Source organism: Panicum virgatum, chromosome 4K, assembly GCF_016808335.1.
Source record: "Panicum virgatum strain AP13 chromosome 4K, P.virgatum_v5, whole genome shotgun sequence".
NCBI lineage: Eukaryota > Viridiplantae > Streptophyta > Magnoliopsida > Poales > Poaceae > Panicum > Panicum virgatum.
In genome coordinates this window covers 47232914-47302696 of record NC_053139.1, presented here as the reverse complement: position 1 = coordinate 47302696, position 69783 = coordinate 47232914, and the positions used below count along the sequence as shown (strand labels likewise).

The 69783-nt window shown below is 46.2% G+C and overlaps 7 protein-coding genes, 1 long non-coding RNA gene and 3 pseudogenes across 8 annotated transcripts; 8 read left to right on the top strand and 3 right to left on the bottom strand.

Annotated features, from left to right (window-relative positions):
• Window positions 1-1167: 1167 nt before the first annotated feature.
• On the bottom strand, window positions 1168-2464 carry LOC120704536. The gene has a single exon (XM_039988961.1). The coding sequence runs from the start codon at window positions 2267-2269 to the stop codon at window positions 1409-1411; it is 861 nt and encodes a 286-aa protein (XP_039844895.1). The 5' UTR covers window positions 2270-2464; the 3' UTR covers window positions 1168-1408.
• A 7439-nt stretch (window positions 2465-9903) lies between these two features.
• LOC120704535 (expansin-like A4) lies at window positions 9904-11578 on the bottom strand. The gene is made up of 2 exons (XM_039988960.1): window positions 10749-11578; window positions 9904-10655 (listed from the first exon to the last, which is right to left on the bottom strand). Exons 1-2 carry the CDS (start codon window positions 11219-11221, stop codon window positions 10247-10249), a joined length of 882 nt encoding a protein of 293 aa, XP_039844894.1. The 5' UTR covers window positions 11222-11578; the 3' UTR covers window positions 9904-10246.
• Window positions 11579-15293: 3715 nt separating this feature from the next.
• LOC120702294 (GDSL esterase/lipase At5g55050-like) lies at window positions 15294-20819 on the top strand. Its single transcript, XM_039986012.1, has 5 exons — window positions 15294-15309; window positions 15447-15677; window positions 15767-15900; window positions 19932-20189; window positions 20251-20819. Exons 1-5 carry the CDS (start codon window positions 15294-15296, stop codon window positions 20743-20745), a joined length of 1134 nt encoding a protein of 377 aa, XP_039841946.1. The 3' UTR covers window positions 20746-20819.
• A 2197-nt stretch (window positions 20820-23016) lies between these two features.
• On the top strand, window positions 23017-35510 carry LOC120702293 (annotated as a pseudogene).
• Window positions 26584-27722, top strand: LOC120704534. Its single transcript, XM_039988959.1, has 2 exons — window positions 26584-27531; window positions 27639-27722. The coding sequence occupies exons 1-2, from the start codon at window positions 26640-26642 to the stop codon at window positions 27683-27685; spliced, it is 939 nt and encodes a 312-aa protein (XP_039844893.1). The 5' UTR covers window positions 26584-26639; the 3' UTR covers window positions 27686-27722.
• Window positions 35511-42428: 6918 nt separating the features above from the next.
• On the top strand, window positions 42429-44072 carry LOC120704530 (annotated as a pseudogene).
• A 1481-nt stretch (window positions 44073-45553) lies between these two features.
• Window positions 45554-47898, top strand: LOC120704528 (GDSL esterase/lipase At1g71691-like). Its single transcript, XM_039988957.1, has 4 exons — window positions 45554-45917; window positions 46087-46217; window positions 46739-46990; window positions 47215-47898. Exons 1-4 carry the CDS (start codon window positions 45656-45658, stop codon window positions 47689-47691), a joined length of 1122 nt encoding a protein of 373 aa, XP_039844891.1. The 5' UTR covers window positions 45554-45655; the 3' UTR covers window positions 47692-47898.
• Window positions 47899-47974: 76 nt separating this feature from the next.
• On the top strand, window positions 47975-51688 carry LOC120704533. The gene is made up of 5 exons (XR_005687586.1): window positions 47975-48647; window positions 49110-49215; window positions 49478-49655; window positions 50805-50863; window positions 51385-51688. It is a non-coding gene; the product is annotated as an uncharacterized LOC120704533 (long non-coding RNA).
• A 574-nt stretch (window positions 51689-52262) lies between these two features.
• Window positions 52263-54887, top strand: LOC120704529 (GDSL esterase/lipase At5g55050-like). The gene is made up of 5 exons (XM_039988958.1): window positions 52263-52605; window positions 52694-52824; window positions 53488-53724; window positions 53856-54417; window positions 54768-54887. The coding sequence occupies exons 1-4, from the start codon at window positions 52335-52337 to the stop codon at window positions 54321-54323; spliced, it is 1107 nt and encodes a 368-aa protein (XP_039844892.1). The 5' UTR covers window positions 52263-52334; the 3' UTR covers window positions 54324-54417; window positions 54768-54887.
• Window positions 54888-55401: 514 nt separating this feature from the next.
• LOC120704526 lies at window positions 55402-64033 on the top strand (annotated as a pseudogene).
• LOC120704527 lies at window positions 58483-61561 on the bottom strand. The gene is made up of 2 exons (XM_039988956.1): window positions 61469-61561; window positions 58483-59103 (listed from the first exon to the last, which is right to left on the bottom strand). The coding sequence occupies exons 1-2, from the start codon at window positions 61485-61487 to the stop codon at window positions 58601-58603; spliced, it is 522 nt and encodes a 173-aa protein (XP_039844890.1). The 5' UTR covers window positions 61488-61561; the 3' UTR covers window positions 58483-58600.
• Window positions 64034-69783: the final 5750 nt, after the last annotated feature.

Here is a 69783-nt window from a genome sequence, read left to right as displayed (position 1 = left end):
ATCTAATGTTATATTTTAAATTATTTTATTATTCATATTTATTAATTGTGCCGCTAGGTGTAAGTATATTTAAGGTTATATATTTTTAATTGGCTTTCATAAAGCAATTTTTTTGTTGAAAAAAATTAAGATCTATTAAAGCTATTTTGTGGATCAATAATTTGATTTTATTTTCATACTCCTTCTAGGTTTGAATTGGATACCATTTTGAGATAGTTTAAGTTTGATGTTGTATACGTTGATTAAAAAATATTTAGTTTCATTAAAGTGTAAATCTTTAATAGTACTCAAAGTTGTGTTTTGAGGATCGCGTCAATAGCAAACAGATTATTATTCATTTGGAGGTACTATTATTTTTTACATAAGAAATTTTTTGAACATTTGTTAATTTTATGTGTTACCGTTAATGTTGTAGCGTAATGTTTTTATTTATTTAATTTGGATTCTAAGTCAATGATTTGCGGCAGCTTCTTGGCGTCTTCCTGGTACTTACCTACTGGTGCTGCTACTTCTTGTTTGTTGTTATCTTGGTTACTCAAGGGGAGAGGCAAAAAAGGAGAGGTTTACTCTTTCATTTCCATCTTAATTTGTAGAATCGATAGAGCGTGTGAATCTAATCCACCCCCAACCATTTATTTCTTTGTTGTTGCCCCTAATTCAATAATAGCTCGTCCCGTGAAATTGGTTGAACGAGCTCATCCTACGGGCAGCAGCCAGCAGGAGACCGCGCGGTCTGGCCGAGCGACCGTGATGCTTGCGCGGCAGCAATGGGCCATTGCCTATCGCCAGTCGCCACCACCACCGGACCTAGCTAGATCTATTTCCTTTGGGCACATGGGCCCCGGGCCTGGGGAGTGCATACATTCAGTAAATAAACAGCCAACACGTATATATGTGACAGTTGTGTTGATTCTATCCCTGTTATCGTCCTCAACCTGAAAACAACAAAAAGAACTGCATGTAAACAGAACGTATATATTATCCTCCTCCGACGATCCTTTTTAGTAGCTGGCATTGATAGTCGTCACTGGAAGCGCGACACTGACGAAGCATAAGCTTTTATTCATAAGAAATTTCGAGCAACTCCAAGAAATAAAATGATAGATAGGTTCATTCAAAAAAGAAGAAGGAAATGATGAATACCGACCAAACACCACAATCTGAATATAGAAAACCTTACCTCGGTATGCATTGAAACCCGAGGGAAAAACATAAGCATTTCATACTTGCACATCGATGCATGTGTTCACATTCGTGCTCATTAGCAGTCAGAAGAACGAAAGCACGGATCTAACTGTACAAAAACCTCGGATATTTACAGAGTTACAGTTACATTCAGCTCCTTCATTTCTGATGATGACTGCCATAGTGATCGATACTAGAGATGAATTAGTTGCTAGCTATAGAGCTAGAAGATGTTGGTGTGTACGTTGAGCAGCGCAACCCTTGTCTGCACGAGGCTCCTGAACACCTTTTCGCTGCCGCTCTCCAGGTCGTCGATGCACTCCTCCAGCTCCTCCAGCCTCTCCATCAGCGCCATCGTCTCCTTCTCTTCCTCCGGCACCTTCTTGATCAGGCACATGAGCGCCGCCGTCCTCTTGCAGGAGCACGCCGCGGCCGAGGCCGACGCCGACATGGCCGCCACGGTGCTGAACAGCGCGGCCGACGCGGACGCCGTGGCCGCGGCGGCCTCGCCCAGCAGCCCGGCCACCTCGACCTCCGCGGCGCTCCCGCCGCCGAGGCGCGAGGGCCTGGCGCAGGCTCCGCCGTCTTTGGCCGCGACCGCGAGGCGGGCCATCTCCTTGCCGGCCCTGCGCTGCGACCTGAGCGCGGAGGCGAGGCGCGCTCCGTCGCGGCGGCGGATGGCGGCGAGGGCCTCGGCGACGTCCCGCTTGAGGTCGACGACGGCCTCCTGGAAGCTGCCGTGGGCGTCGGCGAGGCGGAGGAAGGCGTCGAGGAGGCGGTCGTTGGCGGCGCCGGCGGAGAGCGCGGCCTGCGCCTCGGGGAGATCGAGGAGGTCGCCGAGCGCGGCGTGGAGCGCGTCGACGTGAGCGAGGCCCTGGGCGGCGGAGGTGGTGGGGTCCTGCGCCCAGGCGCGCACGGCGCGGATGTGGGTGTGGAGGTGCGCGAGGATGGGGTGGGAGCGGCACGGCAGGCTGACGGACCGGGCGTGGTAGGCGGACGCCATGCGAGCGGGGTGCTTGGAGGAGGAGGACGATCGGGACGGGCTCAGAGGGAAGGAGATGGAGCGAGCGAAGCTGGGCGCCATGCCGGCCAGAGATCTCGTCGTGGTCTGTGTGTTTGGGTCCGGTGTGTGTGTCGATGAGGGTTTGGTTTATAAAGAGGTGGCCAAGGATCGGACGGAGGAACTGGCTGATGGGAGCTATGCGCACGGTGAGCAGCTAGCATGGAGCTCGATCGATCAACCGGTAGCAGCTCGCGTCGGCGTGAGCGTGGCTTGGCATGTCTAGCGGGGGACCATGCCATTGCCATGGTCATGTGTGTGCAGTTGAAAACAGGCGATCGATCACGCGCTGTCCTCCTGTGTGTGAGCAGAGCGGCGTCTGGCCGTTTGCAGTAGCAGTGAGCACGCCGTTGTCAGGGAAGACAAGTGGCTGGCCACGCGGTGGACGGAGAGGGATCATTCTTGGCTTCTATTTTCGATGTATTTCTTTTTCTGATTTCGGATCGTCTCTCTGAATGAAATCAGGCTGCAGATCCATGTACATGGAGCGAGATTAACGAGTGACCCTAGGCCACACCAGGAATTGCATGCATGCGAATTTTAGAACCTCCTTATCTTGAGCAATTGCATTATTTCTCCCCAAGTTTTGATCAATGAAATCGATCTGAGCAATGGGATTCGCTCTGTTCGGCTGGTCTGATTTCGATTGATTTTGGCTAATTCAATAGTATTATAAGAGAGAGAATAAGCCAAAATAAATTGGAAGCAGACAAGCGGGGTGAAAGGAACTGAAATCACGGACTAACTAGCTACTTAACTAGCTACTTTCCTTTTGTCCTCTGTTATTTTGGTATGACTATTCTTAAAGATTTTGAAATCGCATGATACTGTGGCCGCATGCTTTGAAATCAACAAGCGAGGTTTTGCCAAAATTACTCTCGAGGCCAAAAACAAAGAACCCAAAATAGGTGGAGAACAGAAGGCAACCATGCAAGATGTACAGTGGTCATTGCCGAGCAGCAATATTGTAGTATTTGACTCTTAGCGTTTGCGAAGGAACAGGAGCTAGCACGCACAGCACACATGTGTACATGTCAGTTTAATTTTCTGGGTCGCCAATAAAAATCGGAGTTAGCAGCAGCAGGAGGAGGATGCATGCTGGCAGGGGCCGCACGCAGCAGGACATGGACATGAGAGGTGGTGTTGCGTTGCAGGGCTGCCATGGCGACATGATCCGCGATGGCCGGCCGGCAGAGAGCCTAATTACCACGAAGCGTCCAGATCTCAAGGCTAGCTAGCTGCCAGATAAACGTTGGAGCTAGCTACCAAAAGCTTGCCAAGACAGCTCGCACACCTGTCTCACGATCCAACGGGTGCGCACGAGTGCGTCCGTTGATTACTGGATCATTATATTGATCGCCAATTAGTGGTAAGGTTTAACAAGTAATTGATTTGATGATGGCTGGAGGATCAAGATCAGGCCGGAGCTAGGAGGGACAGGATCCGTGAGGCAAGGACGACAGGCAATGGAGCGACCAATCGAGGGGTGGTTGTGGCAACTTCTCGGCGGGTGGGCAGATGCTTCGCTCGTGCTTCGTGCTCGATCCTCCTCCTGCCTCCTGCTCTAGTATATGCATACCACCATATGCCGCAGCCCACCATTCGCGGTGGTGTGCGTGCTCCGTCGCTCCAACCAAAGACTCACACATCGACCCAACCTGCACTGCAGAAAAAATATACTTTGGTCCTGTTTGGATGCTAGGGTTATTTTTTATCCCACTCCGCAAATAACCCTACCAGAACGGGTTATTTTAGTGTTATTTAGAAATAACCCACAAAAAAACTATCTCCACCAAGGAATACTCTCTCACTCCCTCCTGAGACTGTCGCCCACATTAGATCCCCACCCCCACCCGAGCCCGCAGCCCCCTCCCGCGCTGCCTCCCCACCCGCGCCGCGGCCCCCACCCGCCCACCGGCGTCGCTCACCGGACCAGCACCGCCTCCAACCAGCCACCGGCACCGGCCCGGTCCGCCGCCTCCCGCCCGTCGAAGCTGCCCCCCCCCCCCCCCCCGGAGAGAGGCGTTCTTAGCAGCCGCACACGCGGGGCATGCCTCGACGCCGGCCTCGCCCCACCGCCGAACGCCCCCGCCGCGCTGCATGACCTGCATGCCGGCCTCGCCCCGCCGTCGGACGCCTCCTGCCATGCACGGCCCTCGACGACTGTCTGCCGGAGCCGCTCGTCGAGCTTCGCGCTGCGCAGCATGGCGCCCCCCAGCTCGGCCTCAGCCGGGCGCTCCGCATCGACCATAGACACAGCCACACAAAGGGCCCTGGGCCAACAAGCATGCTAGATCCTATAGCAAGAAAGAGGTAACTGGGTTCCAATGATTGCAAAAGTGCATTAAAGACCAAATAACTCTTGTATCCAAACAGCTCAAAGGTTATTTTGATAGAGGGTTATTTCCATGTGCTAATGAATAATCCAAACAATAACTCTGGGATAGTTCTCCAAACAGGGCCTTTGTAAGCATATAAAGTTTTACCAGTGGCTTGTTTACTCCGATCCATCCAGGGTAGGAAAATATGCCATTGTTCATTTATTATTTGTTATAAAAACCAATCTAAAAGATTTTAAATTTTCTACTATTTCAACCTTTTCGTATTGAATTGTGTATGTTTCTATTTAAAAGTTGAATTGTATATTAAAAAGAGATAGAAAATTCATTTTTTAACTCAAATAATTTATTATTTTCAACCATCAACTATAAAACCGGATAACGAAGATCATTCAACTATTGAAAGCGGGCAAATCTGACCTTTTGGGTAGTTTCAAAGATGATTTTCATTTTTATAAATTAAAAAATAATTTGATCTAAAAATTCAAATAAAAATACTTCATTTTAAATTATAAAAATATGAAACTGGTGTCATTTTTTTAAAGAAAAAAGATGTAACCTATCTATCTGTGCTCATTTTGGTATTAAAATATAATAGAAATAATTGTAACTATAAAAACCAAAATAAAGTAGAGTAGTAATAGATAGGTTTCATTTTTAGAAAAATGTTGGTATACTAGTTTTGTATTTATTTTTTCAATTTAATACGAGTAATTTATAGTTCTTTTAGATGAAATTTGATTTTCTTTAGTTTTCACAAAATGGAAAATCATCTAAAAAGCCAAATATATGCCTGGTTTCAACAGTTGATGGCTATTGATATCTGAATTTGTATTTGAAGAGTGGAAACAAATAAGACTCTTTAATTATAACAATTGAAGGAAGTAAACTGAACTTCACAACCAGTGGTTCATGAGAATGTGACCATGAAAATGAATTCTTTTTACCGAATATATACGCTGGAGAATTTCGTATCTTTGTATTAAGAAGAAAATAGAGTTTGTTGTACAACACGAGCTAGCCAAGCTCGTCAAGATAATCTGATGCTCATCAGATGGAGCGGGATGATCAGCAGGAACGACGCCAGTAGCTAGTAATACATCTCATATGAGTCGATGAACAAGCTACATGCATATCCACGGTATGAATGGAATGGGCTACGCTACACCATATTTGAGCTTAGCCGCGGGATCATCAACAAAAGAACGAAAACACAGCACGCAGCTAGGTAGTAAATTAATGATTGCAACACGACAACAGGTGACAGATAATTAAGCAGATCAGAGAGCTAGGTCTACCGTGTATGTAGATGCAGGCGGTGGCCGTGCATTTTTAATTTTGGGGCCGGCCGGCAACTGCGTACTAGCTAGGCATCAACTGGCGCAGTATGTATGTATGCATCGACGACTGATGATCAGAGGAGAGACACAACGTACAAGAGGGGGTTGTTGAAGATACCATGTGGTACGGTGGGGGTGGTCACTGGTCAGTTCCAGCGACACACATGAATTTGCAGGCTCTCCGTCCAGTTATTAGTATTATTAGTCTGTTTACAAAAAAAAAAAAAAAACTAGTAGTAACAGGGATTCCCGGCCGGTCCCCCAGCCCCTCGTGCGGGTTGTCGTCGTCCACCTCCCTCCCATTCCCATCTCATCGGTCGATCCGCAGCACGCAGCTGGTGGCACCATTTCGATCATTGCATCATCGATCATCCATTATTTATTTGCACGGAGGACGGAGCGAGGAGGGCTGCTAGCTGCAGAGGTACGGTACCTTGCTTGCATTGGGTCGTACTAGTAGTTGTACGTTGGCAGCAGCTCGTTGGGGTTGGGCGCGTTGGGTGTAGCTCAGCTCAGCTCTGCTGGATCGTGGACGGCAATGGCGGGTCGCACCAGCAGCAGATCGAGAAATTAGCTACTAGTAGCTTGGCCGGCCGGCTCCAGTTTCGCCGCTGGCCGCACGACGGCACGAGCGCGCGCGCGCGCCAGCCACTAACCATTGTGCATCATCATGTCAGGCAGGATTCAGAGATCGATATGATCGATCGGCTGCAACGTACGCGTGCTTTCATTTTTTGAAGAAATGCGCGTGCTTTCATTGCACACACGGACACACTACGGTTAGTTTGCATCTCGCCATGCCAGCGTGCGTGCCGTGGCCCTTCTTGGTTCTCGTGTATCAGGCCAGCCGCCGCCGTGCCTTCTGGCACTGCCATCGCCAGGCCAACTTGCTTGTTCTTCTGATAGATGCCAGTGTACATGTATGCATGCAGCTGGCCATGGCCGCCTCCACCTCGATTGCAGCCATGCACGCACGCATTACATACTTGATCAGGCAGTCAGCAGCACCAAGTGGGATGGATGGATGGATGGATGGATACGCGTGCACCTCTGCAATCCTGTTCGTTGACACCAAGCAATCGAGAGATCAATGCAACTTGGCCTGCCTAGCCTGCATTTGCCACGCGCGCATCACCTGAATTTGGGATTAAACAACCACTGCTAGGTAGTTACTGCCACAAATTAAACTGGTTGCTTGCATTGATTGGGTCGTAGATCGTTTACGGCTTGCAAGCTGATCGATCATCGATGCGCCAGCTAGATGCCAACGGTTGTGTGTCCTCCTGGCTTCTTCTCGATGCATAGCATAGCTAGCTTCAGAAACATCAATTGGACCCTGACATTGTTTGCAGATACCACTAGTACTGCGGCTTACCAGTTCAAACAAACAAACCAAACTCTGCATTTCCGAAATAAACAAGAGCTGCTACTGTCACGGCAGGTGGTGCAGATTTGCCATGCCGAATCGCTCGCTCGCTCTGCTAGCTGCCAGTAGTGGTTCTGAGTCCTAGCTTCTTGATGCACGATTTTGGAAACATCAATTTGATTGGGGCCCTCATCTTTGCAGACAGTACCACTACTTACCAGTATCAGTTTCAAACAATGCTCATGGAGTGGAGGTAGCCTCCAATTATATTCAATGAATGAGCATAGAGCATAGAGCTAGGTGCAGCTGGAAAGGAATCTTCATTAGCCGGCCCATGGATGCAAGTTGAAGAAGGCCATCGGCATGCTGTCACTAGGCAGCTGTTTCCCTTCTTCAGTTTATGCACGCGCAATCCAGATTTCAGATGTTCAGAGGCGCTGAGCAGTAATTAGTACAATGTATTTTCCTTTACAAGTTGAGAATCTTCGTCGTTCAGATACGTAATCTTATCAAGCCCAAGTACAGTGGCACGGTTATGCAGAAATTAGCAGCAACTGATGCGAGCAGCAGTTAGCTTCATTAGATTTTTTCCCCCACTACCACCGGCTGCATCCAGTCGGCCTTGGGCTGGTTGCTGGGCTCTTGGGCCTCCTGAATTTTGGTGGGAGGAAGATGAAAGCCCAATACTCTCTATTGGGCCGCCGAGTGCAATTAAAGTTACTGGAATCGGATAAACAGGCTTAGCCCGTTCCGGCAGGCCTTTGGGCAGTTGCTACTTCAGGAATCATGACCCCCCCCCCCCCCCCCCCCCCCCCCTTCATTTTACGGTCTAGCAAAAGAACAAGGCGAAAATAGGAAGAGGAAGGTGACCGACGATCGTGGAAGGAAAATGCCAGTCATGAGAAGCTTTTTCAGTCTGCCACGCTTAGTAATAAATAAATGAGTTACGAGTCAAGGAGGCAGAGGCAAGATTATAGTGGCAGCAAGAGCAATGATCGCAAAAGGCGCTGCGACTATATGTGGCACGCGTGCAAAATCGTCATCCATCGCCTGAAATGAAGGGATCACATGGAAACCAGCCCAATAAATTTCTGATAGTCCAACTTGCAGTCTGTTTGGATGTACGTCATATCACTTTCTAGTAGGTTGTTGTAGCTTGGTTTTGTTACACATACTGCATGCATGCTAAGCTTTAGTTTTTTCTCTTTTCTTTTCTTTTTCCTTTTTTCTTTTCTATGTTTTTTCTTTCTTATTTCTTTCTTCCTTCTTTACTTTACTTCTAATCTAAATATAGATAATTCTTCCATAATATGTCTATCCTGGTCCTCTGATATGGAAATAATTAATCCTAATGTATATGTGAAGTATTCTTTATTTTTCATCTTCTCATTGAATATTTGTGGGTTGTTAAAGGCAATTATCTTGTATCAAAGATATTCAAAGGCTTATTTTAAAATCGTAATTAGGCATGCATGATAGTACTGGTGGCGTCATAACACTCTCCACTTGGTCTGTTCTTTCCGAGTTATTGCCTTTTTTCCCCTCAAACTTAATAAGACGTGTTGTTTGTGTTGTTAAAATATTTGTTCCAGTTGCCGAAATTAATTATCGAGAATTGAAAAAAATAATTTTTCAAAATATCGTGCAAAATATAGGGAAGTGTGGTTTTATTTTGAAGATCTTGTCATAAGAAAGAGAATGATACAATTCAAATTTAATTTAGATGCACGATTTAATACTTATGCTTTTTTAATTTGAAATTTGCATACATGTGGGTCACATCATCGACATCATCATCCCTGTCCTCTTTTGTATGAAAAAAAATATCTCCACCTATTGTAAAAATAGTATGTGTAAGCAATTGTGCCTACTTACAGCCCAAAGCATCATCCACTGTCTGTGCTCTACACCTGAACCGACGCATAGTCGCGCCCCGCAAAAGGCCGGACCAGGATGATGATCACGGGAGGGAGCAGCGAGCAGACAGATATCGGCAGTCGAGTCGCTGCTCTGCTTGCACAGACGACGAGCTTGGTCCGTCCATCGACCACGGGGAGCAGCGGAGAAGTGCTAGGAACAAAACAACGGAGGCCCTCGTGGATCGATGGGATTTAACTTGTTGGAAAGCGACACTGCGGCCGGCTTACAGTGCCCTACTACTATACTCGGCCGTAAGCACTACAGTAACATGCTCATGTGATCCCCAAACCCCAGAGAAGGAACGAACAATCATCAGTGCAGGCTGCCACGTACGTACTCCTACATATATACTGCACGTGACGCTACATGACAACCTCCTCAGCTCAGAGCTCACCATGCATGACCGTCGGAGAAAAAAACACGGCTCGAGGGGTGAACGGACCCCACCGTTTTTCATTAAGAGAAAGCAACACGGTTTTTCTCGGCCGCGAAAAAATTCAAAAACTCTGGTCCATGTCCGAGAGAGCCAAGCCTTGCAGCGATCACAGTGAGGGGGATTTTTTTACCCATGGGCGGAAATTCGTCCCACTTGAGATTCCAACGGGCGGGGAGCATCTCTCACGGTCAGAGAAGAGAACAGTGCAGTGCAGGGTTTGTGCTTGCGGCGCTGTCAGTGACAATGAATCTTGTGCATCCATCCAAAGCCCCAAACATATAGTATTTATTTGTGAGATCGGCCGGCAAATTGACATTGGTCAGCAACAAGGAAATTCATGGAGCATCTCTCACTGACCATTGGTTCGTGCAGCCTGCTCGGATCATCAGCCACGTACAGGTTTTCTTTTCTGTTGTGTTTCTCTCGTCGATTCTCTTCAACAACCAACTCTTCATCACAATTCGAGCATGCAACCGCACGCCAAAAAGAAAAGAAAAAAAACTGGCGGCCGGCGAATCATGGACGGGATCAATGCAAGCTACTACTAAATATGTACAACAAGCGCGCGTGCCAACATGCATGCACGTCATCTGCTGACGACTATCTGAGCTCCTCGTCGCCGGCGCCGCCGGCGGCGCGCGCGCGGCAGGAGCGGGTGCAGGTGCGCACGGCGACGTCGGCGACCCGCAGGCCCGTGTCGTACTCCTGCCCGGGCCGCCAGTCCGCCGGCAGCACCGCGTCCTGGGTCCGCAGCCACTTGCCGCCGAAGCCGGCCGTGACGACGAGGCGGAGCCGCAGCGGGCCGGCCGGGGCGCGCGCGGCGCGCCACACGCGACGGCGCAGCCGCGCCATGGGCCGCCACGGCGACGACGCCTGCGGCTGCGCGATCTCGACGGTGGCGATGTCGGTCTGCCCGCCCTGGTATAGGAACCGCACGGCGAGATGGCCAGGGTTCCGGCTGCCCTCCTCAACCCGCACCGCCAGGTTCCTCTTGTACTCGCAAGGTATCCTGCATAAGTGCATATGATGCATCGATGATCGATCAAATGTTGAATTTTCAGCTGCTGCGTCATCAGTTAATCCGCATGTCGTGATAATTTACCTCCGGAATTCGACCGGGATGACGACGTTGTCCGAGCGGCCGGCGAGTAGTTGATGTTGATCGGCCGCCATGCCGTCCTTGTTGGCCATCGCGGCGAAGGCCTCCCTGGCGAGGAGGAAGCCCCCCGTGCGGTTGGCCGCGTCCGTGACGACTACGACCTTGACGCCGGCGTCGCCGCACACCCGCCGGTCCCTGCACCGCAACTGGTAGCAGGCGCCGCAGCCGGCGCCGTCGCGGAAGAACTCGGCGCCCGCGGCGGCGGCGACGTATCCTCCTCCATTGAGCTCCGTAGCCAAGGCGGCCCCGTACCCACAGGCACCGGCGGCGGCCGGAGGGAAGATCATCAGCGAGGCGGTGGAGTGGCGAGGGCACCAGTCGCAGTAGTTTTTGTAGTTGGAAGGAGGGGAGCAGGACGCGGGAGGCAGGAACTGGCTGATGATGGTGAACACAAGCAGCAGCAGCAGCAGCTCCATGGAGCTCGATCGATCGACTGCGCGGCTCGATAGATGGATGGATAAGACGACGGCTAGCCAAGGGGAAGCAAGCTAAGGCGAGCGCGCGGCCGCTGATTTATGTTAGGCTTGATGAACGTGGGGGCATCAACTCGATCGAGTCGTCGTCGATGGGCATGCCCGCCTCAAAATACGAGAGGGAAAGAGAAAGAATGGAAGAATAAGCGGCGGCACGCGACGCTAGTGGTGGCGCGGAGCGGAGCCGGCCGATCGAGTGCGCGGCGGCGGTTGAGGAAGAGGAGGTGGTGCGCGATGGGGACAGACAGGTCGACAAGCAGACAGGGACAGGCCTACTACTACTAGCAGGCAGGCTCATGGTCATGGTCAGTGGTCACGGGTGGGCTGCAAGGGAATGAATGGATGATGGGGTTGAAGCTAGAGAGCAAAGTGCCCGTCGCATGCAACCATGCAATCTTTCCGCCGCAGCATGGGCACAGCTCGTTCCAAGTTTTCGGCTCCCGTCCCGTGTCGTGCTCCTGCCTCTCCAGGTCTAGTGTATGCCCGGCCGTCGCATGCTCCTCGGTTTCTTCTCCTCCACACCTTTTTATTTGCCTACAAAGTTCTCACTCATCGTAGCAATCTACCATTACATCACAGGTACGGTGATTAGTACACCTCCTTCCCATAAAAAGTGTAATACATGGTTTGAAAAAGAATCCTAGCGTAAAAAGTGCAATTCTAGATGTTAGATCTCAAATATCTGCCTAATTAAGTGATCAGATACGCCATAACTAATCTGTCTTGAAAAACCTAGAATTGCACTCTTCGTGGGGATAGAAGGAGTACTAAATAGAGCAGCCTATGTAGTCTTGTGTCACCGAGGACAGGCACCGCATCTATTTCTTCGCTGGTTTATTGCTGAGAGAGGAGATGATTATCATCCATTAGACAGTGAGATTGTACTAGGGGCTTTGAAAAGTCTTTTCCATCGTGTGTTTTGTGTTGCCTCTCATCTCTTGTGGTAGTCTTTATCCTCACGGTGTCACCAGTGGTTTTACTTTTGTCCCGCAAATAAAGATTGTTTTCCACATGAATATCATGCTGTGGTATCTACCCTCTCTAACTCTTCAGTGATGATCCTGTGCTCGTCATTTGATTGATTGCTCAAGTTGTTGCACACTGTATGAATTGTTGACATAAGAGCAACTCCAGTAGGACTTCTAGCAAATGTCTATTTAGAAACCCACTTCTAAATTTTATTCACTCAAATATGGGCCTACACTTCAGCAGGTTGAGTAAATTGGGTTTCTATAGAGAGCTCATAGTTGGCAGCCCAAATTGAGGGCCACCAAATTGGGGAGGTGGGGGAAGAAATTTGGAAGACCTATCAAAATGGCAGCACATTTAGAAGGCCTACTGGAGATCAATTTTTCACACCCACCGAGTAAATATGGAGATGACAGCTCATTTAGTAGCCCTGCTGGAGTTGTTCTAAGGGCATATTTGTGCTTTGGTATCCGTGGCGATGAGATGGTTGTGGTTGATGCGTCAGTCAGCCAATACTTTTGAGTTCTGATTATACTGCTTATTTCTAATTCTGGACAAAAACTATCAATGCTAATTAAAGGATTGCTTTACTATATGCACATAATTAACTAAAATGTTTGGTGAAACACTTGTGACTAACCAAACCATTAGTTTGAAAATAATAATTTGCTCTCGTTTTCGTTACCCCTCTTCGCTCTTATTCAAACCCGGTTAATACAAACATATAAGATCACTAATCTGCACGACGTGCCTGCCATGAAGACGCATATATATGTGGTGCACCTTCTTGCTACTTCATTATTAGGAGTACTAGTTTATGTGCTAATAGCGATATTAATTAATGAAACACGTACCAGCTGATGATGGATATGTATAGACGATAATGGTGCCAGACGGATCAGAGACCACATATATCTGCACACGGTTACGTCGTCAACAACTATATATCGTCCAAACTGTCCACCGTTTTTTCTTCTCCAAATCACTGCTGGAACAATTTGATTTGATTTGATTTGATTTGGTCCAAATTAATGAATAACCAAATAAAAGACTAACATGCTAAATTTGTTCCCTTTCAATTTCCCAGCTGTCTAGAGATATTTATGCTTAATTATTTGATTTGCTCGATATGTATACCAAGTTTACGAATACATTTTAGCAGGCGTTTCATGTTTGTTTTCGTTTGGTTTCAGTTTCGCTTCTGATCAAGCTGCACACTAGACGACATGAGAGGGAGAGTGGTGGCCACGGATTTAATTAATTATTAGGTCCACGACCACGAGACGGCCAGTCTTTTTTTAGATTACACGGTACAATTCAGATACTCATAATGCACGCACACTCACCTCTATGAACACACGTATGCAAATCCTACCCCTATAAGCATCTCTGAAGACTGAGCTGGTAAATCCTTGAGATTGACGAAGTCACCACATGCGCCTCACTGTCGACGGGAACATCACCTACCACTGAATGTACAACGCTGATAAATTCTAAAATATTTGCTCCCACATGGAGTTGAACCCAGAACCTGATGGTGCTACTGAGGCTGCTGTAACTCATATGCTACATGCCTTTCGCCCACGAGGTGGCCAGTTATTAGCACGCACGGCAGCAGCTGGGCTGGTTGACCACCCAAGCTATAAGGGCCGCTTCTGGCCCGTTTGATCTTAGGCCACAATTCATCAGCAGTAGCGCACTGGAATCAAATATAGGCCCGCCTTACGGACAGGCCCATTTATAGCAACCCTTCCCAGCGGGCCGCAATGCTCAGCGCCAAGGCCTTCTAGGACGGCCCGGCCCATGAGCTTCAAGCACCTGGCCCAAAATAAATTATTTACAGGCCCATGAGCTTACAAGGATCTGAATGTAATTTTCTTTTCTTCTGAGAGTATCTTTGTAAGTGTTGGGATGTAAACCATCAGAAATTTATATGAAATATAAACGCTGTTTTTCAAAAAAAAAAATTTACAGATGTAGCTGTGTGTTTTGTGGATTTGTTGTTCAATAAATAAAGCCGTACGTGCCCAATTACGGTATCTGCTTGGTGCCTTTCTTTCACTGGACAATTTGGCAAAGTGCCCAATGGTGATTTAGCTACACCGTACCGAATGGTCATATTGCTCAACGAGGGTAAAAGAGGAGAACAGGTTCTGTGTATACACATGCATACATAGATGGTTGATGTTTGTTTGGCTGGTTCCCGTTGGAACTTAGGGGCCGGGGATTCAGATTGTTGCCCACGATTTTGTTGTGCTACTAAATTGCAAATGTCCCTATAACGACATGAAGACATCAAACATTGGCCCCTCCAAATATTGGCATATGTTACAAGGGCTAGTCCAACAATTAATTGATTGTGATGGTAAAATGCCCCTACAGCAAGATTTTTGCATTTCCAATTTCTCGCAGCAAACAGGGCATCAGAACCTCACAAGCACAACCTAATTAAACCTCAAGAAATGGTGGTCAGATCTGATGTTGGATTCAATGGACAGGAATCAAATCATTGCATACACCATATGGAACATCCGGAAGGGACATGTTTTTTTCGAAAGAGCCTGGAAGAAACACGCTGCTCTGCTGGTATATCTATGACAACAAGGCCCTAACAAGCCTGGTCCGGCAAGATATTGCCACGCTGCATTTGGCACATGCGTGCTCTGCCTTGCAACATACTTTCTTTAGTATGAATACTGATGGCGTCCGAGCTGCCTACCTTGGGTCGCCGGGGTCACAAACCACAAACCACATATGCATCTATCGTTGCACTAACACCAGCCACATTTTCCGCATTTGAATATCAATTTCCGTAGCAATCAGTGCGGTACCACCACTGGTCCTCAATCAGTCAGGACCCTTAATTCTTCTGAAAATAGGTGTAACGTACGTATGAAGCAATCTCAAAATATATATCTTGTTTTGGGAACCGTACGTAATATATAGTTCAGTCGTTGATGCATGATGTGACCTAGAGAAAGAGAAATCAAGAAGCTCATTAATTATATCGAAGCTTTGGGCCTATATATAACAAGTAGTAGGTGCTATGGGTTACTATAGCGGTTAAACCTTCATATATATATATATATATATATATATATATATATATATATATATATATATATATATATATATATATATATATATATATATATATATATATATATATATATATATATATATGATCATGGGCATGGAGGGCTGCTTTGTGCTGTGCCTTGTGACAATATCCATGGAAATCTTGGGCGCCGCCGCCGGCGATGTACGTACGTGTTGGGGGACTCGACGCTGGACGTCGGCAACAACAACTACCTGCCGGGGACGAACGTCCCCAGGGCCAACAGGCCCTACTACGGCGTCGACGACTTCCCTGGCATTCCCACCGGGAGCGGGAGGTTCAGCAACGGCCGCAACACGGCTGACTTCATCGGTAGGCCGGTTTGCTACCATATATACTCGCTGTAATAATGGTTAGCTTGATTCGTCTGATTATTAAGCGTGGTTACATGCGTGTCGCAGCAAAGATGATAGGATTCGTCGGTAGCCCTCCGGCTTATCTGGCGCTGGCGTCAAGCTCCGGCCTTCTCGTCTCCGCCGCTCGCACCACTGGTGTGAGCTACGCTTCCGGAGGAGCTGGCATCCTCGACTCCACTGTACATAATAATAAGGGGGGCTGCTATTTGGCGATCGTGCGCCGCGGCAGCATTCCGACGAACAGGCGCTGCAACTAGTAAGCAACGCATGTGCAGTAATAGTTGTAGTATATTAATTAAATTCTACTCCGCCTTCTACTCTTTTTTTTCCGGGACAACAGGTGTGTGGGTGAGTTAACGGGGGGTTTCACCTACATATAAAAGCGGAAGCTCTACTTCAAATGTATGTTTCTTTTCTTCAAATATAATTAGTGTAAATGTGTTATTCGAAAATTTTATAGTTCCAAATATTTAGCTTATAAATTTAGGAACTTAAGACCAACATATTTTAAAATATTGTACTTCTAATTAAACAACTTTATAATTGTAACAGTAATTGTGAACCGTGAATAGATAATATCAAAATTTTGACAACAATAATTTGGTGAATAGTGAAAGGGGTTCAGGATGAAGCTTGAGCCACTGCGAGCATTTATTGCTTGAACCATCAAGATGACAACAGTAATTTTGAAGAAAGGATCAAAAGGTTTTTTTATCATTGTGCTCACATGGATCCTCTTTGCTAGCCAGAAAGACACGGACATAGTGCTTCAAAACAATTATATTCAAGAATGCTATCAAAAATAACTTCACAATATCCGTTTGATTCTTCATCATGTTCTTCAATATAGTTCTAAAACTCTCTAGTTTTAGTTTACTGATGCACTTCAGAATAAGGAGAAGTGATTAGAAAAACACATTAGAATCACAAACACATTAAAATCGTTTAAAGTACATTTTCAAAACTTTACACATCTTCAGATTTCAAAGTTGCATGTTAAAAATATTTGCATTCCAAAAATTAGTCAATTATTTTGAAAAAAAGCCCCAAATTTTGCACTAAAAATTCAGGAATTTCTTACTAGCACATTTCAAACATGGCACTTCAAAAGATCCAAAACCTAGTAATTTCAAACTTTGCACACCAAATTTAAAAACTTTCTACTAGCATATTATAAACTTTGTACACCTAACTCCAAACTTTGTTATCCTAAACTTTGCAAACTTTGTGTGACAATATTTCAAACTTAATACTCCTAGGTCCAAAACTTTAAGTCACACATTAATACATGTTAACTTTATACCAACATATTACTCCTAGAAATAGAACTTTATGCTCCAAAACCAGGATCTTTTGAACTACAAAAACTTTGTATTCTGATGCTAGGAACTTTGTACCAGCCTATTATAAACTTTTTACATATATATAACTTTATTCATATATATACATATATATAGAAAATTTTCTATATCTAAACTCTCATATTGCAAATCAAAACCTTTCTACTAGAATGTTGCAAACTTCCAAAAACTCTAAATTTAGAAACTTTTTACTAAAATATTTTCAAACTTTCTACAATTGAGTCCACAACTTTGTAATTCCAAAACTTTGTACACTAAATTCAATTCAAGAATTTTATAATTAAATTTAAAAACCTGTACAACTACGTGACCAAACTTTATAAATGGATATTTGAAACCTTTTAGAAAATCAATAAACTTTTTACATAAAAACTTTCTACTGAAATAAAAAATTAACACTAAATTCAATAACTTTGCACTTTCAATTAGGATATTTGAAATCACTTGTCAAAAATATTTTAGTAAAATAAACTCTAAACTTTGCAGTCAAAATTAAAAACTTTCTACTGGCATGTGGTAAGCTTTGTACACTCTTGAATTCGAACTTTACTCTTCAAAAATCTGAAACTTTGAGATAGCACATTTAAAACTTTGTCCTTTTAGATCTAATACTTTGTAATTAAAAAACTTTACATTTTCATATTGGGAACTTTGACCTAGCCTATCATGAACTTTGTACCTCTGAGTTCTAAACTTTATAAACCTAGAAATTATGTATAGAATTTGTTTTCACAGCAATCAATGTGCCTTGGTCTCACCTGAATACTTGAGAAGTGTTGTGCTCCAAATTCTTGTTTCAGAGCTATCAATGAGTCTTGGTTTCACCTGTACAAAATGGGAGTTTAGTATGCTTCTTGTTAATGTGAACACATCATGGTCATAACCCACAAAAATAAATTCACCACGTTTAGTCAAAACAAAGACCCTACTGTGCAAATAACTTGACAAATTGCCAAAAATACCAGGAACTCAAAGCACTAGTTTATTTTCTGATGGAGAGTGCTAGGCACAGCAAGGTAGTATCTTAAAAAAAATAGTATTCATAGACTTTGTATTGGCACATCTTCAAAAAATTTAACCCTAGATACATAACTTTATGCTAAAAAATTAGGAACGTTTTAACTAAAAACTTTGCATTCTCAAGTTGGGGACTTTGTGCTAGCCTTTTATAAACTTTTTACTCTTATATATAAAGATTTTAACCAAAATATAGAATATTTTTTGTCTCTAAACTCTATTATGCTAGATCAAAACTTTTCTACTAGAATATTGCAAACTTACAAATTATAAATATAGAACTTTGGTCTAGCATTAAAATTATGGCATAAACTGAAAATTTTTAGGAATAGCCATTCTCTATTATATTTTCATGCAGTGGTGAAATGAGGACAACAGTACTGTACATAATTCGTTGAGATAGCTAAATAGGTATTCCACTAGCAAAATGCAATAAAAACAATGGCAGATTTAAGAAAATTGCTTTAGTTGCAGGTGAATTGAAGTAGCATGCACCAAATTTGATAGTTGATTTAGGAACACTTGGCAAAATATTGTTCACAAGTAGAACACCAAAACCTTGCATTCTGAATTTAGAAGCTTGCAAGTAGCCCACTTTCAACTTTCTACTCCCAAATCCAACACTTCAATTCAAACATTGCACTTCAAATTCAGGAACTTTCTAATAGCACATTTTCAAAGTTTGTATTCTCAAGTCCAATACTTTGCACACTGAATTGAAGAACTTTCTACAAAGCACAGTTAAAAATTTGTAGTCCTAGACACAAAGTTTATGGTCCTACTAGATAAGAAATTTGTAGTCCTAGATACGAAAGTTCGTATTAAAAAATTTTCTTTCTCTCAACCTCTAAAGGCACATGCTAAAACATTGAACCCATTACTTGAAAACTTTAAATGCAGATACTCAGTAACTTTCAAATCATGTATAGAAACTTTTGACAAAGAATTTTAGAATATTCAGTCTGGAAGTAATGAATATATCAAACTCGTGAGATAAACTTTGACCCTTTCAATTAACAACTCTAAGCTGGTATGACTAAAAACTATATTCATGTCTTTTTCTAGGGGCGGCTTTAGGCATAATATTCAAAACAATATGCAATATGTTGATAATGGAATGAACAGTCTGCAAATGAAAATCTAGGGGCAGGCAGGGATGGAGCTAATGCAGCTCACCTGAAATTGAAAAAAATCAGCGACGAGGATCGACAAGCAGAAGGATAGATTCCTCCCAAAAAGCAGGGCGTGTCAGCGGAGCCAAGCGATTGTGACCCCCTCGTCGCCGATCCCCTTCGATCCGGGCGATCTCCTTCGATCCACGACTCGATCCACGACGGCGTGGCTTCCCTTCGATGTAGGGGACCAAAAGCCACGGCGATGCTCGGCACGACATAACGAATGCAAGGGACCGGAGGCGTAGAGGAGCTTGGCGCGACGAAATAGAGGCGCGGCGGGCCCGGAGGCGCGGTGGAGCGTGGTGTGGCGAAGCGGTGAGATCAACACGGCTGCGCTCTTCATCTCCGGCAATGATCCGCCATTGAATCCCTCGAATCCGGCGATCCCCTTCACCTGCACCTCGAGGCCAAAGGGAGGGGAAAGAGGAAAAGGAATAAAAAAAGTGCGAAACGGCCAACAGGGGCTGAATACGAAACGTAAATAGGGAAGTGATATCCACGCGGCCACCGTTCGCCGCAATCGGCAGCGACGCGCGCTCTATAAGAAATTCGAATAATAAGTGCATTCTTCCATTGTTTTATTGCATCTCCGATCGATCAAGAATAATCTTCATCAACAATTAAACAACAAGCTAAGCTAAGCATGCCACGATGCAGAACGCCGGCAACAACATCCCGCTGTCGAAGCAGGTGCGCTACTTCAACGACACCAGGTCGAAGATGGACGCCGTGGTGGGCTCCGGCGCGGTGACCGCCCAGCTCTCCAAGGCCTTCTTCCTCATCGGCATCGGCGGCAACGACCTGTCCACGTTCGCCAACGCGGAGCAGGCGCGCAACAGGTCAGCCGCCGAGAAGCAGAGCGACACCGCCGCCTTCTACGGCGGCCTCATCTCCAACTACTCGGCCGCCATCACGGTAAATGAAGATGACAGCACCGAAAAATTCATGAATTATTGCCTTTAATTTGATTAAAAAGTTTAACTTGGCTAGCTATGTACTGATCATACCATACATGGCAGAATCTGTACAAGCCGGGTGCCTGCCGGTCGCCCGGGTGCTCGACGCGGCGGGCGCGTGCTCCCAAGACCGGAACCAGCTCGCCGCCGGCTTCAACGACGCCCTCCGGTCCCTGCTCGCCGACCTCGCCGCCACGCTGCCGGACCTCGTCTACTCTCTGGCCGACTCCCTGGGCCTCATGGCGGCCATCTTCGCCGACCCGCAGGCGTCGGGGTTCACGGACATCTCCGACGCGTGCTGCGGCGGCGGGCGGCTGGGCGCGGAGGCGGGATGCTCGCCCGACGCCGCGCTCTGCGCCGACCGCGACCGCTACTACTTCTGGGACGCGGTGCACCCTACCCAGCGGACCGCCATGCTCAGAGCTCGGGCCTTCTTCTATGACGCCGGCGAGGCCAAGTACACCACCCCCATCAACTTCGAGCAGCTGCTCCACATCGATCACCGCGAGAGCTAGCCGCCGCTGATCCTTGCGTGTTCATTCAGGGGCGACCAGGTGTCCATTCCTACTGCTTGTTCGATCGGTTCTTCTTATTAACTTGCTATGTAAAAATAAGGCACGAACAATAACAAATGCATGGCCGCTATCTACATATATGTCGCGCGTGGTTCAATTCTTATCCAAAAACGAGCTACGACACTAAGTCACCTCCACTGTAATAATCTTACTAGATACAGGGAAAATAGGTGAGTATTGTTGGAATACAAGTGAATTATCCATGTCTACCATCAGCTTAAACTTTTTGGTTCAATTGCATGCAACTCAATATGGTAAAAAAAAATCAAAAGTCTCGAGTTCGAATCCTGATTAGCGCAATTAAATAGAATAATTGTCACTTGCTCCTATTCCACGTCTTAAGGCCGAGGGAGCCTCCACTTGAGGGGGAGTGTTGGAATATAAGTGAATTGCCAATCTTTCCCCATCAGCGCTCCTATTCCACGTCTTGAGGCCCAAGGGAGCCTCCTCAGTGCTGAATTTGCGGTTGACCATAACTTGCACAACTCACGGGCGATTCCACTCACCCTCTCTCATCTTCCTTTCCCGTTCCTTTCTTCCTTTCTCTTTTTTTTTTCCTTTCTCTTCCCTCTCCTCCCGGATCCATAGGGCCCGACACCCCGACTAGCGCGGAGCCTCTGGATCTAGCAGGCTTGACACCCCGACTGGCACGGAGCCGGCTCGCCGGCGGCGGTGGGGTGACGCAGAGCGGCGGGGAGGTAGTAGGCTTGGCAGCGGCGAGGAGACGCAACCCCACGGGGAGTGCGCCGCGTAGCGCCGGCGGGGAGGCTCGCCGCCGGCAGGGGGAGGCCCAGCGCGGCGCTCGCCGCCCTGGTAAGTGGTTTATTCTTTTTTTTTTTTGCAAAAATTCTTTATAAATTTGTTTCATCTGGATTTTTTTATTTTGGATGCAAAATTTTTACTCGAGCCTTTTTATGTTTTGGATGAAAAAAAAAACTATCCAAACTTTTATTGTTTTGAGTGTAAAAATTTTTCGTCAAATTTTTTTAAATTTGTTTCTTCCAAATTTTTCTCGTCAAATTTTTTTTCGCCTCTCGATTTTTTCCCTTGAAAAATTTTTCAATAGAATTTTTTATTAGAAAATGACAAAAAAAAAATTACTAAAAATGGGAAAAAAATTGATCGGAAATCGACCTTACGAATCCCAACTTACGGTCGCCTATAAACTAGCATGCCCTAAGAGCCTCCACGTGAGGGGAGTACTGGAATATAAGTGAATTGTCCGTCTCTTCCCATCAGTTTAAGTTTTTGAGTTCAACTGGTCGGTGCATGCAACTCAATTAGTATATCGATGACACATCTGCCATTCTTGGTCTTATGGTCTTATGTACACATTGCGATGCGAGGAGTAAAGTCTGGATGGGAAGAAGACTACATATTATTGCTGCTTGCTAAATCAAGCTAGATATATCTTCCTACCCCCTCCTCTTTATTTCCTACTAATTAGAACATCTCCTAAACGTGCACTTCAGATTGATGCCATCCCAAAACTAGGGAATCAGCTCCACATGCTATTTCTATAGTTGACCAACGAAATATGTATGTAGATATCACTTTTTTTTGACCGGAACTATGGCGGATCCGTTGGGGATCAGCCTGAACCTTTATTGAGCAAAGAGTACGAGTACAAGAATTACATCTGAAGGAACAGAGGAGGAGAGAGTTGGGTCCAAGAGCTAATACAGAGAAAAAACAGTCTAAAAACAGTCCAAAAGAAACGAGAAAAAGGCTACATATGAAGAAGAAAGGAGCTTCAGTCGGAAAAGGACAGTTTGTCTGCAGCCAACGTGGTCTTGTTTGCCCAGAGAGCAAGGTCGGAGGAGCACCGTCTTAGAATAGCAGAGTCTGATTCATCTTCCTGGTTGAACACTTTGGCATTCCTGCATTTCCAAATATTCCACAATAAACAGGTGATTATCGTCGAGCGCACTTTTTGGTTACGAATAAGGGGGCCTGGGAGATTCTGTTCCAGATGAGTTCGATTCGGTTTATGCTTAGAGAGTGAATGTTTAGAGTGTAGAAAAAGGTGTGATACATCCTCGATGTGCGTGGGCACAGAAGTGACAGTGACCGGAGTTGTTTGCACGACGAGAGCGAAGCCTATCGTGTGTGTTCAACTTCTGCTGATCGAGCTTGCCAGAGGAAGGATCTGCAACGGGAGGGAGCCAAATTGCGCCAAATGTTGGGGGGGGGGGGGGGGGGGGGGGCAAAAGGATAATCTGGGAGAGAGGAGAAAGCTATGGTGTAGCTAGCAGCGGTGGAGAACCTAGAGCTGGGGGGGAACCGCGAAGGTGGCAGTAGTCTGTTTCCGACGGAATTAGCTGGACATAGAGTTAATCTCAGCGATTAAGTGAGCAAGCTCTGAGATAGCAACTGAGCTGAGGAGAGACGATTGCGCAGATGCAGGTTACCCTGGGAGATGGCCTCGGCAACCGTGATGTTTACCCACGCAGAGTGAGAGAAAAGTGATGGGAAGCGCTCAGCCAAAACGCTAACATTTAGCCAGCAATCAAGCCAGAAGAAAGTGAGAGATCCATTCCCGACATTGACAACAGTAATGTCACGAAAGTTGTCTAGGCCCTGAAGAATTGCGTAACAAGCGGGCGTGTCACCGCGACGGGCGTCGCCAAGGTCCCTAATGTTATTCCACCCATAGTTGCTAAGGAACCAGAATTGCCAAGGGGAGGAAGCCGGTTCATGCAGCTTGGAGAGAAACTTTTGAAGGAGGCAGCGGTTTTGGACATGGAGATCCTTGATGCCAAGGCCCCCTTTTTCTTTAGGAATGCAAACCAAGTCCCACGGCGCCTTGCATTGACCCCCAGGGCAAGTTTTCTCTCCGGTCCAAGAAAAGCTCTACGCTTGGCGTCAATGATGTCAATTACTCCTTTGGGGAGAAGGAGAGAGCAGATAGCATAGATTGGGAAATTGGATTGGACAGCTCGAACCAGCTCTTCGCGTCCTCCCTGATTGAGGAGGCCGGTGACCTCGCCAGCCAGCAAAATAGGAGTGGAGTCGAAGCATCTAGGAGAGGCTGCAGATCGGACACCAGAAGTTTGGAGGCCGAGAGAGGTTAGCCATGTACGGTTGAGGGGAAGTGGATATAGCACATCCAAGAGTTGAGCATCATCATCCGATACATTCATAGGAATGAACGTGCTTTTATCGAAGTTTATATGAAGGCCCCAGAAGGAGGAGAAAGAGACTAGGATCTCTTTCAAAACCCGAAGTTGCTGAACATCGCCACGAAGAATTATGAGGGTATCATCCGCATATTGTAAAACTAGGCAAGGTAGATCATTGGATAAGACATTTCAAAAAGAAATCCTTAAACAACTTATATGCTTTTGTTGGGTGAGTTGATGGCAGCATGGAAACTGGACGTCAGCAACAACAACTACCTGCCGGGGGAGGACGTCCCCAGGGCCAACATGCCCTACTACGGCATCGACTTCCCCGGCATGATTCCCACCGGGAGGTTCAGCAATGGCTACAACACCGCTGACTACATCGGTGCGTACGTGTATATATAGTTACATTGCATGATACTAGTAGATGATCTATCATATACACGGGTGATTAATTAATAATTTGATTTGTTATATATATATATATATATATATATATATATATATATATATATATATATGTTGTGCAGCTAAGAGCATGGGATTCGTGGTGAGCCCCCCCTCCTTATCTGTCGCTGGCACCGATGAGCTCCACCAGCAGCCTGCTTGTGGCCCTCACCGCCGGCGTCAGCTACGCTTCCGCAAACGCTGGCATCCTCGACTCCACCGTAAGTGTTAATTTGACAGCAATTCTTTCTTGTATGTGTACATGCATGTATATATAGTCGTCGTCGTCGACGTCGACGACGACTGAGACTGATCACTGCTAGCGCAGAACGCCGGCACGTGCGTCCCGTTGTCCAGGCAGGTGGAGTACTTCAACGCCACCAAAGCCAATATGGTCGCCGCGGTGGGCTCCGGCGCGGTGAACGCCCTGCTCTCCATCTCCATCTTCCTCTTCGGCGTCGGCAGCAACGACCTGTTCGTGTTCGCGGCCCCGCAGCAGTCGACTACGGCTGCGGAACGCCAGAGCGACGCCGCTGCGTTCTTCGCCGACCTCCTCTCCAACTACTCAGCCACCATCACGGTACGGTACCCAATCATGCTCATGCATCTATCGTTAGCTCTTTGTGTTGGGATTGATCTCGCGACTCGGCCCAAAGGCCAAGTCGAACTCCCTCACCGCGCCCTGATCGGGGGCGCCCAACCTGTCTGGCTGGTGGGCCCCCGTCGTCCGCGCTATAAAGAACGGGAGGGGTGCCGGGGCTCGCACTATCTAGGGAAGCACGAGGCCGACGGGAAGCTCCACCGTCGCCACCACGTTGCTCCCTTCCTCGACTCCCGTCGTCAGCCAGTGCCGGTGGAGGCCCGAAGGGCGTCGCGACCTGCGCTGCCCATCGCCGCCACCGGATCCGCTCTCCACCGACTCCGACTTCCTCGCCTCCATCCTTGACTCCATCGACGCCATGGCGCCTGTAGCCACCAGCTCGTCCACCCCGCCGCCGACCGACGGTCTGCACTCTCCCTACTCCCTATTCCTTTTGTACTAGTCTAGGGCCATGAACTCTTGTATCTCGCACTAGAACCAAAAGTACTCGATCTATGCCTAGACATCGATCCAGTGAAGAACCCTTGTGAACAGAATCTAACAATGGTATCAGTTCCGATCTAGAGTCTAGATCGGGTCCACGGGTACTCAAAGAACCAAGAAGGAGATGAATTTCGGTGCAAAACGAAGAAAGAACCTCGAATCGATCACGGATCGACAAGAAATCCCCAAATCAGAACCATAACCCTAACATCAGAAACCCTAGCCTAGAACAAGTGGGGGGGGGGGGGGGCTTACCAGAGCTTTCCGCCGGCGCGGACGCCGGCCACCGCCCTGCGCGCATGATCCCGGCTGCGGCGGCGCACACGAACAGAACGGGCCGCCACTTGCCGTGCTCTCCAGAACCCGCGCGCGGGCACGGGCACCGCCGTCAGGCCGCTCAACGGCGGCGCGCTCCCACTCGGGAGAGCGCGCGCGCCGGCGAGGGGGCCGGCGTCGGCGCCGCCGCTGCTCTCCCTCCGGCGCCGGCCGCCACTGGCGGGGGCTGCGCCATCTCCACTCGCAAACAGAAGGGGGAGCGGGAGAAAGAATGGCTAGGGTTTCGGGGTGAACCGGCCAGCGCCGGTTTTTGTTGCGCCGAGATCGGTGCTCGGCCGTCGGATTTGATCCGATGGTCGGGAGCGGCCGCCGGCCGAGCGGGCCAAAAGAGGCCCAGGCGGGCGCGCGGCACGGGCTGCATGAACAGTAAAGAAATACGATTTTTGTAAATATTTCAGAAGCTATTTAAATAAGAATTTAGATGAATTTGTTTAGAATCTGTTTTTTGCAGATAAATACACCAACGTGTATTATTTTTAGAGCAAAATTTTATAGAATTATGCTTCTGAAATTTAGAATTTTTACATGTTTCCGCTGCAAAGAATTTGTTTTGTCTCTATGTTAATTTAAACCAACGAGATAATTCATATAGAGGCATATAGAATCTATTTTTTCAGAATTTTCAGTATATCATGGTATTGTAATTTCTGGCCAAAGTTGATTTTGCAATATTATGATTTTGTTCAGAATTTTGTATACATTATATCTTTTTCTGCCCAACGATGATTTAGATTTAATGTACAGAATATCACATGTTTTAATTTGGACCAAAGTTAAATTGATACATGCATATTATTGTTGTCCTCACAAATTTTTGAATCTGAATTTCAGGTTTGAATACTATGAACCTTTTGAATGACATCCCAGAATTAGAAGGCAGAAACTATGGGAAGTGGTACCAGAAGCTAGAAATCGCTCTGGCGATGGCCAACATAGATTTTGCCATCAATACACCTCAGCCACAAGAACCAGAAAAGCCTGTGAGGGCTCAGAATGAAACTGACGTTGCATTCGCTGTTCGTCAGAAGAAATATGATGCAGATAAGACCTTGTATGACAAGGAGATGGCACCGTGGGCAGATTCAAACCGCAAGTGCTTATTGATCATTAAAGGTTCTATCTCAGAATTCATCAGAATGGCAATCACTGCTTGCCCCACCGCTACAGAATACCTCCAGAAAATAAAGAGTCAGTTCACTGGCTCTTCCAAGGCTTATGCTTCTACTCTTGTAGAGCAGCTAATTACAAAGAAATACACTGGTGGTGGAATCAGAGATCATATTCTAGAGATGAGCCTCATGGCCAACAAGCTAGTGACAATGGATATGCCTTTGCCAGAACCGTTCCTTGTCCAGCTTGTTTTCAAGTCCATTCCAAAGGAGTTTGCGACTTTTCACGTCAATTACAACACCTTTCTAGAAAACTGGGACATTGAGAAGCTGATTGCCATGTGCGCTCAGGAAGAAGGAAGGCTGGAAAATGCCAATGGTGGTGGTGAACCTGTCTTCCAAGTCCAGCACCAGAAGAAAAAGAACCCCCAAAAAAATTACCAGAACTACAAGAGACCCTTCCCGCCAAGCAAGAATCAGCATGAAAGTGGTCCTTCCAGACCGCCTCCATGCAAAAAAGATTGGTCGGACTTCCCAGTTGATAAAGACCAATGCCTCAAATGCAAGAAAAGAGGGCACTACAAGAGGCAATACCCAGAATTTCTCATGGAGCTGTTAAAGAACGGTGAGGACACCATTACTTTTGTAGATGAATCCCTATTTTTGAATTATGATAAATCCACTTGGTGGATTGATTCTGGAGCAACTGTTCATGTTGCTAATTCATTACAGGGGACAAGTATGAGCCAGACCCTACCAAGAGGAGGAAGAAGAATTAAAGTGGCGAACGGAGAATAAGCTGAAGTTGAAGCCATAACAGATTTTTATTTAGAATTACATAATGGCTTTGTACTTCATTTGAAAGATGTTCTTTATGTACCTTCACTACAAAGAAACTTAATTAGTGTGTCTAAGTTGGATGATGATTTGATTACTTGTCATTTTGGAGATGGCAAGTGTGAGATACACTTTAATAAAGAATGTGTTGGTCTTGTCTTCCGATAAGACAAGTTGTACTTATTTTCATTATCTGAGAATGTTAATGTTGTAAGTTCTAAGAATGTGAATTCCTCCTCATGCAGGAATGGCACTAAGAAATGTAAAAGAATTGATACAATCTCATCGAAATTATGACACTGTAGGCCATATTTTGAGGGGGAGAATATAGCGCTTAGTAAAAGCATCAATTTTTCCACCGTTAGAATTTTCAGATTTAGAACAATGTATCGATTGCATTAAAGGAAAATATGTCAAGAACATAAAGAAATGCGCCAAACGAAGTGAGGGAAATTTAGAAATAATCCACACAGATATTTGTGGACCGTTCCCTATCACTACTGTAGATGGCTATGATTCATTCATAACATTTACAGACGATTATTCGCGTTATAGCTATATTTATCCAATCAAAGAACGATCAGAAGCGTTGGATAAATTTAAGATATCTAAAGCAGAAGTAGAAAATCAACATAATTTAAAGATCAAGATTGTCAGATCCGATCGTGGGGGAGAATACTACGGTCGGCATAACCCGTATGGCCAAGTTCCTGGACCTTTTGCAAGGTTCCTACAGAAAAATGACATAGTTACCCAGTATTCCACACCGGGCGAGCCTCAGCAGAACGGAGTAGTACAAAGAAAAAACGTTACCCTTATGGATATGGTAAGAAGCATGATGAGCTACTCCACGCTACCGATTAACTTATGGATGGAGGTGTTAAAAACCGCCATCTACATACTTAATCGCGTGCCAAGTAAATTGGTGCCGAAAACACCATATGAATTATGGACAGGAAGAGAACCCTCACTTAGTCATTTTCGAGTGTGGGGCTGTCCGGCTGAGGCGAAAGTGTTTAATCCAAATATTGGGAAACTATATCCCAAGACAGCCAGTTGCCATTTTATTGGCTATCCAGAAAAATCAAAAGGTATCGTTTCTACTGCCCTGACAGACACAGGAAATTTGTAGAAACAAGACACGCTGCCTTTCTAGAAGATCAGATGATCAGGGGGAGCATGGTAGTTAGAAAAATTGATCTTAAGGAAAAGCGGGTATTCGTCCCTACTCCGATGACTCAAGAACCTTATTTCTGCTTACCTGTGGCTGTGGCACCAGCAGTACAGAGCACTGCAGTGCCAACGCCTGTTGTTAGTTCTCCTAACGTGGTGTGACATCCCGAAAATCTATCAAAATTAAATCACGCGCTAAAATATTTTTGTCCAAAACTTTTCATCGTTGAGCCCAAAATCCACCTAAAACCCTGAACCCTAATTCCCGAAATTTTTCTCTGTTCCAAACGTCTGATTTCCAACCCCCCGAACCCTTTCCCCGCGGCCTCGTCCGCGCGCGCACGCGACCGCTGAGCGTGGCCGACCGGCCCCGCGGTCGTCGCCGCGATCAGCGCCGGCGTGGGTCTCTCCCTCTCTCTCCCCCCTTTTTCTTTTTCATTTTTCATTTTCCCTTTTCTTTTATCATTTTCTTTTTCCTCTCTCCCTCCCTCCCCTCTGCCGCTCTCCCCCGCGCGCCGCTCAGCTCGCCGCCACTCCCGGCTCCCCGCACGTACGTGCGCGTGCTCCCGGGCCGCACACGCCGCGCACCCCGCCTGCCCAGCCCGCGCGCCTCGCCTTCCTGTGCGCGCACACCGACCCCGGCCTGCCCGTGCGCACGCACACGCGCACACGCACGCGGCGCTCGGTGCGCCGAGCCGCGACGCTCGCGCCACGCCGCGGTCGCCTGCCCAGCGCCGGCCCTGCTCCTCGCCCACGCTCGAGCGCCCGCACCCGTCCGCCTCCACGCGCTCCACGCGCACGCCACAGGGCCGCCATCACCGCCGCGCCACTCCGCGAGCAGAGCCACGTGCGCCGCCCCACCCTCGCCGCCGGCCGCACAGCGCCGCCTCGCCGCTTGAGCCGCTCAGCGACAAGCACAACGCCTCGGGGGGGCCCTCCACGTGCTCGCCTTCCTCCTGCACACCGTGCCGCTGCCCGAGACGTCGCGTCACGCCACTCCGCGACGCCCTGGGCGCCATTAATGGCCGCCGGCCGGCCACCACCAGTACCTCTCCCCTGCACCGCCTCGCCACGCCTATAAATAGGCGCTCCTCGCGGCCATCCACCTCCACAAGCCACGCCGCCCCCGTGCCCCTCCTCTCCGGCCTTACAGCGCCGCCGCCTAGAGCTGCCGTGGCCATCGCCGCCCGCTCTCGTCGCCCCACCTCCCTGCTCCACCCCAGCTCGAGCTAGGTAGGGGAATCGAACCGCCACCTCCTCCTCCCTCTTTTCCCCTCCTCCCGAAGCGCCGTCGATCCCCAGGCCGCCGGCCTCAGGCGCCGCCGGCATCGCGCCACCCCTCCCCGGTTTTCCAGTGAGGGGAGAAGGAAGGGGATGGGCGTTTTTGCCCATACCCCCCTGACCTTTCTTCTAATTCCTGAATAACCCTTCCACTCACTAGCTCCTTTACAAAAGGGACCCTTCCTATTCTTTTATTCGCAAATAAACCCACCCATAGTTTCAATTATACCCTACACTTTACTAGAGTGACCCCGGTGTTTTCTAAAATTACAACCAAGCCCCTGTTATCTCAAAAATAATTACAAAGAAGCCCTTAAATCCCTAGTTAGCCCTTCCACTTTTATTTATTTAGAAAACTAACCCTCCACCATAAAAACTTAATACCCATCAGACCCCTACACCTTTTTAGTATGCCCCGGATATTTCCAGAAATTACGATCAAGCCCTTCCACTGGAAATATTTACAAATAGGCCCTTGAGTCTCGGTTTAACCCCTAAACCTCCCTGTAACCTATCATTTCATGCGCCAAACAACCTCAGATCGACCTGAAACTTTGCCACGCCTCTCATAACATAGTTTTGGCCATGCCATTAAGAAATCTCCCAAAAATTTTACTTCTATCTCCATACCTTATTTGTTTCCGAATCGAGCTCAACGATAAAGCTTTTATTTCTATTTCTTGATTGTGTGCTTGTTTGTATACGTCGTAGATCATGGTGTGAACGAAGGAGAGCCCGTCAATGAGCAGTACTGCGAGCAAGCGAACGAGGACCAGTTCTGTGACTCCGAGCCCGAAAGACAGCACCTCGATCAGGACTTCCCGGAAGGCTTTGAAGACGGCAAGTTCAATTGGCCCTTTGATGCATGCTTTCATCCTAGTTTTTATAAACACAACCTATTGGCCTGTTTTAGAAAATTGCATATGTTTTGCCTGCTGAAAACACGGTTGGATAACCACCCCTTGATTTGTTATAACCATTCTTTGACCACCTAGATTAATGTCTGAATGTGTTGTTTGGACGTTAATCACTGCTCGAACGCTTAGGACCGCATACGCAATACAACTTGTTTTATAAAGAAAATGTGTGTGTGTGGGAAGGGAGAAAAGTGGAATTTCAAAAGAAGAATTTAGACGGGATGGATGGCATTTCTGTGTGATTTGCCGATGGGTGTGCTCGTGCCTGTGTGGCAGAGCAAGGAAGGGAGATATCCATCTTGTCACAATTAAGGACCGAGTTGGTGTGTCATCTCACCTAACTCCACTATCGTGCAAACCACTCGACCGTTGAATGGGCAACGGCTTAGCATAATCCCCACTAGTTAGTCTAATAGCCATCTGGAGAGCTGAGAGCAACGAGTGATCAAGGAGAAGGGATTAGCTCTGTGTGACTTATGCCCCGGTTAAAACCTCTGTGATAGGTCAATGACCCCTTGGTGGATCCCGTGATGGCTAGTTACGTCTAGCTAAGGTGGGTAATGGCTTTGTTGGGATCTACACCGACACTACGGTGTTCGAGCTGTGGTACCCCGCTTGTGGGTAAAGTTGCACACCTCTACAGAGTTAAAAATCTATTCGAATAGCCGTGCCCATGGTACTGGGCGAGTTACGGTGTGGTCACATAACTAGTGTTTCTGTTGGGATGGGTTGGCGTGAGTTGTTTTGGGAAAAGTGTCCGGCAGTTGTGCCGTGCACAACGGCGGATGAGGAGTCCGGTAGCAGCTTAAAACTTGGATCATGTGTGGGTCAACACTACGTGTTACTCGGTGCTAGAAAAACTTGCTTTGAAAATCCTTTCTTTCAAATAAACCCCTGCATAAAATATTGCTTTCCGCAAATTAAACCCTAGCCTTATCCTTGATTTACCATGTGCATTATATTCTGTTTATACCCCTCCGTGGGTGTGGTTGGACTTGCTGAGTACGTTTGTACTCACCCCATTCTTTATTTTTACAGATGAAGATCCAGACTTCGTTCCTGACGACGCTGAGTAGGGGTACCGTCCTGCACCCAGCCTTGCTTGTGGTTAGGGTCACCCGCAGGAAGTTCCGCATGACGCAAGACTCTGATGACCCCCTCTTCGTAGTTAATGTAGTCGTGTGGGTTTTAGTTGTAATCCTCGCGATAGTGGCGCTTCACTGCCCATTACCGCGTAGAGTTGTATGGTGATGAACCATCTGATGTAATAAATGTGTCATTAGCCTCCTGGGACTGATGTTGGTATCACATTTAATTCTTCTCTTATGAGAGGACGCTTCACATGGCAGCGAATGAGAATGAGGATTTCATTCCTCATGCTCAACCAGAACCCGTTGCCGCGGATGAGGGGGAGCAATAGCAGCCTCCTGGACCAGAAATACTAGTTGCAGTGGCCCCACAAAGACCACAAAGAATTAGAAAACCTGCTATTTCTGACGATTATGAAGTCTATAATAGCGAAGAAATACAAATTGAGAGTGATCCCACCTCATTTGAAGAAGCCATGAAAAGCGCAAATTCATCCAAGTAGTTTGCAGCCATGGAAGATGAAATGAAATCAATGAGTACCAATAAAGTTTGGGACTTAGAAGAAATTTCGAAAGGAGCCAAAACAGTGGGCTGCAAGTGGGTCTACAAAATGAAGTGTGACTCCAAAGGGAATATAGAAAGATATAAAAAGCGACTCGTGGCAAAAGGCTTCATACAGAGAGAAGGAATAGATTACAATGAGACTTTTTCTCCGGTCTCATGTAAAGACTCTTTCAGAATAATAATGGCCTTAGTGGCTCATTATGACTTAGAATTACATCAGATGGATGTGAAGACGGCATTCCTAAATGGAGATCTATATGAAGACGTCTACATGGCACAACCGAAGGGTTTTGTTGTGGAAGGTCAAGAAAATTTAGGATGCCACCTAAAAAATCAATTTATGGCTTGAAGCAAGCCTCAAGGTAGTGGTACTTGAAATTTGATGAAACAATCAGAAAGTTTGGATTTAAAGAAAATGAAGAGGACAATTGCATTTATGCAAAGTTTAAGAATGGGAAGTTTATCTTCCTTATCCTGTATGTGGATGATATCCTGCTAGCTGGTAGTGATGTTAATCTACTACTGGAGACAAAGAAATTTTTGTCCTCGAATTTTGATATGAAGGATCTTGGTGAAGCTTCATTCGTTTTAGGAATTGAGATTCACCGAGATAGAAGAAAAGAGATATTAGGATTGTCGCAGAAAGCATACCTAGAAAAGGTATTAAAGAAATACGGTATGCATGCGAGCAAGCCCACACCTGCTCCAATAGTGAAGGGCGACAGTTTCGGGAAACATCAGTGTCCCAAGAATCAATATGAGCTCGAGCAAATGAAGGCAGTGCCTTAAGCTTCAGCTGTCGGAAGCTTTAAGTATGCACAAGTGTGCACTCGCCCTGACTTAAGTTTTGTTACCGGGGTACTTGGTAGATACCAAAGTAATCTAGGCATAGAGCACTGGAAGATGGTCAAGAAGGCTTTACGCTATGTGAGGGGCACTACTGGCCTCATGCTAACGTACAGAAAATCAGAATATCTAGAAATAGAAGGATATTCAGATTCAGACTTTGCAGGAGATGTAGATAACAGAAAATCTACGTCTGGATACATCTTCACTCTTGCAAAAGGAGCAATATCGTGGAAGAGCTCTAAACAGTCAGTTACAACATCTTCCACGATGTACGAAGAAATTTTTGCATGTTACGAGGCCTCCGGGCAGGTCACATGGTTTAAAAAATTTGTACTCGGTTTAAGAGTGGTCGACAGAATAGAAAAACCACTGAAGTTATACTGCGATAATGAACCAGCAGTATTTTACGCTCATAACAACAAGTCGAGTGGTACTGCCAAACACATCGACATAAAGTTTTATGTTGTTAAGGAGCAAGTCCAGGATGAAACAATTTGTTTAGAACATATCAGAACAGACAAGATGTTAGCGGATCCGTTTACAAAAGGAATATCACCCAGTGTGTTCAGAGAACACTTAACCGGCATGGGTTTAAGAGAAAGCCTATGATTCCTGGACGAAGAGTGTCCCAAAGAAAAGAAGTTCGTTTCAGACCAGAGAGGTGATTGTGGCTGTTAATCTGACAGTAATAATTGTCATGACGAGGCACGCCCTATACACTGATCTGTGATGGAATAATTCAGATGAAGAACAAAAATAAGAGACAAGAAGAGATCAAGGGGAAGAATGTTGGGATTGATCTCGCGACTCGGCCCAAAGAGGCCGAGTCGGACTCCCTCACCGTGCCCTGATCGGGGGCGCCCAACCCGTCTAGCTGGTGGGCCCCCGTCGCCCGCGCTATAAAGAACGGGAGAGGTGCCGGGGCTCGCACTACGAGGTTTGCCGCCACAAACCCCTCCCACAGAAACCCTACCGATCTAGGGAAGCGCGAGGCCGACGGGAAGCTCCACCGTCGCCACCACGTCGCTCCCTTCCTCGACTCCCGTCGTCGGCTAGTGCCGGTGGAGCCCCAAAGGGCGTCACGACCTGCGCCGCCCATCGCCGCCGCCGGATCCGCTCTCCACCGACTCCGACTTCCTCGCCTCTATCCCCGACTCCATCGACGCCATGGCGCCTGCAGCCACTAGTTCGTCCGCCCCGCCGCCGACCGACGGTCTGCACTCTCTCTACTCCCTATTCCTTTTGTACTAGTTTAGGGCCATGAACTCTTGTATCTCGCACTAGAACCATATACCCAAGTACTCGATCTATGGCTAGACATCGATCCAGTGAAGAACCCTTGTGAACAGAATCTAACACTTTGCTTCTGATCATAATTGATCATGATTCGTGCGTGCAGGAGCTGCACGCCATGGGCGCGAGGAAGTTCGCCATCACCAACCTGGGGCTACTCGGGTGCGTGCCGGCGCTGCGGGCGCTCGACCCGGCGGCCGCGTGCGCTGACGGCCTGAACCAGCTCGCCGCCGGCTTCAACGCCGCGCTCCGGCCGCTGCTCGCCGGCCTTGCCGCCCGGCTGCCGGGCCTCGTCTACTCCCTCGCCGACTCCTACGGGCTCTCGCGAGACACCTTCGCGGACCCGCAGGCGTCGGGGTACACCGACATCGCCGGCGCGTGCTGCGGCAGCGGGCGGCTGCTCGCCGAGGGGAACTGCCTGCCCGACTCCACGGTGTGCGCCGACCGCGACCACCGCGTCTTCTGGGATCGCTACCACCCTTCCCAGCGGGCCTGTCTTCTCACGGCCCAGGCATTCTACAACGGCCCGGCCCAGTACACAACGCCAATCAACTTCAGGCATAATACATGGCTTGTATATATAGTAGTAATTCATGTCTGATAAGAAACCATAAGAAAAACGGATGCATGTAATCATCAATCAAGTAGTATAAAATGAATAATCCTATTTGAGACAGGAAAATAAAACTGCAAGCAGATCAAGCTTGTGCGCTGTCTGAAACGTCACTGTAAAGCAAGCTGATTGGAGAGGCAGTAGCAAGTCAATCTCGAGACTAGCTAGAAGCACAAATATAAATGAATAATCCTATTACTGTTTGCTTCCTCAACCCGTTGTTCATCATTTATTCAGGAGTGCAGCCGGAGGCTAAGCTGGTCAAGATCATTCTCCTCGCATGTTTTTTTTTCAAATAGACGACGGCAAAAGCTTATTCGCTGCAAAATTTATTAGAAGAAAAATAAAACGACAAAGTGCCGGCGGCCCAGTATTTTAAGTGGAAACCGGGAAAAAGAAGAAAAAAAACCCACAGAATGTGAGTGCCATTATAAAATGGGTACGATTATTAGTACATCAGACAGACACCCATTTTCTAAAAACTAGTTCATAACCTGATCCAGTTCCTCATCTGCATTGCTATATATCATGCTTTATTACAGTAGGAAACTGAAAAGGCACATTTAATTTATTCAAAAAAGATATTTAGAAACCGTGCATGCACCTGCTACCTTGTCCGTGTGTAATTATGCACATTATCCTTTGCTAGCTGATATCAATTAAATGAGGTTACAACAATGTCATGCACATATAATAATGTAAAAGTAAGGAAAAGCCCGCTGGAAAGTATATATAGTTGACACAAGGAGACAGCAGGCACGTTAACGGATCCATTCATCAACATGATGCTGACCAAACAATACAGATTGCGCATATGTATGGTCTCCATCTCATGGTTAGTTACAACGTGTGTCAGCCAGAACACATGCACCTTGCCCACCTACCATGCATGCATTTCATTTCGCCTAGCTAGCTAGCTATTTGTTGACTACTAGGGTAAAAGCATTCAACGTGCTCATTCGTTCCTATTCATCACTTTTGGATCTTCAGAACGTTCCTAGCATCATCTTAGTTTGAAGCCTTTTTATTTGAGTGCTCGCTTATAAATGGCTAGCTACCCCATGCTCACATCTCAAGCAACCCCAATCTACTTAGCCGTGTGCAAGAAACGACTGTAGCTAAGCTAGAGCCCTGTGCGTGTGCTAGCTAGCACTATATAGCTGTAGGCTAGGGATAGATCGATCGACCATTGGTGGCATGGGGTACCAGCTTGCCGTGAAGGCTCTTGTTGTTAGCATGGTGCTCGGCGTCGCCGATGCCGGCGTAGTAGAGCCGAGTAAGACGAAGATATTGAAAAGAATGCGAGACAATCCTCTAGCACATTCTCCACTAAGTAAGAATGCAATATTTTTCATGGAGTACTCTAGAATTAGTAATAAGTAAAATTTTGAAAATGTTAGAATATTTTAGAATTCTCTAGAAGGGGGACACTTGTCCTAATAATATGGTTCCCCTTGACCTATAAATAGAGCCCTCCTCCTTACCATGGTATCCATTCATGAGCAAGGTAGATGAGTTGTGGTAGGGCTAGAAGGGTGAGTGCTAGGCTAGCCACTTAAAGGTGTGTGTTCCTTTGTAACTTTGTTGCTCCAATAAAGTAAGTGTCTTTATAAGTGTTAGTCTCCCGGTTAAGACTAAGTACTTAGTGTATAAGTTGTGATCCATCGAAGGTTGGCTCTGTCACCCGGGATCACAAAAAGGTCTGGGTTTCATCGAAGGTTGGCTCTGTCACCCGGAAGCCAGCTTCATCTGTTGGTAGGCTTTGCCTCCCGGAAGCAAAAGGCAGCTCTGCCGTTAAAAGGACCCGGTACACTAAGTAACTAAAACCTGACCGACTCTGGAGTGAGTTGGTGTGTCATAGGGATAGATCCTCAACTTAGTGGGTATTAGGGCCACCTCAATTTCCAACAATTGGTATCAGAGCGGTGCGGTCCGGGACCGTCCAAAGGAGGCTTCAGTGAGTACAGGGTGCTTGCTGTGTTCGGTGCTACATCAAGGCGCTAAGGGGAGACTCTGCCGGAGCACAGTCAAGGACTGTGAAGCTAATTGGTCTGGGACCAAGAAGCTTACTTGACGCTGAGCATCATTCACCATGGCAGATCTTGCTGGCGCAAGCAATGGGATCAAGAAGCTCAATACTCATAACTATGGCTATTGAAAGACCTGCATGGAGTCCTACCTACAAGGTCAAGACCTATGGGAGGTTGTTGCAGGAACCGAAATTGTGCCTCCACCAAAGGAGAGTGGTGATAGTTCTGGAAAGAAGGATGGAGCCGAAGCTTTGCGGAAATGGCGCATCAAGGCTGGAAAGGCTATGTTTGTGCTAAAACGACCATTTAAGAGGATCTACTAGAGCACATACGGGATGTTGAGACCCCGAAGGAAGCTTGGGAGACTCTGGAAAAATTATTCTCCAAGAAGAATGAAGCACGCCTCCAACTCTTAGAGAAGGAGTTATCAGGTATCTCTCAAGACACTCTGACTATTGGTCAGTATTTCACAAAAGTAAAATCTATCTGTCGAGAGATATCCGAGCTTGCACCAGATGAGAAGGTTGGTGAGACTCGTATGAGGAGAATTATAATCAATGGCCTTAGACCCGAATATCATGGGTTTATAGCCGCAATAAGAGGGTGACCTACTCAACCTTCATTGGTGGAGCTAGAAAATTTGTTGGCTAATCAGGAGGAGTTAGCCAAGAAGATGGGCACCATTACTATAAAGGAGCAGGAGGAGACGCTCTTCACAAGTAAGAAGAAGGGTCCACCTCGGAGTCAATGGAAGCCGAAACCAAGGTGGTCAGATGGTGGCAAGCATCACCCAAAGAAAAGAAGTGGTTCTTCAGGGGGAGCCCATGGACGAGAAGACCAGCAGCAACAACAGCCAAGAAGAAAGAATGATGGATGCTACAATTGCGGTAAGCAAGGTCATTTTGCTCGAGAATGTCGATTGCCAAGGAGGTGCTTTGAAGGAAATGTGAGGCGCTTTGAAGGGAATATGGCCACTACCACACAAGAGAAGGAGGAAGCATACATCAGCGAAGAAGAGTGGGATGTTGAAGCTGGGTTTTCTCAAGAAATTGAAGAAGATGAGTTGGAGGAGGACATGGAGGCACCTGCTTTTGCAGCAATAACTGATCCGGTAGTTAATTATAAGGAGGACTGGATCATTGACTCTGGGGGCTCTAATCACAAGATCAATGATGACAAGAAGTTGGAAGATATGACCGACTACAAGGGAAGAAGAGTAGTGTTGATAGCAGACAACTCGAGATTATCTATCTCTCATGTTGGGAAGGCGGTCATTCCAAGGTATGGTCCTCAGCAACTCCAACTTGAGAAGGTTTATCATGTTCCTGGTTTAAATAAAAATCTGCTGTCAGTCCCTCAATTGACAGCAGAAGGAAAATATGTGCTCTTTGGGCCAGAAGGTGTGGCGATTTTCAGAAAATTAAAGGTGATTGGCACAACCATCATGGAAGGAAGGAGGAGACAATCGGTCTATGTCCTCTCAGCTGAATCTGCTTATGTGGACAAGACTCGAATAAATGAGACCGGTGATCTGTGGCATGCGCATCTTGGACATGTTAACTATAATAAATGGAAGGAGATGATGCAGAAACAAGTGGTGAAAGGGCTTCCTCAAATAGACATCCGGACAGACATAGTGTGTGCCGGTTGTCAGTATGGCAAGGCTCATCAATTGCCATACAAGGAGTCAGAGCATCGATCGAAGGCACCTTTGGAGCTCATACACTCATATGTCTTTGGCCTAGTCAAGCAAATATCTATTGGAGGAATGAGATACATGGTGACGTTTATTGATGACTTCTCAAGGTACGTCTGGGTCTTTATGAAAGAGAAGTCTGAAACTTTTACAAAGTTTAAGGAGTTCAAGGAGAAGATAGAAGGTAAACTCAACACGAAAATTCTATGCCTCCGCACTGATAATAGAAGGGAGTATCTGTCAAATGAGTTCACTATCTATCTCAAGGAGCACAAGATAAGAAGGCAATTGACATGCCCAAATACTCCACAACAGAATGGAGTAGTAGAGCGCAAGAATCGTCACCTTGCTGAAACTTGCTGAAGTATGCTCCATGCCAAGAATGTGCCTGGAAGATTTTGGGCTGAGTGTATGAGGACGACAGCCTATATCATTAATAGGCTACCTCAACCAAAACTGGGATTCAAATCTCCCCATGAGTTGCTATGGAAGCTGAAGCCAGTGGTAAGCCATCTCAAAGTGTTTGGTTGTGTCTGCTACATGTTTTTGCCTGATCATCTAAGGAACAAGTTTGAGAAGAAGGCAATTCGGTGCATCTTTGTCGGATATGATGATGCACGAAAAGGTTGGAGATGTTGCGATCCAACCACAGGAAAGTGTCACACCTCAAGAAATGTGGTGTTTGATGAAGCTTCTGCTTGGTGGTCATCTGAAAAGGTTGAGTTACCTGATTCTAAAGGATTGGAGGAGGTTCCAGAAGAAATCATAGAAGACGAGGAGGAGGCACAAACTCCAAGTGAAAATAAAGAAGGTTCATCAGTGAAAGCCAAGAGCTCATGGAAGACCGGTGTACATCATATGACACTAGGAGACCCTCAATTGCCACAAATGGAGCTTGAGGAGCCTATTCAAAAACTACGGAGGACAACAAGGAAGATCAAACCTAATCCAAGGTATGCAAATGCTGCCTTTGTTGATGAGCCTATACTTGTTGAGCCATCTTCGTATGAAGAAGCATCAAAAGGTCCTCAGTGGCGTAAGGCGATGGAGGAAGAAATTAAGGCACTAAATGATAATCAAACATGGGATTTAGTGCCAAGGCCAAATGAAGTAAAGTCTATATCTTGCAAATGGGTCTACAAGGTAAAGACCCGTTCGGATGGCTCAATTGAAAGGTATAAGGCTCGACTTGTTACTCGGGGTTTCTCTCAACAGTATGGGCTAGACTATGAAGAAACATTTAGCCCGGTGGCAAAAATCACAACTATTCGAGTCTTGCTAGCATTGGCTGCTTGCAAGTCTTAGAGATTGTGGCAGATGGATGTCAAGAATGTATTCCTACATGGTGAGCTTGATAAGGATATTTATATGGAGCAACCTAGAGGCTTCGAGAGCAAGATCCACCCCAACTATGTATGCAAACTAAAGAAGACACTTTATGGCTTAAAGCAAGCTCCACGAGCATGGTACGGGAAGATCGGTGAGTTTCTCGTACAGAGTGGTTTCAAAGTCGCTCCACCAGACTCTAGTTTATTTGTGAAGGCGAAGGAAGGAAGACTAGCAATAGTCCTAGTCTATGTTGATGATTTGATTACCACGGGAGATTACTCCGAGGAAATACAAAGGACAAGAGAAAATCTCTCAGTCCGCTTTCAAATGAAGGAGCTTGGAGAGTTGAAACATTTCCTCGGACTTGAGGTGGAGCACACAAAGGAAGGGCTATTTCTGGGACAACAGAAATATGCCAAGGATCTCCTACAAAGGTATGGAATGCTTGACTGCAAGCCTATATCTACTCCTATGGATCCCAATGAGAGGCCGCAGGAAGATGAAGGAAATGACTTGGAAGACATGACTATGTATCGACAGCTGGTCGGGAGTCTAATCTACCTTACGCTAACCCGGGCAGATATTTCCTATCCAGCTGGAGTAGTTAGTCGATACATGAGCAAACCAAAGAAGCCTCATCTTGATGCAGTCAAGCGTATCCTCAGGTATGTCAAGGGCACCATCAACTTTGGTATTATATATAAGAAGACAATAGACTGCCAGGTTATGGGATATTGCGATGCTGACTATGCTGGGGATAGTTGCACACGGCAATCAACTACAGGATACTTCTTTAGTCTTGGATCTGGAGCTATATCATGGTGCAGTAAGAGACAACCAACTGTGGCATTGTCTAGTACTGAAGCAGAGTATCGATCGGCGGCAATGGCAGCACAAGAAAGCACCTGGATCAAGCAGTTAATGGAGGATCTTCACCAGCCGGCAGAACACCAAGTAAGGATTTTCTGTGATAATCTATCTTCTATTCGATTGGCGGAAAATCCGGTATTCCATGCAAGGACCAAGCACATAGAAGTTCATTATCACTACATAAGAGAAAATGTACTTGAAGGGAAAATTGAGATGGTGCCTACTAAGGTAGAAGAACAGATTGCGGATATCCTCACCAAGGGCCTTCACAAAACAAAGTTCGAGAAGTTTCGAGAGGCACTTGGCGTGGTCTGCAAGACATCTCTAGATAGAAGCTTGCCTTGAGGGGGAGTATTGAAAGGAATGCAAGGCAACTCTCTAGCACATTATCCACTAAGTAAGAATGAGATATTTTCCATGGAGTACTCTAGAATTAGTAATAAATAAAATTTTGAAAATGTTAGAATATTTTGGAATTCTCTAGAAGGGGGACACTTGTCCTAATACCATGGTTCCCCTTGACCTATAAATAGAGCCCTCCTCCTTACCATGGTATCCATCCATGAGCAAGGTAGATGAGTTGTGGTAGGGCTAGAATGGTGAGTGCTAGGCTAGCCACTTAAAGGTGTGTGTTCCTTTGTAACTTTGTTGCTCCAATAAAGTAAGTGTCTTTATAAGTGTTAGTCTCCCGGTTAAGCCTAAGTACTTAGTGTATAAGTTGTGATCCATCGAAAGTTGGCTCTGTCACCCGGGATCACAAAAGGGTCTGGGCTTCATCGAATGTTGGCTCTGTCACCCGGAAGCCAGTTTCATCTGTTGGTAGGCTCTACCTCCCGGAAGCAAAAGGCGGCTCTGCCGTCAAAAGGACCCGGTACACTAAGTAACTAGAAGCTGGCCGACTCTGGAGTGAGTTGGTGTGTCATAGGGGTAGATCCGTAACTTAGTGGGTATTAGGGCCACCTCAATTTTCAACAGAAGACGATGCGGCTCCGGCAAGTGCCGGCGATGTACGTGTTCGGGGACTCGACGCTGGACGTAGGCAACAACAACTACCTGCCAGGGAAGGAGGTTCCCCGGGCCGACAAGCCCTACTACGGCATCGATTTGCCGGGATCCGGCAAGCCCACCGGAAGGTTCAGCAACGGCTACAACATCGCCGACTTCGTTGGTACGTACGTTTAATTTCTTCTTTCTTCTGAGTTCTTCAGTCAAGATAGAACGAATACATTGATCATGCATGCATCATGTCGTCCATGCACGCAGCAAGGAACCTGGGATTCGAGAAGAGCCCTCTGGCTTATCTGGAGCTCAAAGCGCACAGCTATCTGATCCCGAGCGCAATCACCAGAGGAGTAAACTATGCATCGGAAGGATCTGGGATCCTGGACTCCACTGTAAGCAGCTAGCTAGTCGATCACCAACTCTTATACATCTGATCACCTGATGATGATTTCTGAAATTAAACTATATACGTACTGTGTTGTGTGTTCACAAGTAAGCAACTAAGTGAAGAAATTAAACTATATACGTACCTAGAAACGCTTCCAATTTTATTTCATGTCCGAGAGATTTAACGATTAACCGTTAGTTCAAACCCAGTCCGGTAATAATTTGCTTGGTAAAAATTACTAATTATTTACTACAATAATTAATTGAAAATGAACAAGCGGTAAACAGTAGTGGAGTATATATGCATACGTGTGATTAACCACTCCACCACTAACCACTGCTTTTCTTTTTCTTTTTTTGACTAACACGCACTGCTGATGTACATGTATGCAGAACGCTGGAGGCAAACACCCCGCTGTCGCAGCAGGTGCGGCTTTTCCGGTCGACCAAGGCCGTCATGGATGCCACGGTGGGCCCCCGAGCAGTGAGCAGACTGCTCGCCGGGTCCTTCTTCCTCGTCGGCGTCGGCAGCAACGACTTGTTCGCCTTCAGGACGGAGCTGGCCAAGCAGAACAGGTCGGCGACGCAGGGCGACGTCGCCGCCTTGTACGGAAGCCTCATCTCCAACTACTCGGCCGCAATCACGGTATGTTAATCATCACTGAAATAATTAAGTAATGGATAGATCGATCGATGATACTGATCTGATGATGATTATATTGATCATGCAGGAGCTGTACAAGCTTGGCGCCAGGAAGTTTGGCATCATCAACGTGGGCCCTGTGGCCTGCGTGCCGCGCGTGCGCGTGCTCAACGCGACGGGCGGGTGCGCCGACGGCATGAACCAGCTCGCCGCCGGCTTCGACGCCGCGCTCGAGTCCCTCCTCGCCGGGCTCGCCGCCGAGCTGCCGGGCATGGCCTACTCCCTCGCCGACTCTTTCGGCTTCGCCGCTCTCACCGACCCGCTCGCGGCGGGGTTCGTCAGCGCCGACAGCGCCTGCTGCGGCGGCGGGCGGCTGGGCGCGGAGGCGGACTGCCTGCCCGGCGCCACGCTCTGCGCCCACCGCGACCGCTTCCTCTTCTGGGACCGGGTGCACCCTTCCCAGCGGGCCGCCATGCTCGGCGCGCAGGCCTACTACGACGGCCCGGCCCAGTTCACCAAGCCCATCACCTTTAAGCAGCTGGCACAGCAGAGGACTTCTTGATTTTCGTCACTTGTTGATTTTCAAAGACGGCCCGGCCCATTGAGGATTCATTATAATTTGTACGAGCAAGTATTATTAGTTGTTTCATTTTCCCAATAGCGGTGGTATCGAGTCAATTTGGTTGAGGATGACGAAAAGTAATGTGTAAGTTCGTGAGGAGTTTGGATACACTTTTTTTTCTTTCATCCGGTCAACATAATTCACTACCGGTTGCAATGGCCTGTACTACCACTACTACAAAAACTAATTTACAACGATCTTTTTAAACACCTCTGAGGCGGGAATTCCAACTGCCTCGATTAATGGCAGGTGTTAAGAGACGGTCATTTCTTATTAACCGAGGCGGTTCAAGAAATCGTCTCGCAAAATCCATTAACCGAGGTGGTCACCATTAACATGCCCACCTCAAGGCCTATTTCGGTTAATAGACCGAGCCCAATTAATGAAAACTCATATGACCTCGGTTGCCGAAAAACATATATAAATGAACCAAAACCCTAACCCACTCACCTTCCCCTCTCCCAGCCGCATTTCTCCCTCCCTCCCTCTCCCCTCCCATGTGGTGGCCCTCCACTTTCTCCCACCTTCCACTCTCTCTCACGGGTGGTGGACGGGGCGGCGACTGCGGGGGCCAGATCCTGCGGTGGCACGGGGCGGCGGGGCCGGATCCCGCGGCGTGCTGGCCGCGGGGGCGGCGACCCGCGGATGGGCTCGCTGGGCTTGTCCATGGGTTTGTTTTTTTATTTAATTAACCGAGTCGGGCAACAAACCACCTCGATAAAAATAAGTCATTTATCATGATCTTTCATCCGAGGTGGTTGCAAAAAATGCCTTAATTAAGCGTTTTTGACTGCCTCGGTAAGTAATTTTTGTAGTGGTGTACTCAAAGACACCTTTTTGCACCGGGTCGTGGCACATCAATTGCTTTCATGTTATCAAGCAAGTGTTGTATAAAGTGAGGTTACAATTAACCAAGAATGGGATGACCTATATATATGTATATATATATATATACACACACACATAAACTAGAGAGGAAAACATACGGCTGAAATGGAGGATTGATAACATTATTATAGTTGATGAAGAGGAGACAGCAGAGACACGCTAACGCTTGACCCGATCGATGCTGACCAAATAAAGTGCATCCTGTTATTGGTTGGCTTCTTCTCTGCCAGCCAATCTCCGGTCATCATATCACATGCCCACTAGCAGCCATTTCTTTGTTGACAGGGTAAGCACACACATCTGAATATGGCGTGGTGCCCATGCATTATTACTCCCGTTCAATTTTTTATGTTCCACATGTATCATTTTTTTTACTCGATCAAGACTCATCTTGAAGCTAGCTACTAGCTTAGCTACCTACATAAAGCTGTTATGCAACGTGCTTGCACACGATATAAGTAATACAATGATTAAGACTGGGACTTGGTCGATGAGTGGAAAACCTGCTTGCTGATGAGTGCCTATATATACAAAGAGCCCACATCGATCACAAGCATCAGCCGGCGACGAGCTAAGATAGATCATATACACACACTGCAGTCGTCTGTGTGTACAACAAATATATAGCACGCAGGTAGTAGCTAGGCGTGCCTGCCTGTATTAATCATGGGGTACGAGCTGGCCATGAAGGCACTTGTCCTCAGCCTTGTGGTGGGCGCCGTCGCCGGAATTCGGCCGAGCAAGCTCGTGCGGCTGGTGCCGGCGATGTACGTGTTCGGGGACTCGACGCTGGACGTCGGCAACAACAACTACCTGCCGGGGATGAACGTCCCCAGGGCCAACAGGCCCTACTACGGCATCGACCTGCCGGGCTCCGGCAAGCCCACCGGAAGGTTCAGCAACGGCTACAACACCGCCGACTTCGTCGGTATATATATATGCTGTCCATTATATTAGTACAATGCATGCAAGATGTTAATTTACTTAGTTGATTATTGAGTACAATATTTACTTTGTATATCAAGATTAATTATTGTGTTATTGTGCAACGACTTAATTAGTACGTGGTGGTAATTTTTAATTAATTGTGCACGCAGCAAAGACTTTGGGGTTCGACAAGAGTCCTCTGGCTTATTTTGTGCTCAAAGCACACAATAAGCTGATTCCGAGCGCAATCACAAGAGGAGTAAGCTATGCATCGGCAGGATCTGGGATTCTCGACTCCACAGTATGTAGTAGTCACCAGCTCAACTCTCTCTCTCTCTCTCTCTCTCTCTCTCTCTCTCTCTCTCTCTCTCTCTCTCTGCAATTGTGCACAATCACACATGCCTGCTGATTAAAAAACTATGGCTAGTCTATGAAATTGTAAAATAAAACTTGGCATTGGGGACTTTGTCTCATTCTCGACCTCTAATGTACTTAACTGATAAGGCACTTTATGAAATCGTGCAATGATATCTTCACTGAGAATAGCCTTAAGGTGCGCACGCAACCCAAGATTGAGTAGCTACTCCCTCCAGGCCAGACCCATTATTGTATAGTATACATCAGATTCGATATCGTTGAATTGTATTTGAAGCACTTCCATGTGATCTTTGCTAATATAATCCGCGAGCTGTATCACAATATATATATATATATATATATATATATATATATATAAGCAGCTGATGACAATGTTATTAGGTGGATGTAACCACTATGTATGTTTACGTACGTACGGTTAAAATATATAAATTTGATTTGCAGAACGCCGGAAAGAACATACCGCTGTCGCAGCAGGTGCGGTTGTTCGAGTCGACCAAGGCCGAGATGGAGGCCAAGGTGGGCCCCCGCGCGGTGGGTGACCTGCTCGGCAGGTCCTTCTTCCTCCTCGGCGACGGGAGCAACGACTTGTTCGCCTTCGCGACGGCGCAGGCGGAGCAGAACAAGACGGCCACGCAGAGCGACGTCGCCGCCTTCTACGGCAGCCTGCTCTCCAACTACTCCGCGGCCATCACGGTATGTGTACGTGTGTGTACGCATGGCGGCCAATCTTTTTTTTTTAGTTATAGAGAAGGTCTCAATCAGCAAGAAGCAGCCATACGTACGTTATAGCCAGTCGTCGTTGACACCGAGCTTGAATTCGTTAAAGAATTATCCTCGAGTCGAGTGCTAATTAACCTAATACGAAAAAATTGACCCGGCTTTTGATGCATACATATACATATATACTATATATACAGGAGCTGTACAAGCTGGGCGCGAGGAAGTTTGGCATCATCAACGTGGGGCCGGTGGGGTGCGTGCCCCGGGTGCGCGTGCTCAACGTCACCGGCGCGTGCGCCGACGCCATGAACCAGCTCGCCGGCGGCTTCGACGCCGCGCTCAGGTCCCTCCTCGCCGGGCTGGCCCCCAAGCTGCCGGGCATGGCCTACTCCCTCGCCGACTCCCTCGGCCTCACCCAGGACACCTTGGCCGACCCGCTGGCGGTAGGGTTCGTGAGCTCGGACAGCGCCTGCTGCGGGAGCGGGCGGCTGGGGGCGCAGGGCGAGTGCGCCCCCGCCGCCGCGCTCTGCCCCGACCGCGACCGCTACGTCTTCTGGGACTCGGTGCACCCGTCGCAGCGCTCCGCCATGCTGGGCGCCAAGGCCTACTACGACGGCCCAGCGCGATACACCACGCCCATCACCTTCAAGCAGCTGGCCGCCACCAGATCATAGTATCATCAGCTGAGCGGCTTGCATGCCATCAGAGAAGACGACCACCGCCACCACGAGTCCACGACGACCTGCGTTCAAATAAAACTACTCCTATATATACTATTCAGTGATCATCATGTACTCATCAGTTCAGACTGATTGTTTTTTCCGTGCTTCGCTCGTTTATTGTTTTATTCATGCTATATATAATTAGGTAATGACTTTATACTGGCCGGCCATAATTTTGACCTCCAGCACGGCCTCCACCTTCCGAGACCCACAGACCCCCACGTGCCGGGTTCTATTAGACATTTTCACTCCTGATAGAAACACCCCTTCGTATTTCTCCATTTTCTTTTCTTCATCCAATCCCCCTCTGCCCTCTTGCCCGCATCGCGTGCGCTAGGGTTTCCTGGGGGCCCGCGAATGTTGCTGGCCGCGGAGTAGGCAGCTCGGCCCTTGGTGGCGCAGTTGCGGCGGCGGCGTCGAGATCCGGCTATGATAGAAGCCCCTGGTGGCGCAGTTGTGGCGGCGGCGTCGAGATCTGGCTGTGATAGAAGCCGTGAGCGGTGGTTGGAGCGCGGCGGCGCTAGCGAGGTCCGACCTGCCGCTGGAGCAGGTGATGCTTGGGAGGGGCCGACCTTCGGTGACCTGTGGCCGGAGCAAGGTGACGCGAGGCTCGGCGGCAAGCGCACAGCTCGGAGCAGCCGGATCCGAGCGGTCGGCGTCTGATTCGCCCGACAGTAGTTGCATCCTTTTATTCCCCTCATTTTCCTCTTCCCATTTTCTCGATCTCCTCGCCATTCCCATTTGTTGTCTCGGGCAATTTCGATTCAAATCTCAATTTGCGATGTTTGATTGTGATTTGGGATGGCAGTTGGTGAAGCCTTCCACTCCTGCACACCCATATATGTGCTATGTCAGGTTGTGTTAGTTCAGCACATCAGCTGAATCAGGAAAACGAGAAGATCATCAGGGTACGTTGTTTATGAGTAGACATGCTAACCGAAAATTGATGCTTGTCCTCCCACTCATGCGTATGACACAAACAAAAGTTACATTGTGATATTTCCTTGTTTCAGTCGCAAGTGGCTCACATATGAATAAAATGACATATTAATAGGAGAATAGGATACCATGTTGAAATTGAATTGGTATGCACTTTTTCACAAAAAATATAGGCATTTTAGCAACATCCACTAAGCATTTAAATATGGCACTAAGCATTTGAGAAAGTATATTTAGTTAAAACACAGAGAATATGCTACATAATGTGTGCCTGTATGTGGAAGATATACCAAAATAATTTTTTGTCTCATTATGCTTTTAACCTTGAAAACGAAAAACTGATTATGTTTAATCTCTCAACTGCATCACTGTTCTTGATGTTCACTTCACTTTGTTTCATTGTGTTGATGATAGGTTTTCTTTCTTAACAGCCTGCTGAGCATGCTAGTCAGTTCAAGGTCTGCCGATGTGGAGACTGGGGAGGGAGACACATTTAAAACTGGTGATAGTCTGCTAACTTGTTGACCTAATTGCCAGGTTTGTGAGATCTTCTTACAGCTAAAGTATTTGTGCTGCAATAAAAAAATAAACAAAGAATGAAACAGCCTTTTTCAATGTTGCACTTTGTCCTATAATTTGTGTGCCACTGGACACGTTGCTGGATATTTAGCTTTATCTGCTATTTATTATGAATTAGAAAAATTATACCAAGTATTTTAATAATACCAAATAGACAGTCAATCAATATCGATTAAGCATTTTGGATGTCCAATACAAGTAGTTTCTCATGCTGGACTAGGAGGCCGGAGAGCGGGCCACAGAGCCAGATGAGGTGTGCGGAGATGCCCAGCTCCGGCACATAGAGGCGAACTGCACCCTGCACGCCGTCGACGCCGTGTGCGGCAGCTTATGGAGGGGAGGGAGGGGATGAAGACAGGGGAGCAAGCAAATCAATGCAAGCTGCCCGCGTGCGCCCAGTAAGCATTTCAGTAATTTGCAATAGGCATTTTTGTCAAATAGTAGAAGCATTTTAGTAATTTTCTATAGGGATAGGGAATTATATCAATTACTACAAGCATTCAGTACTTTCCACTAGGCGAATACATCAAATACTAGAAGCACTTTAATGTTAGAGAGTAGGCCCATACAAACCAATTATGCAGCCAATCCTTTTTTGGGTTTTGGTCTTTGAAAATATTTCTGTCCATGTTCTAATTTGCTCATAACTTTTCAAAATTTTGCTTAAGAGGTTTCAAAAAATTGCTAAACTCTAATCATGTAGTACTTGCTAGACTCTAATCCTGTCAATTAGCTTTTACTGGTATTTTCTGTAGATGCAAGGGAGCTGCAGTTTTACTTTTTTGTTTAGAGCAGTTGAACAACAACGAATATCTTTCTATTCCATTTTTATTAGACAAACTTGGCTCTAAGATAAACAACAGTTTGACTTTTGTTTAGAGCAGTTGAACAACAATGAATATCATGTACACAGTTTGACTTTTGTTTAGAATAGTTGAAGAACAATGAATATCATGTATGCAGTTTGACTTTTGTTTAGAGCATTTTTGCATTATGATTATAGCATTTTTCAAGTGTTCCTACTGATAGTTTTTTGGACTTTCATGTATGCAACTTATGCTAAACCAACATGCAAATTAATCATACTAGCTAAGCACTTTTGTATTTTAGATAGTAGCTTATGCTAAACCAGGTAAGCAGTTTATGTATCATGCCTTAGCATTTTTTAAGTTACATGTAAGAAGCTAAGCATTTTTTTGTATTTTAGATAGTAGTATTTTCCCGTGTTTTTGATTGATTAGCCATTGGTTTTACTGAAATTCACTTTTTTTAGGCAACTTTGATATGTGAACAAGCAATTTATTCATCTTCAGTCTACCATTTTTTTATCAAGCTTTGGCATTTTGTCATATTTCTAAATTATATTGCTGTCAGCATGTGAATTATCTTATAACCTTGTGTAGTATATTGCAATGCTATATTTCTAACGGTTGAATATTGCATTCACCTTCATTTTCCCATGACCATCTTAGTGGCTTTTCTTTATTTACACTTGATCAAGTTTGTTTGCTTAATGTTAAGCTTATGCAAGTAATCTGACCTTGCAGATTTTCATTTGACCCAAATACTAAGCTGGGCCTTGATGTTGCCTCTGTCTCATCACAAGGTATCTTCTCCAAGTGCAAGGTTTAATTTCTTATCTAGGAGAATCACTTTATATAAATTTTGAAAGACATCGGGCTTATCATGTGTTTTCCCTTTTCAACTTATATATATATACGATGATGATATTCATTATCTTAAATTCCAGACAATGTTCTCGCTAATGGTTGTTGTTCTGCAAAGCAAAATGTTATTTGTGTTAATCAAATAAGCATTATGTTCTCTGCTGTCTGTACTTGTTCACTGAATTTTTTTAGTAAAATCTACATGGTAGAGAATGCTGGATTGCCTTGTAGAGACTATTTTTGTATACACTTTAGAAGCTAGCACAATTTAAGCAATATCATTTCCATTTTTTCCAGTTGCCCTCTGCTATTTCTTTTTCCAGTACATCTTTTTTATGTAGTCAGCCCTATATTTGTGTCTTGTAGGGGGCAATCTAGTGTTTCATGTAGGCCACACACTGTCAAGTCTTCAACCTCTAGTGCCTTCCTCTAATTACGCATTATATTCTTTTCTTAAAAGCATTGCAGGTCATGGTGTGGTCATAAAGGGAAGCAAATGTGCATTCATCATTGATGAATTGCTTGTGATGTATCATATCGTAGTCTGCAGATTAGAGTTAATTGTTTGCAAGATCCGAATTAGTTATGATCATTGCATTTGCAGGTCATATGATTGTGTCCAATATTTGAAATTGTAATGGGTATTAGCTAAGAAAACCAGATAAGGTTGCTTTTTGCACAGAAAACTATGAGCAAAATAGCTTGAAGTATAGATAAGACTGCCAGAGAATCTGTGAGATGTTGCTTGACCAGAATTATGAGCAATTCAAGTGCACATATGCATGGCGTGCAGTTTCTGAATTTTTTCTATGCAAATTATGTACACCTCTATGGATAATTAAATTTTCTCGAGTACTATGTTGAGTGGGGGGGGGGTGGAGTGGGGTTGCAGAAAACAGCATGCCTGCAGCGGCGAGCGGTGGCAGAAAACAGCATGCCTGCAGTGGCGAGCGACAGTGAACATGAGATTATGACTAAAAATATAAAGCTAATCACATTTTCTTTCCTAAAACGGTGCAGCCGTACGACCGGCTTATTTTACGGCCGGCCGTAAATTAGCTGCCTCCATATAATTAATACAGCAATAATAAGTATTTTTCTCTCACACCAACTAATAGTATTTTTCTCACACACCAAATCAGCACCAGCCATCAGCCAGCCAGCAGTAATTTTCTCTCACAACAAACCAGCACCAGCCACCAGCTGCAGCTAACGTAATAGAGTGCATGTGTATATAGCGTATTTGACCGTACCTCTCAAAAAATGTCTTGGTCGATCACTTTCTCTGAAACTCCTTGCTACATCGTCGTCCTCAGAATCAGATAGATGTGCTTCTATATATATCTCTCGTCAAACTCGCTGTCGAAATTCCCATGAGCGCGGTGCCACCACCAAGTCCAAGCCATAGCCATGGACAGCGGTGTTGGTGTCGTCGTCGTTACAGTACTGCAGCTTATTGCGGTGACGATATCCATCCAACTGGCGCTCGCCGCCGGCGGCAACACGGTGCCGCCGGCGCTGTACGTGTTCGGCGACTCGATCCTAGACGTCGGGAACAACAACTACCTGCCGGGGGCCGACGTCCCCAGGGCCAACACGCCCTACTACGGCGTCGACTTCCCCGGCGGCGCGAGACCCACCGGCCGCTGGAGCAACGGCTACAACGTCGCCGACTTGATAGGTATGTATCATGTATGTGTTGACGCTCGACGCTCGATTCAGATCAGCAGATCTCGGTCATCTGCTGTGCTTCATCTTCCTGCATGCAGCGAAGGCTATGGGATTCGAGATGAGCCCGCCGGCGTACCTGTCGCTCACGCCGCCCTCCAGCCGTCTCGTCATCAGGGGGCTCGGAGGAGTGAATTATGCCTCTGGAGGAGCTGGGATTCTCGACTCCACTGTGAGTGCTTGATGATCCATCTCATATTATTGCTGCAAAAAAAAAATCCTTGGATTTCTTTTGTAAGTCGAGCTTATTATTCAAGCCTTCAAGGGGATTATTAGCTAGATAGCCGCTAAGTTCAGATGACACCACATGCTTTTTTAATTTAATTGGAGGGAATCAAGCAATAGTGTTTTCTCCCACGCCAAATCAACACCAACCAACCAACAGCATAGCAAATCAGCACCAGCCACCAGGCACTGCCATCCGAACAGAGTGTGAGCAAGTGATCATTTCGTGCACGCATGTCCTTCCAATTCTTTTGCGCGTGTCGAGAAACATAATTTATATATCCCAGGTCAAAGTCATGTAGCGGTTTCACATGCATGCATGCATCTACTGGACTGAAGGAACTGATCGAGATAGATAGCGATCCTCCCCGGGCGGTGACTTTGACCCAATGTAATATACGGTGTGCGGCGCTCGAGCACGACAACAAGAGGGTACTAATTGGATCGGGGTACAGGGTACATATACTATATATTTCTTTAGCACGCTCTTTAAATACCCAAGTGCTTGAAATTTATTGGCAAGATTATTTCAAGCAAGTTTAATTTCATGCATGTAGATGTAGCTATATATCTAGCTAGCTAGTTTTCATGCACGACGATGTATATGCAGTTCGCCGGCACGAACATCCCGTTGTCGAAGCAGGTGCGCAACTTCGGCGTGACCAGGGCTCAGATGGTAACGACCCTGGGCTCCACCACGGCGAACCACCTGCTGTCCAAATCCCTCTTCCTCCTCGCCATCGGCACCAACGACATGGCCGCGTTCGCCATCACGCACCAGCAGCAGCACAGCGACGTCGCCGCCTTCTACTCGATCCTCATCTCCAACTACTCGGCCGCCATCACGGTATGTAACGACACATTAATCTTTCACACCGGCCGGCCCCATTTCCTCCTCCGTTACGTTGCTGATCGATTTATTTGACTTCTGACGATGGGTAGGGATAAGATAACATTTTTCTGAATCTACGCGTGCAGGAGTTGTACGGGATGGGCGCGAGGAAGTTTGGCGTCATCAACGTCGGGCAGATCGGGTGCGCGCCGCTCCAGCGTCTGCAGAGCCCCGCCGGCGCGTGCGCCGACGCCGTGAACGCGCTCGCCGCCGGCTTCGACGGCGCGCTCCGGTCCCTCTTGGCCGGCCTCCCGCACGGCCTGCCCGGCCTCGCCTACTCGCTCGGCGACCTGTACGGCCTGATGCGGGCCACCATAGCCGACCCGCGGGCAGCCGGGCTGGCCAACGTCGACGCCGCGTGCTGCGGCGGCGGCCGGCTGGGCGCGCAGAGCGGCTGCCTGCCCAACTCCACGCTCTGCGCGGACCGCCGGAGCTACCTCTTCTGGGACTACGGCCACCCCACCCAGCGCGGCGCCGCGCTCGTCGCCACGGCCTTCTACGACGGCCCGGCCCGCTTCACCCGGCCGCTCAACTTCAAGCAGCTCATGTGCTGAGCTGAGCGTACGTGGCGGATGACTAGTGGTACTCGGACCATCACCGTATTATGCAGGTCTCCTGTATGTCTTCTTTTTTACCTTCATTTGATTATTGGGTATATTATATTCATACCCCTAGTTTGATTATCGTATTATCGTGGTTATCGTATTGTATTTCGAACTCAGTTTTAAACTTCCGTTGTGCTTTTTAACTCTGTTGTTTGTATTTAAACTTTTTATGTAAAACCTGTGTTGTAAATTAATTTGAAAATTTCTGTATGTTGGTATCACCTGTGCTCGTCTTCGTACGGGTCTAAGTGCAATTGTGATCCTGGAGTACAGTAATTTAATCGGGATTTTACCCGACAGCCTGTCAGGTTACACCGTTTTAAGTGCACAGTAATTTGATTAAGTATTAAGATGATGGTTAGTGTATTTAAGCCGGTTTAATTTGGGCGGTGTTTCACATGTGAACGAAGATCTCCTGTACGTAATTTCCTTCAAAAAAATTGTAGGGCACGATCGAGACTAAATTCTTATTGTGCAAGTCAGCTGTGAGGCACCCTGCGATCAGTCAGCTAATCACACTAAGAGCGATAAGAGCAAGTATAATAACAAGCTGTAAGCAGCCTGAATACTAAGGTAAAGTAGAGAGAGAAGAGAAGGGGGAAAAAGTAGCGGGCTGTAAGCTTATATCCAACACGCTTGGACACAAACAAAAAAAACTTTGTATGAGAGACAAATAAATAATGTATTAATGGTGAAAAACTAACTACTATACGGATGATATACGGATGAGCTGAGAGATAGACTGTAAAATTTTTACAGCCAGCAGTCGGCAATATTATTTATCTTACTCTATAATTAATTTTAGAGCAGTGGTACTAGCACTAGCAGCCGATCTACTGCTACAGAGTCGGAGCTATTTAGAGGACAGATCGATAGGCCACACAGCACCGCACCAACCATGGGGTGCCACCAGGCCATGATGAGCAGTGTCGTCGTTGGTCTCGTCACCTGCTTTGTGACGATGACTACCATGTCGTCCGCGCTCGCCGCTTCCAGCAAGGTCCGGCCGGCGGGCAAGGTGCCGGCGATGTACGTGTTCGGGGACTCGACGGTGGACGTCGGCAACAACAACTACCTGCCAGGGGACTTCCCCCGGGCCGACAAGCCCTACTACGGCGTCGACTTCCCCGGCGGCGCGAGGCCCACCGGCCGCTGGAGCAACGGCTACAATATCGCCGACTTCGTAGGTATTTTCGTTCTGTGCATTGGATCAATCATGCTATGGATGGATGGATGGACGATGAATGTGGGTTGATGAATTGAACGCGCATGCAGCCAAGTCCATGGGATTAACTAATTAACCATAGACAGGATCTTAGCTTAGCTTAATTCGCGAGTAATCGCGCTTAGGGAAAGCCAGGGATCTTCCCTTGGTTATATAGTGTTGTAGCCTTGGGGCCGGGCCCTTAAATGGGCTGAGTTTGCCTCCCAATCAAAGACAACTAACAGGGATTAATATTGGATTAGGATTGGGCCTTTCGGCCCAATTAGATCTTGACCGAGGTCAACAATTCCAACATTCTCCCCCTTGACCGAAAGTCAACAACTTATTCTTTATAATGTTCAAAACATTGATCACGTGAAGGTGGATACACATGGATCAATAATCTCCCACTTAATCGAACAATCTTAATCTTAAACTTAATCTTTTGTTCGCCTTATGTTCACACTTAATACCATAGCAAAATCCAGCAAATGAGTCATTGGCAAACATTACAGAAAAACCATGACACCATTAACCAAAGTCCACTACAGTACCTCGATAGAACACTTACTTAACTTATTTTGGGAGTTTAATTATTTGGCCTCATCCAGAATCACATTTCAGGTTTATCATCAAATCCATACTAACTTTCGCGAAAATAGAATAAGAGATAAAACCCTCAATTAGTCATGTTGCTAGCAATTTTACTTAATGCATTAAAATGACTTGATCCTGGGACCCTTTATTCACAACATAATAGTTTAAATATCAATAGGCTTGACACCATCAACCAAAAGTTGTTACTTTAAGGGAATACTGTTATTAAACAGCGACATTAATTCAAAACCAATGTTAATACATTAATACTACCAGAATATATTGCACATGTCTGCCTAAAACAAGCTACACAAAATTAGCCTTAATTATGCCAATCTTGTTTTTGAGCTTTCTGCAGAATTGCTCATATATGTAAGAGTGAAAGACATAAAACTAATTGTGCACATTTATATCCACACACTCTTATAAAATCTTGTCTGAATAGTATCTTAATTAAATAAGCATGTTATTATGGTGTTTCTATCTTTTAACACCTTTTCCAGTGGACCTCCCCTGGACTGAAACTAATAAAGTTTTGTCAAGCATTCTGGTTTGTCATGCTAAGTCAATTACTTATAGGACTTAGCATAGAGCTTCAAAACTGAAACCTTAGGAACGTCTTCCTATTTATCTTACTCTTAACTTTATTCTTATAACAAAATTTGGTATATCACGCAAACAAAAACAGGCATGGCTGTGTATGCATTCACATGTTGTCACTTTAGAGTCTTTCTTAGCATACGCCCTTTAGTGATAAATCCCAATACTCACTATGGTCCCATCTTAGTATTATGCTCCCCCAAAAACTAGGAACACATTCTTACTTTAGTCAGCTTATGGAGAAAATATTCACCTTAGAGTATCAGGATAATTATTAATTCACCTATAAAATGAATCATAGTTACCCATGAACTTAGCATCTTAGATTTCTTTGGAATCACGTTTCAAAACTTGTAGGCCACCTATTGCCTTGATTCCATTAGAAAATTGCCATGACATGAATTGTTCAAAATTCACATCTATTAATCTTAAAATAACTGAGGCTATTACCTTTGTGCCCAAAACTTAAATTATCATTAAATATTACGTATCTCCTCAACAGAATTTGGAAGAAAATTGGAGAAATACTTATGGCACGATATATATATATACACACACACATTGATATAGAGAAAACTTATTCTATATCTCATTAAGATTTTCTTCTCTATTTCCTTCCTTCTTTGTGAGCTTCCATTGAATTCTGAATAATCAGAATATTAGAAGTGTCGGCCCTTAAACTTATCTGAAATAATTCACAACGGTAGCTCTTTTACTATTTATCTTGGCACGACAAAAATTATACCACTGATCAGCTTTCTTTGCTAACCTAGCCCACCCCAGCGGTGGCTAGTTAATGAACTAGAGTAGCAAATCTATGATTAAATGTTCACAAAACAGCGGTGGCCAGAATTATGAACACAACCATACTTCAATCATCTCTGATCCAAATTAAACTAATCCACAACAGCGGTGGCCAGAAAATGGATAGAACAACAGGACCTGTGAAAATTATCCCGTACCCAGCGGTGGCCAGAATAAAAAATAAAATCACACTTATTTGAGACAATTGCCTTTCCCATCACAATGGTATTTAAATAATCATGTCTTAGCATGATAAAGTTGCTCTTAAACTAACTTAGTAATCATATACAATGAAATGCAAATAAGCGCATGATAATAATCCTACGTTAGTCTGATTATAATCACGCAATAAGTAACAACTTGCATCACTGGTGGGGAAAACAAGCGAAACTTAGCTGAAACTCATAATTAAAACAACAGTGGTCAGATTTAATTACAAGTTTACTATAAATAAATTTTCCCATTGGTTTCATTTATTTAGAGGCATCTCATAGTATATTGGTGTATAAGCACCGGCTAGTATTTTATACTTAAAACTTTATACTTAATTTTGCTCATTAGCTTATGAACAATGAAATATTACGGAGAGATTTATAATAAATGTATCTTACAAGAGCAATTGTTTACTAGCTTTATTAATTGGAGCATCTAATGAATTGGTGAGACATTCCACTCTCCCCTTCGAATTTGTGGTCCAAACGTGAGTGTGCCACATATTTGACAAGGTCTCATCACTTAACTTATCTCATCTAATTCTCACGTGTTAAAATATTCATGATAAAATTATGAAAAATTTCTCTTGTAGAGAAAAAATAACTTAAAACTCGATGATATAAAAGACAATCACTTAACTTAGAGAAAAATACTCATTAATATTGAAACAAAGATTTCATCAATAAGTACATTGATATCATCAAACTTAATGTTGAATCTACTAACTAATTCTAAATGAAGCTCTCTACTATATAAACTTCAACTTATTTCTATCAACTAATTCTAAGAAAAAAAAACTCCCCCGATCTCATGGATCTCTTATAGATTGATTAATATAATGCTCCACACATGAGTCGGAGAGATTAATTCCAAGAACCTTAATCTCATAAGCTATGTCCAACATATGATGTATGTGATTTGCCAATCCACCATGCCCATTATAACGTGAAGTGGTTAATCTATTGATGAGGTAACTTATGCAGACTTGCCTATGACTCATCTCAATTAAATAGAGAAAACCACAAGCAGTCTTGTCCTCCTCATCATCAAAAACTCCCCTTATGCCATCAGAGATTGAATGCTTAATGATTCTTTTGGCAAGCTTATTATCCTTCTCCCATTGCTCTAATTTGAAGTGATACTCATACATCTTCTCATCATAGTCCTCAATGCCAGAAGTAGGAGGAAATGACCTGACTGTATAGAGCACATAATCAAGCTTCAGAAACTCGAGAATGCCTTCTATCATCTTCTTCCATAAAGGAAAGTCAATGCCATTAAATTGCTTAATAGCCTTCATGTAGCTTGCATCTGAGATGATAAAGCCAAATAATAATATTTAGTCAATATCATAATTTTATGACTTAGAATCAGCACGAGTGGAAAAAAAAATTCTAAATGTCTTAATGTGCTGATAGTGCAAGTACTTATGGGAAAAATAATGCAAGTGATGCATTATTTAATCTTAGAGCATAAAAATAATTTATGCATTTCTTATTAATCTAAGACATAGCTTACTATGATGGAAAAGCACTTAAGCTTGAAACTGGAATTTTAAACTCAAACTTGAACAGTGAAAATAACACATAAGAGATCAAATTTTACTGTAAATATAAGCCTCATCAAACCTTAACTTTGTCTTATATAACCAGTGCATAAAACATTATTAAACTTAATTGCACTGAAATTTAAATCTTATTGCACTAAAAGAAATAAGGCTCATTAATCTTTAGATTATTTTCTCATTTAACAAGCACATCAAACTTTATGAAATTAATTGTGTTTGAAAAACAAGACTCATCAATAGCTTAAAATTAAGCTCATTATCAGTGATAATTTCCCATAATTATCTTTAAATTAACCTTATAACATCAAAAATTATGGAAAATATCACTACTCATAATTGAGAAATATCTATCATAGATAAATTAAGCAATAAACTCATTTGCAAAATCATAAACAATAGATATCTCAAATATGAAATAAATACTCATGGGCATTAAATAAACGAAAGGCTTGTAATCATGAGTGCAAAAGAAAATATTCAAAGCCTTTAAACATGAACAGCAAGATAATTAGGGCTTAAAAGATTAAATTAGTAAAAGAAAAGACTTCAAATATTAAACTGGGCAAAAAAAAAATTATGAAACTAGCCCAAAAAATCCCCTTTCGCGTGCGCCCAGTAGCACCTCGTCAGCCCAGTTAGGCCCAACTGGTGCGAACCCTAATGTTGGAGCGAATCTGAGCCGTTAATGCAATCTAATGGTCATAAACTATTGCCGCCTGGTATATATTGGAGAGGAGCTGTCGGAAGGGTGACCTAATTCCCACTCACTCCCTCTCCTACCTCAGCCTGAGCCGCCGCAACACCTCATCGGCCACGGCCGCCACCTCCTCATGGACTCAAGGTCCAGCGCCGCCCCATTATGCAGGGAGCCGCGCCACCCTGGGCAGTTGGCCACGCGCCGCGAGGGCATGGGCCCGCGGCTGCTGCTCCCAGCGGGAGGTGCGCGCGGCACTGCGCCTCAGCCGGCCGCCGCCTCACGCCTGCATGCAGTCGCCTTGGGCCACGCAAACGGGTCCCGCGGGGCCTGGCTCCTGATGCGCTGGTGGCCACTGGAGCTGCCAGCCGCCGCCGCTCATGGGCGCCACGCGCGCGCGGGGGTCTGGTGTGTGCCGCGAGCGCCAGCGCCGCTCTTCATGGTCGCGTTCCCAAGCGCCGGTGGGCTGGCCGCCGGTGGCGCACGGGACCCGAGGGTCCACCTCCTGATGCTCCGCGGGTGGTGCGCGTAGGCCCAAGGGCTCGCCTCCTGATGCGTCGCCCTAGGAGCTCGGCCGCCATGGTGCCCTGTGGGCCCTCTTGCCGGCGTGCCGTGCGATTCAATCGCGCGACATGCCGTTGAGGGCCTCCACTGGGTATCTCTTTCGGCACGCCGGCGACCACGCGCAGTCCGCCTAATCCTGGTAAGCCACTGATGCTCTCCTAGGGCTAGGGTTAGAGTTCATCCTGGGATTTGGGGATTTCTTAATGCGATCTGAAAATTTGCATTTCCTCTCCTTCTTAATGCTCACTGATGCATTGATTTCATGGTTTTGGAGTCTAATTTCAAGAAATTAAACACAACGGTGACTGACATGGGGAAGAACTTAAACAGCCGAAGCCCTAGAATCCTGATGCTGCATTATTTGATTAACTTAATCGTGAAATTTATCTGATTTTGGCTCTGATTTACTAACTGATACACTAATGAACCAAAGTTAGATCTAATTCGGCCTTAATTAGATGAACAGATTAACAATTAGTCTTAAACCGAATTAGATTAAGGCTAATTTGTACATGAACTTGCACGATCCTTCAGTGCAGAGATCTAATGGCGCATGACATGCACACGTTACACATGAACATGAAGGATTTGATCCATATAGACACTAATTGTACCTTATTAATCACACCAGATCCAATCTATGACTAATGACAAGTAAAAAAATGCATAGACAGATCTAATCTGATATTAACAGAGACTTAAAACTTAATCAGTTCTGGATTAGGATCATGACAGATCTAAGAAGGCTCTTGATACCGATTGTTAGAACTAATTAACCATAGACAGGATCTTAGCTTAGCCTAATCATGATCACTAATTAAAGTTAATGCGGAAATCTTAGATAAACTGACCAGAACCTTTCGATCCCATTATTGCCTCCGTAGACGTAGCAGTAGGGTTGATGTAGAGGTAGATTGAGGGACACCGTGCTTCCAAACCTTCCAACACCTAGATCGGTTAGGTTAGGAATACGCTAATCTCAACGGCTTAATTCGCGAGTAATCGCGATTAGGGAAAACCAGGGGTCTTCCCTTGGTTATATAGTGATGTAGGCTTGGGGCCGGGCCTTTAAATGGGCTGAGTTTGCCTCCCAATTAAAAACAACTAAGATTAATATTTTATTAGGATTGGACCTTTCGGCCCAATTAGATTTTGAGCGAGGTCAACAATTCCAGCCCTCCGGCGTACCTGTCGCTCACACGGGCCAGCAGCAGCCGTCGTCGTCTCATACTCAAGGGCCTCGGAGGAGTGAGCTACGCTTCTGCCGGATCTGGGATCCTGGACTCCACTGTAAGTGAACCATCTCAGCATATATATATATATATATATATATATATATATATATATATATATATATATATATATATATATATATATATATATATATATATACTCCTAGTCCTATATACTGTATGTCGTCTGAATTGAACTCCTGCAACGTACGCCAACATATAGTTGATTTTCTTTGCTACTCTCAAGTCTTCAGAGCGAGCGAGCTACATAGCTAGATTATTTCATTCATACCGCGTTTGATAATCTTAATCTTGCATGGGCTTGCTTCATAATTCAGATTAGCTAGGTACTACGGATCAAGATTGATGTCCATGTGATCTGATAATAACACATGTAATTTTCCCTTGATGACTGAACTTAAAGAACAGACTCACAGGGAGTTCTTTAATTTGTTTGACCTTTACGACTTAACTAATGCGCGGCTAGTATTGAAAAATCAAAATTTGTATGTCGTTGTATCCTTACTTAAAGGTTATACTATTTTTTTATCATACATCATCCTGTTCTCATAAATTATGTTTTATTGTTGATTAAAATAATTCAACTATGATCTACCTATAATAACAATTTGATTTGTTAAGCTTTAATAATATTATGCAGATAATTATTTTTATTTTTATTTTGATTGATTGTTGTTAGCTTTAGTTTTTACTAATAGTATATATTTGTAACTGATACATAGCTAAATGATATTTTATATTTAATTTTCATAATGTCATTGGTGGGTGATTTTTAATTAGGCACAGGGGTATTTTAGGCTAATTTTTATCGTAATAGCAGTGGTGCGTAATTTTTATTTTTCTATTTTTTTACGATTAACGTGGGAATTTCTAGACCTTGAGAGCGAACGTGGAGGTTCCGTTTGTTGACCAAATAATAAGATAATAGATTGTACATCATCACGAATGATCTTTGTGCGACTTTGCGGCTGGGCTTGCATGCTTGTTCCAGCGAGTCAGACTAAGGGACTATTTGGAGGAGCACTTTAGCAATTAGCACTCGTACATGTTATGGTCGATACTCGTACATGTTATGGTCGATGACTTCCATGCACATTTTATTTGTTTAAATTGCCAGGCGAGAAAACAAGCTCCGACCAAGCACATGACAGATGCGAGAGTAGATGCGTGTGACCACGTGATTGAGCATTTGTTTACGATCGAGTTGTAGTCGCGTGCATTTCGTCCAATAAGACGACGACTCGAGCGGAATCGATCTTACCAAAAAGTCCTCTGCATGTGCAGCACGCCGGGAAGTACATCCCGCTGCGTAAGCAGGGGCGCTACTTCGGCGCGACGAGGGCCGACATTGTGGCCACGCTGGGCGCCTGCGCCGCGGACGACCTCCTATCCAAGTCCCTCTTCTTCATCAGCACCGGCAGCAACGACATCGGCGTGTTCGCCGCCGCCGCCCAGCAGCAACAATCGCCACTGCCAAGCGACGTCGCCGCTTACTACTCAAGCCTCATCTCCAACTACTCAGCAGCCATCACGGTGTGTAACGAAGACAGATTAATTAATAAGTTTATTTGATCGCCAACTCTGGCTACTGCTAGGAGCTGTACGGGATGGGCGCGCGGAGGTTTGGCATCGTCAACGCGGGGCTCATCGGGTGCACGCCGTCGGGGCGGGCGCTGAGCCCGGCGGGCGCGTGCGCCGCCGGCCCGAATGCGCTCGCCGGCGGCTTCAACGCCGCGCTCGGGTCCCTCCTGGCGGGCCTCCCGCGCCGCCTGCGCGGCCTCAGCTACTCTCTCGGAGTCTCGGCGACCTCAGCGGCCTCATGCAGGCGGCCACGGCCGAGCCACCGCGGGCGGCCGCCGGCGGCGGGCCGTGGAACGTGGACAGCGCGTGCTGCGGCGGCGGGCGGATGCCAGCCCAGCTCGACGCTGTGCGCGGACCGCGGGCGCTACCTGTTCTGGGACTCATCGGGCCACCCCAGCTCATCGCGGCGGCCTTGTACGATGGCCCGCCCGAGTTTACCGCGCCGGTCAACTTGAAGCAGCTCATCATTTAGCCATTGATCTAGTACTGGCTGGTTGATCCACTAGAGTAGTTGGCAATGGCGTAAATAAAATCTCGAAATGTACTCTGGGTTACATCTATTGTTATCATGGAGATCCGATGGGAAAATGAGAGACCGAAGTCGGCGACCAGAGGAGGGTGAATGGGAACCGATCAAAATTTCTTCAAAATTTGAATCGTCGGCCTATATCCCGAAAATCACCCAAGCCCTCAAGCGTTCTGGCCAAAGTTTGGAATAGCTATTGAAAAGCTAAACCAACACAAAAGGCCTCGAACGAGTGAGCGAAAATGCGAAGCAAATCGGAAGCGAATTGGGAAAACTATAGAACTGATCTGCCAGGACCGGTCTGACCGGTGCACTATACCGGTCTGACCGGTCTCGGCTGTTCAAGAACTGGCAGACCGGTCTGACCGGTCTTGCCTACCGGTCTGACCAGTGGCACCCAGAAAACCCCGAAAAACATTGATTCAAATGGGGAATCTTGACGAAACGACCATGAAAATAGATGAAACTTGGGGGATTGCTTCGCCCCTACCCCGTGAACATATCCCCAAAAGATCTCGTCCTAAAGATCAACGAATCTTGAGAATTATGGAGGAGATCAAAAGGGATTGGGGTTTTCTCAAATACTCTAGAACTTCAATTCTGATGAGCTCGTGATTCCAGAAGGTTTGGCACGAAGTTAGAAGCACGGGAATCACTCCAAAGAGCTCAACGAAACGTCGCAATCAAGTGAATCAAAATTGAAATGAAAATACATCACAAAAAGCACAAGATGGACAGAATTGGATTGATTCAAAAGCCCAGAGGGCACAAGGAGGATGGGGCCTCTTTTCCCAATCAAATCCAATACAAAGTCTCACAAATCCATGGACAAATCCTACTCTAAATAGAGGAACAGAGGGAGGGAGACACAAGGGCGGCGGCCTGGAGAACAGAAGAGTCCACGAACAGATTACAAAAGCCGCAATTAACCTAACACAAGTGAAGGGGTATTTATACCCGCGGCACCGGTCAGACCGGTTGGTTAGACCGGTCAGACCGGTGCCAGTGACCGGTCAGACCGGTTGGCCTGCAGCACCCCCTGTACACGATCTCATCCGACGGCCGAGGTTCTTTCTTTGGAACGAAGTCTTCTCCACGATGCCGCCGTCTCGATGAAGATCCAGTCCGCGGTTTTGGAGGGTCCGCGAAACCCGGGTAGGTGGCCTTTTTTGAGAAAACCGCCAAAACCTCACGCGCAGGAAGATTTCCGCCTCCACGCCGTGGCCCTAGACGCCGTTCCCGCCTCGGCCTTCTGACGGCCCTAGACGCCGCCCGACGCCCGTCACCTCCTCGCCCGCAGTGAGGCCCTAGACACCGTCGACGCCCGTCACCTCCGTCAGTCCCGAGATCGACGCCCGTTCCTCCACGACTTGGCGTCTTCAACCGCCATCTGCCTCCTTGGTTTTGTAGCGCAAACCAAGAAACCCGCCTTCCGTTGCCGCTTGCGCCCTCGATCCAGGAGTGGACGCCACAGCTGCCGCCCGGTCTGAGCTCCGGTCCCGGCTGCCCTTCACCGCCGTCCACCGCACGGTCCATCGGCCACAGCATCTCCACGACAGCTCCCCGTCGACACTCGACGCCCGTGTACCTGCAATCCAAAGACCAAGCGCACGATCACACCGCACGATTGACAATTCACTCATCACAAGCAGGATAGAGTACTCAACATTCCTCAATCTCCCCCTTGATGAGTGTATTGTCAACACACCACAAACGAACCAAGAGAAGTGAAACCAGAAAAGAACAAAGAAGCACAGGCAAGTGACAAAAAGATCAGAAAGGCAGGAACAGTCACTTACTCAAGCAAAATCGATCCCCTAAGACAAGGGCAAAGGCTCGACGCAATCGATCAAAAGCCAAAACATGACTCCTCAAAGACAAAGGTAACGCTCGACGCATTCATGCAAGAAAACGAGGAAAACCAGGAGTCAAGAACAAGGAAGAAACTCCCCAAGCAAAACTTTTCCCTCTCACAAGTGCAACTCTCCCAAAATGATGCACTCTCGAAGCCATGTGCACAACAAGTTTTTCAAAAATCAAACAAGTCTCCCCCTTGTTCGATCACTTCTCTCAAAATTCTCCCCCTTGTTGGCACATTCACACATCAAGCCTAAAAAGACCTAAAGCTCCCCCTGAAGCTGAAAACTCCCCCTGAACAGATGCTATGCAATGAATGCAATGCAGAAGGTGTAAGTGAAAGCATTCAGGGATACAATGATATGAGCAACATCTAGTCACAAGCACGTGTGCATCCATAAACAAGACCTGCATCTAGCTCAACAGGGTATATCAAATCAGTCTATAGCTAGACAAGTTCAGTTTAGGAGAAATAAAAGCATCACCCATGACCTAGCACTAACAAGTAGGGAAAGGAAAACAGTGCTAATCATACTCATACAGGTGAGCCAAAACAGCCAAAGCATGTTGCAAACATTCATTTTTCAATCAAATTATATCAATCAATTCTTAATGTCAGGGGTTGAAAGATTGTCATGCTTTACTTAGCAACGAGGCCAAGCCTATGCCAAAGACAATCAGAAGCTTAAGGCACTCGTTTCAGTCATGCACAGCCTTGCCCGGGTTCTCACAAGTGCAAAGTGAGCCGTCTCGAAGGCTCGATCAGTGCGACAAGCAATCCCACCTGGATCTTTTCAATCCATTTCAAGAACAGTTCAAGCAATTTTATCAGATTTAGATCATTTCAAGTATGAATTGCTGAACGAAAAAAGCCACACTAGCATGAATAAGATAGCAAAGCATATCAACACGCCCTAACATGCTAGTAGCCAAGACAGGGTGATCATGTTTTCAAATTTTCAAATCAAAATAGCTTAACTCAGATGATGTCATATACACAGTGGAGCAAGCTATACATGATCAGATTTATCAACTCACACTAGCAAGCACTAGAAGATCATAACAATGTATACAAGAATGCTAGTGCAAGTGAGACAATGCAAAATGCAAACATGTACAATGCATATGCACAATGCAACTACCAAACCTAGAAAACCAAGAGAAGCAAAAACAAAGACCTACAAAGCTAACCAAACAAAAGTCAGCGATCAAAAGGGGTAACAAACCCCAATCTCCCCTCGCAAGCGAACAAAAGTGTCCTTCTCTAGCGGTTTGGTGAGGATATCTGCGGTTTGCCTCTCTGAAGGGACATGTATCAAGTCTATGTGGCCTCTCTCATGATTGTCTCGCAGGAAATGGAACCGGATATCTATGTGTTTGGTTCTGGAGTGTAGGACATGGTTCTTTGCAATGCTAATGGCTGACATGTTGTCTACAAAGATGGGAACCCTACCGAAACTCAAGCCATAATCCTGCAAGATTTGTTTCATACATAGGATCTGGGAGCAACAGCTAGAAGCGGCAACATACTCAGCTTCTGTGGAAGAAAGCGCTACACTAGCCTGCTTGCGAGAGGACCAAGACACCAAAGATGTACCGAGAAATTGACAAGTGCCGGATGTCGACTTGCGATCCAACCGACACCCACCGAAATCGGCATCAGAAAAGCCCACCAAAACCAGACAAGAATCCTCAGAATACCAAAGACCAAATTCAGGGGTGAATTTCAGATACCTGAAGATGCGTTTCACCACCTGCCTGTGGGAGGTGCGCGGCGAAGCCTGATACCGCGCGCAGAGGCAGACGCCGAACTGGATGTCCGGTCGCGTCGCCGTCAGGTACAGGAGAGAGCCGATCATGCTCCTGTACTCCTTCTGATCCACCGCCTCGCCGTCCAAGTCCTCATCAAGCGCCGTAGATGTGCTGATCGGAGTCGGCTGAGGAGACAAGTCACTCATGTCGAACTTCCGCAGCAAGTCTCTAGTGTACTTGGCTTGATGGACAAAAGTGCCCTGAGGAGTTTGCTTGATCTGCAGCCCGAGGAAGAACTGCAACTCACCCATCATGCTCATCTCGAACTCCCTGGACATCTGCTCAGAAAACGTGGAGACAAGAGCGTGAGAAGAGCCACCAAAGATAATATCATCCACGTATATCTGAACCAAAAGAAAATCAGTGCCAGATCGCATGAGGAACAAAGTTTTATCAACACATCCCATTTTAAAGCCCTGAGCCAGCAAAAAGGTTTTCAATCTATCATACCAAGCTCTAGGTGCATGTTTCAAACCGTAAAGAGCTTTCTGAAGTTTATAAACACGGTTTGGAAACTTGGGATTTTTGAAACCAGAGGGTTGCTTCACATAAACTTCTTCTTCAATAAAACCATTCAAGAAGGCAGATTTAACATCAATTTGGAAAACCTTAAAACCCTTGGAAGCAGCAAATGCAATAAAGATTCGAATAGCTTCTAATCGAGCAACAGGGGCAAAAGTTTCCTCAAAATCAATACCCTCTTTTTGGCAAAACCCCTGGGCATCAAGACGAGCCTTGTTCCGAACAACCAAACCATCCTCACCCTGCTTGTTTTTGAAAATCCACTTCGTTCCGATGGGATTAGAAGCAGGTGGAGGCTCGACTAAAACCCAAACTTGGTTTATTTCAAAATTTTCAAGTTCCTCATGCATGGCATTGACCCAATTAGAATCAGAAAGAGCGTGTCCAATATCCTTGGGCTCAAAAGAGGCAACAAATGCTGAATGAGCAAAGCCAGCGATACTTGTAAACTTGGACCTGGTGACTCGCTCGTTGAGATCACCTAGCATCTGTTGAGGTGGATGGCGACGCTGAATGTGTCGCGATGCTTCCCGTGTCGAAGTCGCCTCCTCCTCAACCAAAGCTGGTGCCTCCTCAGGTGCAGCTGGTGAAGCCTGAGTCACCTCCTCGAACAGCCCTCGGGAAGTAGATGTAGTCGGGTCGGGGCCGTCGTCATCATCCGAGCTCGTGGCAGAGATAGCTGGGTCCATAGCACGCGTGGTAGCCTCAGCGTCGCCATCTGCAGCTTCTTCCTCCTCATCTTCAAAAATGGAGGTGCCGAGCTCATCATCTCCTGCAACTTCAAAGACAGAAGAATTGCACGGTGCAGTCTCGTCGAAAGTGACTTCACAAGTCTCTCTGACGATGTTAGTATCAATAATCAGCACACGGTACGCTCTAGAGTGAGAAGCATAACCGAAAAAAATACCGTCAGACGAGCGAGACTCAAACTTATCAAGATTTCCATCTTTCAGCACAAAGCACCGGCAACTGAAAACTCTGAGATGGTCAACACGGGGCTGGCGTCCAAACCGCAACTCATAAGAGGTCCTATGCATGAAAGCACGCAAGAAAATGCGGTTGGACACGTAACAAGCAGTGTTAACCGCCTCAGCCCAGTATTTGCGAGGAGTCCTATGCTCATCGAGCATCGTCCTCGCCATCTCAACTAGCGTTCGATTCTTCCGCTCTACAACTCCATTCTACTGTGGAGTGTAGGGAGAAGAATACTGGTGTTCGAGCCCTTGATCACTGCAAAAGGCGTCAAAACGAGCGTTTTTGAATTCTGTGCCATTGTTACTGTGGATCGCTCTCATGGCCTGGGGTAACTCGTTTTTCAACCTCAAGTTCAAGTCTCAAACAAACTCGAAAGCCTCATCCTTGGTTCTCATGAAAAAGACCCAAGAATAGCGAGAAAAGTCGTCCACAATCACAAGAACGTACCACTTCCCACCAACAGACATCACTCGAGAAGGACCGACAGTGTCCATATGTAGCAACTCTCCAGGGTGAGAGGTCATCACCTGATTAATAGGCAGATGTGAAGTGGCAATCATCTTCCCATGGCGACATCGTTGGCAAACAAGATCCTTTACAAACTTCAATTTGGGCAATCCTCGGATCAGGCCAAGTGAGC

What these genes read in the sequence shown, in the direction of transcription:
- LOC120704528 (XM_039988957.1), top strand. Translation starts at nt 45,656, where the DNA reads ATGGGGTACGAGCTGGCCATGAAGGCACTTGTCCTCAGCCTTGTGGTG. An exon ending in CAACACCGCCGACTTCGTCG is followed by an intron (nt 45,918 to 46,086) that starts GTATATATATAT and finishes TTGTGCACGCAG; the next exon opens with CAAAGACTTTGGGGTTCGAC. An exon ending in ACTACTCCGCGGCCATCACG is followed by an intron (nt 46,991 to 47,214) that starts GTATGTGTACGT and finishes CTATATATACAG; the next exon opens with GAGCTGTACAAGCTGGGCGC.
- LOC120704535 (XM_039988960.1), bottom strand. Translation starts at nt 11,221, where the DNA reads ATGGAGCTGCTGCTGCTGCTGCTTGTGTTCACCATCATCAGCCAGTTC. An exon ending in ATCCCGGTCGAATTCCGGAG is followed by an intron (nt 10,656 to 10,748) that starts GTAAATTATCAC and finishes GCACTTATGCAG; the next exon opens with GATACCTTGCGAGTACAAGA.
- LOC120704536 (XM_039988961.1), bottom strand. Translation starts at nt 2,269, where the DNA reads ATGGCGCCCAGCTTCGCTCGCTCCATCTCCTTCCCTCTGAGCCCGTCC.
- LOC120704534 (XM_039988959.1), top strand. Translation starts at nt 26,640, where the DNA reads ATGAACCTTTTGAATGACATCCCAGAATTAGAAGGCAGAAACTATGGG. An exon ending in CATGGAGCTGTTAAAGAACG is followed by an intron (nt 27,532 to 27,638) that starts GTGAGGACACCA and finishes AATTCATTACAG; the next exon opens with GGGACAAGTATGAGCCAGAC.
- LOC120704529 (XM_039988958.1), top strand. Translation starts at nt 52,335, where the DNA reads ATGGACAGCGGTGTTGGTGTCGTCGTCGTTACAGTACTGCAGCTTATT. An exon ending in CAACGTCGCCGACTTGATAG is followed by an intron (nt 52,606 to 52,693) that starts GTATGTATCATG and finishes TCCTGCATGCAG; the next exon opens with CGAAGGCTATGGGATTCGAG. An exon ending in CTGGGATTCTCGACTCCACT is followed by an intron (nt 52,825 to 53,487) that starts GTGAGTGCTTGA and finishes ATGTATATGCAG; the next exon opens with TTCGCCGGCACGAACATCCC.
- LOC120702294 (XM_039986012.1), top strand. An exon ending in CTGGCATCCTCGACTCCACT is followed by an intron (nt 15,901 to 19,931) that starts GTACATAATAAT and finishes GCCACGATGCAG; the next exon opens with AACGCCGGCAACAACATCCC. An exon ending in ACTACTCGGCCGCCATCACG is followed by an intron (nt 20,190 to 20,250) that starts GTAAATGAAGAT and finishes TTGATTAAAAAG; the next exon opens with TTTAACTTGGCTAGCTATGT.